Source organism: Centrocercus urophasianus, unplaced genomic scaffold (assembly GCF_019232065.1).
Source record: "Centrocercus urophasianus isolate 14NV4802_14NV808 unplaced genomic scaffold, USGS_Curo_1.0 seq_1071, whole genome shotgun sequence".
NCBI lineage: Eukaryota > Metazoa > Chordata > Aves > Galliformes > Phasianidae > Centrocercus > Centrocercus urophasianus.
This window is the reverse complement of record NW_024884222.1, coordinates 127-69,003: the sequence shown is the minus strand read 5'-3', so window position 1 is coordinate 69,003 and position 68,877 is coordinate 127. Positions and strand designations below refer to the sequence as shown.

Sequence of the window (68,877 nt, the reverse complement as noted above, 5' to 3'; positions counted from 1 at the left end):
TCGGGCACAGACCGTGCCCCCCCGGCAAATTTCCATACTAATTTTGACTTTCTGTGAGCAGCTCCTTTGTCTTCCCATTCTTACCTATTCTGCACCTTCAACAGAAGGGCACAAAGGCGTGTTTGAATCCTCCATCTCATCTCCTCATCTTCTTTATGGATTGATTGGTTTGAACCTTACATAGCACTGGGAGGATGTTTTCTTGGTTGCAGCAACACTTGTATTTGACTTAAAGCAGAAAAGAGATTGTGTCCAGGCTTTTCCATCTTTATGAGAAGCGAATCTTAGTCCCCGATCCCAGAAGGTAGATCAGCCTTAATTTCAAGTGAGAGTCGTGCATCTTCAAATAACTTCTTGTGTCAGTTGAAGTTCAATCTTCTTGAATTCCAGAGATGTAGATGAGTAGAATCTGAAGTTGAGGGCAAGTGTGAAAGATGTAAGAGAAAATGTAGATGCGTTTCCTGATGCTTCTCTCCCCTCCCCTTTAGGGCTCCCAGTCTGTCAGCTGTAATGGAGTGATTTGATTACTTTGTAGTGTTAGGCTAAAAAAGTAAATCTAAGTGCCTTGGGAGTGGGGAACTGATCCAGCAATCAAAACCAAACAAGTTAATAACTGCAAAGTGTTTCTGCACACTGCTGCTGCTGAATTGCTACCACCAGAAGTGCTTGAGGGCAGCCCTGGCATGAGACCAGTCGGTGGGTGTAAGGATGCTCCCCGTGCACCCTGCCAGTAACTGGGTGCCATGGGGTGTGCTCTGTGTTTTGAAGGAGAAGCGTGTGTCTTCTGTCAGGTATGAATTGTAAAAGCTTTGAATTTTGCAAGCTGAACTGTATGCTGCTTCCCCTTCTCTATCATTCTGATGTGCCTGGAATAGCTTGACTTAGGCAGTCTTGGTTGTCCTTGCTTTAAAATCCTTTTGGCTCTACACATCTTCTATTTTTTCTATTGTTGTTTTTCTTGCCTCTTGACAGCTCTTCTCACCCTTCACCCCACCCCCAAAGATTCAGCCAGATTCTGAGCATTTGACTGTCCACAGAGAGAGTCTGAACTCCAAATCAGCCGCTCTGAAGGGTTGCTGGCAGTCATGTGCCCAGCTGTGTACAGCCTGAAGTCGCTTGTCAGGACAGTGTGCAGAGAAATGTGAGCTACAGCAGCAGTGTCAAGTGCTGTGGTGTAAGAAACCCTCTGCTACTTGCCTGCATGGAACTGATTTTGGATGTTGCTGCTTGTGAAGATAAGGCATGATCTAATTACTGGAAGTCTTATGCAAGCCAGCAGCTTTAATTTTATCATATCGGAGAGTGGCAGCAGTGGCAAGCAAGCGGTAAATGGCCGACTGTGGCTGCCCACCAGTCCTTTTGGAGCACCTCTATTGAAGGCTGCATGTCTGCCGGTTCAGAATGTAAAATGCTCATCCCTTTGCAGCCCTCAGCTCATCCAGAGAACATCCCTCTGCTGGTCGTCACACCAGGAGCGGCAGCAGGTTTTGGCCTTCATGCTGCGCTCTGCCATCTGCTCCCCAAAACACAGTGAGACAAACTGTTAGGCTTTGTGAGGAGCACAGGGCTTGATTAACTTAAATTAACCCCCCTGTGGGGCATGTTTGCAATGCCGAGGGGATTAGGTGGCACGCGTTTTAAAGAAATACATATTCATTATTAGGAAAGATTGTGCAATATTATCCAGTGGTCATTTCCTTTTGGAGTGTAGTTCTGGGTCTGCATAGCTGTTTGTTTATGCATACTGCTGGGCCCCAGCACAGAGGAGGACCAGCGCTGTGGCTCAGGCTGGCTGGGCTGGGGCAGCCAGAGCTGCTGATGGAGTGCCAGGAAGCTCACGGCCGAGCAGCAGAGAGGTGTGGGGTACGAGGAGGCCATGGTAGGGGTGAGAGCAGCAATGGCTGGGAGGGGCTGGGCCCAAAGGGAGGGTGAAGCCATGGGTTGGGGAATATGCTGGGCGGGTGTCCAGGACAGGGTGAGATATGGAGAGAGGGGAGGGATGGAGGTAGAGATGGTACCTCATGGGCATGTCTGCCAGGTCCTGCATCTCCCAGTGCTTCTGCTCAAACAGAGAATATTTCCTGTGTACCAGCTCACTGTGTGCTCCCTCAGTGCTGTTTTATCTCCATTATATAAATTATTTTATTATTTGTTATTGTTATTATCTTAATTTTGCAGCTGTTATTTCTTTCTGTACTCTTGCTTTTGTACCTTTGTATTGCTGTGCGGGAGGGTTTGGCCCCCAAGCAGCAGCACAGAGATGAGCTGAGTAACCAGACTCAGCGGTGATCACAGCCCCGTGTGGCTTTGGTTTATCTCAGTAACAGGACCTCTATATGGGCACGCTGAGCACTCGGCAACCTGGCTGAGTGAAGCACTGCCTGCCATTCGCTGTGCTGCTACAGCATGCACCGCTGAACCTGAGCCGTGCAGCCCCAGGCCAGGAGTCGTGGTGTGCCTGCGCTGCTGCTCGTGCTGCCCAAGTTCTCCATGCTTTCAGCTGGCACACCTGGTTTCTGCACAGGGCAGCCATGGGTGCTGGGCTAGGTCTGCAGATCTTGCGTAAAGATGTTAATAGCCTGGCACTCATCCCACACAAATGAGCAGCAGTGCCCAGAGCACTGTGTAAGCCTCCCATGGGCCAGGCCCAGGGGATATCTGCCTGGCCATGGTGCATCCAGGCATTGAGGAGACGAGCTGGTAGTGACCCACCTTCCCAAATCTCCTCCTTCCCCTGAAATTTGGGTTCATAAGCTGGCTTTGGATTCTGCCAGCCCGAAGAGACAATCATATTCTCTTTTAGAGCTTCTCCAAAGGAAGGAGACACAATTGAGTGTTTATGCAGGCAGACAGGAGTGTAAAAGATTCTTTGGTTCTCTTCTCACATGCAGAAAACTGAGTAACTTTGCATTTCCTTATTAAAAAGGATCTGACTTATCAGTGTGTGTGCTTGGAGGTGAGTGCCTATGGACACCGTCCTGTAGTTTCTTTCCTCCACGGTCATGCTGCAAGTGGGCTTCAGCTAGTTTGATGTAACTCGTTCAGTGGCTGTCTTTTGAAATGGGAGCATCATTTTTAATTCTGCTGTAAGCTGAGTAACAGGCAAATTCTTGATTAGCTTTAATTTAGCTATACTACTCCAGGAAAGTGTATTTCCTGAATTGCACAAAGGGCTCTTTAAAAACAAATCCTCGTGTGTGTGCTGGAGATCCGCTTGGTAGGTGTGGTGACCGAGATTAATGTTTGCCTGATGCCTTTCATCTCCCAAGTACTTTACACAGAACAAGCATTTCATCTTCCCAAGGGATGTGTGAATTGGGTGAAATAAGTTCTACTGTCTGCGCTTTACTTCATTAGGCAGGGAAACTGAGGCAAGGAGATCAAAGTACCTTGCTCAGTTTCGAAGAAGGCCAGTGCTGGAACTGTAATTTCTGGTTTCTCTCTGCCTTTCCAGCCTGGTGTCTCTTCTTTCTGGGAGGAAACAGTGGGATAGGCTTTAGAGTAACAAAATAACAAGAGTGTTGTGAGGCACCTGAGCACATGTGTCCTGCACCTTCCCCTCCGCAGGGTCTGGAGGTGTTACCCTGGGTTTCTAGTTGAGCTGCAGAGCATTGGTAGAACTCTCCTCAGGCTGATAAAATGTCTCAGTTTAACCACTGGTCCAGTCAGCTCGGAAATGCGAATAGCATTGAGATTTCTGTGCAACTTCTTGAGATGTTCCTTCGGAGGCAAATAGAACATGCTTGAAGCACGTTACTGCATTCTAAGCATGCGGCTGTTTGCATGAATGTGGAAAAACGGTGTGTAAGGTTTGGATCGGGCTCCTCACCGAGTTCAGTACATGTCTGAGCCTCATGGGCTCGGGGCCCTGCTCTTCAGCAGGGCTGCAGCACCCCGACCCACCTGCCAGCACAGTTTGTCCCCATGCTGTGCAGAGGGGTGATTGCAGGTGGTGCTGAGGAACGGCTGGGAGGGGCAGAGCAATGCAGCCCTGCTCGCCTGGCGCCGTTCAAAACATTTAATTAGTTGTTCTGAAAAGGTGGCTCTTCTCTCTGGAGGGAGAAATGGTGTATCAGCAAAAGCTGACCAAATTGATGTAGCAAATCAATTCTATGGTAATCCGTTTATTTAAACTTTGGTACTTAATTTTATAAGCTCCTCTCAAGTGTTCCCGTGTTCCTGTTCATTAGCCGGTATCCTTTTATGCTGTTGCTTGGAGGTTTGTGCAGCAGATAGCAAAATGGCCAGAACATGCCACTCCAAACTGCTCTCTAAATGTAATTCAAGCAGGTCTGCAATAATAGTGCTAAAAGACGAGCTGTTTAGCGGCATTATAAATGGGCAAAGAGTTCAGGAAGGATTATGAAAAAGTAAATTTTTATTAAGACTGGAGGAGCTGGAAGAATGGACTGATTGCCCTGAGTCTTCTGGGCCCTCGAGCAATCAATTTCCCTTTCTAGTATTCAGTTACTTGCTAATTGTATTGATTTTTATCAAATATGTGTACGAATCAATTTTATATTTTAGTGTTGTTAAAAGCTTCCTTCCTTCCTTGCAGGCCCTGGGGCTCTGATCATTCTCCTTGTCTTCCTTTATTTTAATGCTTTTATCTTGGTGCACGTTTTCTTTTGGACATGCATATTTCTCTTTAGGACTTGCTTTGGGTGTCTGACTGGATGGGGATTTTGCACGGGTGCTGCAGGACAAGAGCTTCGCAGGCACGGTAGAACTGTCTGCTGAAGTCAGAATTGCAGGAAGGGGATGTGTCGTGTCGTGGAGTGAGTGGGTGCAAGTGACCGCAGTGTGTGACCCCCTGAAGAGCAGGAAGCTCTGGCATAGGAGATGAATTGTGCTGCAGAGAGGCTGCAACTAGAAACAAAGACTGAGAGTGATGCTGAACGCGACGTGCTCGTACCAAATAAACATGAAAACGAATGTAACCAAAGTGAGGCTCCTAAAATAATGCAGGCTGCTTCGTCAGTCTGAACTCCATCATTTCTGAAAAGTAACTCACGTGCTTAGTAAAGTGGTTGCTGGAAACTTGTCTAAGCAAAGTGAGGGCATCAACCTCTCAACAAAATAAAACAACGTTCTCTATTGTGTTTGTTTATGCCCATGGCACTTTAAATTGTTCCTGTCAAGCTTACCTATTTTCTGGGATAGCATACACTCGCTCACTCTTTTTAATGCAAGTTACACAGTTTGGAGTTGGAGAGAGTATCTCTGGCTTTTGTGTAAGCCTGAGAAATTGGCTCTTGTAATGGAAATGTTTGGGTATGTGCGGGCTGTCAGGTCCCGCCTGAGAGACTTTGAACTTTCAGTGGTGTGAGCAGGAGAACAAGGAGGGCTCGGGCTCTGCTCTCCCACTCGCCTCTGACTGAGCGTCACACTGCCGACTTCACGGCACTGCGCCTTCTGCTCTTATTGCTAAGGCACTGTATTTCAAAGACCTCTAATTTTCTATTAATTCTGGGAGGGAATTACGCTAAGAAGTGTTTGGATATATTCATGTGCCCTGTAAAAATACAGGTTTCATTAAAAAAACTCGCATTATGGAAGAGAGACGTAAAGTGCTTTCTATTCTATGCTGATCGCTTTTGTCTTTTCATTTTTGCTCTGGTTTCTGCTTCTGCTGCCCTCCCTTCCTTGCACAGCAGCTCCAGCTGAGAGCCCCAGCGAGAGCGCAGGTCCGGCAGAGTGCAGGATCTGCTCCCAGAGGCCGTGGGGCGGTGGTGGGAGGAGAGCCTTCTTCACACACGTACCGTGTTTGCATGGCACTGTGCAGCTGGGCTTGCAGCACTGGGACCCCCAGCATCAGCTGAGCGCAGCCCCACCACGGGACGCCCCGTGGCCACGGCACCGTGCTGCCTTGCTGGAGGGGCAGCCCATGCCAGCCGCGTTGCCCCTGGCTCTGCGTAATCTTGCGAACCGGGAGCACGGTTTTGTCGCAAGGTTTGTGCAGCACCTCTCGTATGAGGAGCTGCGCACTGGATGAGCTGTGCGAGGGGTCATTACGGCAGAGAGAAGATAAACGTACCGGTTCTGCTGGAGGCTGTCCTCGGGCTGTTTGTTATGTGTCTCTAACACTGTCACTACATCACACACTTCCTCGATCTCCGTATTACCCTACAAGCCTGTCTAATGGGATCCTCTGTTGCTGATTCCGGCTTACCCTGACCTACTTCTTTCTTGTGTCCCAGCAAGCTGTCAGGAGCTATCAGAGCACTGGGAGCTGAAATAAACACTCACTGAGGGGAAAAGCGAGGCTGTCTCTGGTGAATTTAATTAGCTTTGTTTAACTGGCTTGTTTGCTGTGTAAATCACATCATTTTTAGTCAAATTTAAGGGATAAAAAAATCTGTAATTAAAATCAAATGATGCACAACCTTATTAAAAGTCAAGGGTTTTAGAAGTTCAGTACAAAAAGTCGTTTAATTTGAAATGCATTTATGGTGCCCTGAATATTTTAGGGAAAAGAAGACAGAATTTGAGGTTTGGTTTGGCGGAATCTTTTGGTTTGGGCACCTTTCGTCAGGGAGGTAGGATGAATTTTGTTACTAGCTGATGCTATTTTTCTTTGAATTTGGAGGGAAAAGGAATAGTCACTGCATTTTGCAATTAAGACTCGTCCTTTCATCTGTATTGCCAGATTAATGGATACCATTTTTGAATCCAAATAAAAATTCATAATTGTTTCTTTCTGTCATGCAGCCAAAGCCCTAGTATATTGCCTGCATTTTGAATCAGAGCTGTTGCATGTGGCCATGGCTTGAAGCATGACATCTCTTTGCACTTCTCTTGCGTTCCTCAGTGTTAGTGTAGAAATCTCTGTGATTTTGGCTGTGGCAGACAAACGAAGCACTGACTCGTCAATCCATCACTGGGCTGAATCTGGAGGTGCTTGTAGTGTTTGTATCAGGCGGTGTGTTACGTCTTTCAGGTGCTTTAGTATTTCAGTGTGGCGCATATTTCTTTTAACAATTGATGTTCTTGCTCTTGTCAGCTTAGAGTCTAATCCTCTTGCTTTTGAAAATGATAAAAGCCCCATGAATTCCTAATGTTTCTTATCAAAATCTGGCTAAACTATAAAATGTCCGACCCCAACTTCAGATTCTTCGTCTGCAGAAATGTTACTTCCCTGCATCACGCATACATGCTGCTAGAGCCTCCAAAGCCCTCAGCTTATAGAAATCCACCCATCCTTGTGTTGAGCTACAACGTGAGCAGAAAAGGATTAAAGGACCACTGAGAGAGAGATGGGCATGGATGAACTTGCAGTGTGCATAAAGGTGAATTACAGAATAAAATGACTACCCAGGGGTATGAAAGGAATTCAGAATCTGTTTCACAAAGCCGGTACTTCTTCCTGTCCTTTGAAAAGGGTGCAATGTTGGTCAAGCTGTAGTACCCCACGGAGAATTACTTTGGTTACGAATTCATTGAGAGTAGAATGAGCAGCTTGATGGCTTCTCAGCAGCTTACCAGCTTATTGATCACTGCAAGAAATGCTCTTTCCTCAGAAGGAATTGTGGAAGTCCCTCAGCTCTGTGGGACTGTGCGGAACAGGATGCTCTGTGGTGATGTTAGGAGTGGAAGTTGTGTGGAATTCTTATCAAATGAAACCCATGCTGGTTTTACAAAATACAGTCAAAATAAGAATGTCCTGGTGAGGGGTAAACCAACAGCAGTCTTCAGTCTGCTGAACTCAGGTGAGCTGGGAATAGAGAGCTGAGGCATCCTGCTTGAAGAATTCATGTATCTTAAATGCTGCCCCTGGATGGAGACCAGAAAAGTGTAAGTGCTGAAGCTCCAGAAACTTTGCTTACATTCTGTTATGTCCTGACTCTCCCTTATGGATTGAGATCTGAAGTATTTTTGGCATCTGAGCTGCGTAGAGTGGGAGGAATATGAGTACTTCTCCTGGGTCATTGCTCCAGGGAAAGTGGGTGAGATGGATGCTGCAGAGCTTTCGTCTTGCTCACAGAGCAGACCTGCTGGGTAAAGGGTTGTCCATGGAACAGGGAGATCTTTACAATCTGACCCATTGTGGGGGGAAGGAGAAATGATGTGACCTCAGTGCCTCTTGGGAGCAGAAAGATGCCCGAGGAGGTACGGGTCCCTGGCTGCTGAGCAGGGCTGGGAGCAGGGCCTGAGGAGAAGGGGCTGCTGTGGGACAGCAGAGTGCAGCGTGTCTGGCACAGGATGGGTAGCTGCACCCCGTCACCTCCACCATAGCACCACAGTCCTCACCTTCATCTCCCCAGCCTCTGTTTGGGGAGAGCACGCTGTCCTCTGTGGGGGAAACCATGAGCAGTCTGCCTCGGCGCTGGGAAAGCACCTGGAGTGTCTGGGGCACCGCTGCAAGCTGCATAATAACTGCTTAATGCCAAGCTCCTCACATTTGGCTGAGGTTGTTTTGTTAAATGATGCTTTGCTTAGAGGACAGGAAAGGGGCAAATGTTCAGTAAGACTGGAGTCGTTTAAGTTAAATCAACCTCCTCCTACCCACTATTGACATATCAAGAGAGCCAATGAGGCGTGTTTAATTACACGTGCACTGAGTTTACAATTAGTCTGCAGACGGTGATTTTTTTTACTATTATTTTTTTTCTTCTAACCTGCAAGGAAAGGTTTGATCCTGTAAGCGGTCTTATTAGCTGTAATAAGAGCAGGCGTGGGTCAGGGTGTTGTTGTTGTTCATTTTACGTGTAAGTGGAATGTTTTTATCTTCTAGGTCAAACGATTCAATCTGATGCTCTAGTGTTACACGGTTTAGCAATCCTTCTGTTCCCCTTCGGCTTGTAATAAGTGACAAAAGTATGGCTTCTTGCTTGATAAATGGGTTAACAGTATTCACAAGGCGGGTAATAGAAATCCATATTAATAGGTGGAAATTGGCTCTTGATACCAGGCAGGAGAGTCTAATGAAAGTATTATTGTTTTAGCTTCCAGCTCCTTTGGAAGCTGAAAGCTAAATGCCTGTATTACATTCTTATTACCTATTTATCACACCATATAGCTGAGTGGATGTTTATTAAATTACATTCGTGTTTAATGCCTGTCTGTATACTTTTCACTGAACGTGTTCTCAAAGGAAATTTTCTGGAAGTGTTTCAGAAATGCACAACTATTTTCCCATTCTCTTTTTATAATGTAAAATCATTGTTGCCAACTGTCAGTATACAATTGGATTTGAAATTAAATTGTTTCCTGCTAAGCTGTAAGAACCAGCTAAACTTACTCTATTTAATTTAGGAAATAAATATTTAAAAAGCTGAAAAACGCACGGTGTTCTCGGGTAGGACTGATTCCATTCTAGTCTTCAACAATATCGGTGTTCCCAAGAGTTGGGCTTACCTAGTTTCAGCTTTCATTTAGCATTAAATTGCTTCATCAGGGATTTTACATGTGACCTTCTGTGTGTTTGGGAGTCTTTTGAGAATATTTAAAATAGTACTGAATATCATCAAAGATAAGACATTAGGATCCCGTTTATTAATCTGCCTGCTTACAGTGCTTCTTCAACACTGCATTCTTGTTTTCTTCGTAAGCATCGCTTTCAATTTATTCCATCTAGATGAAAAGAAAAAGCAGAAGAACCCACAAAGAAACCCCACACAGCTCTGTCCTGAGGAGGGTCTCAAGGCCTTTCCTGCAAGTTCTAGGAGGAAAAAAAGAAAAAAAAAAGGGAGGTAGGCTTGGGTTATTCCCCACCTGCATGAATGCCATGCCCACGAGCTCAGTGTGAGCTGGGTCACAGTGTGAGTCAGGTGAGGACGGTAGCTGGTGGCCAGGAGCTGCTGGTGGCATCCCTGCCTTGCCATAGAGCTGCACTGCTTTCCGTGCTTGGCCAGCACTCTGCCTCTGCACCGTCCTGTGGCCGGACAGCAGCACAGACAGATGTTTATCCTCTGGAAGCCGCATTGGCTGCTCCTGAGCTGCAGGGCCCTGTGGCTGGACATCGGTGCCGGTTTATTTAAGTGCTTCCAGTCAAGAGGTTTGACTCCCACTCTCGTGTTAGGAAGTGTCTGTAAGGAGCAGAAGTTTGACAGCTCGGCCATAGCTGGGGCTTGGTGCAGGGGCTGCTGCGAGGAAGCAGCCAGCAGGGCCGGGCTGCATGCTCTGCACTCACGTGGGTAAGACCAAGTCTGCTTCTCAAGGGCTTGGGTTCTTGTCTGCAAAAAGTTTAAATTAGGTGGAATATTGCATTAATCCATCAATGCAGTCTGTGGAGGAATGTGATTTGAACCATGCTTGCTTGTTCATATTAAAAAATAAAATATCGGAGCTGCTGTACAGATTTCAGCTCTGCTGTGCAAATGGGTGCACGGCACTCTCAGTGCTGTAATGAGCAGGTTCATCACTTGGCCACTTTCACTAAAATTTTGCTGCCACTGCTCTTTAAAGAGCTAATTTTTATCATTAGTGGGTCCTGAAATGTGCAGAAGGTGCATGTGCTCTCAACTTACAGTGACTGAGAAAAATCTGTATGTTCTGCTCCCCTTAATGCTGTTCTACATCATACATTTCACTGAACAATTCAAAACACCACTGCAATCATGCCACCAATTTATTTTTTGAATGGTGGGTGGGAGAAACAATAAATCACTCTCTTGGACTATGAGAAGTACTATTTTGAATAAATTTTAGCAGGCTTATTGGGTTTCCACATTTCAGCTGTCTTGCATTAACAAGCTGCTACTAACATTTTAAGAGCCACTGCAAACATTCCTTGGATTTGATGTGTGTATATATATAAGGATATCTCCATACAATTGAAGATAATAGATATGTTTATATAGAGAGAAACTTTACCTGTTAGGCATTTCAGGTGCCATGGGATTAGGCTCTTTAAACTGTTATTCTTTCAGTTTTAATATTCCTAATTTACTTTTCAGTACTTGCACGTCTGCCTTACGTTTCCGTTCGCTCAGTTTCTTAAAGACTGTGCAGGCCAATTAGTTTCACTGATGCTTACGACTGGTCTCTAATAGCTTGCATTCTTTTGGTTTCTCATATCTAGATTAATGCTTCTGTATGTTTACTGTAAGCACTGCAGGGAATTATTTTTTCTCTTTTCTGTACCCCATAAAAACACACTGCAGCTCTTTACTGGACTTGTGCATTGTAACACCTTAAGTTATGGATCCATTGGAGTCAAAATACCTCTTCAAAAAAGGACATGCAGTTCTTTTTATAATGATACTGTTATAAGTGTTATATGAAATCCTCTTTTTTTTTGTTATGTGCAGTGTGACAGTACAGCAGAATGTATAGCACTGAAGTCAGCTACAAGATTTTCCGTTTTCCAACACGCCTTCGTCTCTTTTCTTATACCAGGAGCTTGTGATTGACTGTGCTAATTTTTGTTGATGAGGTCCTTTAAGATGAGACCTTGCAAGTCAGTGTTCGGGGAAGTCTTTGGTAAGAGCCTGTCCTTTCTAATGTCATTTATCTTACTCTTCAACAGCTTGTGCATACTTCAGTTACGTAGATTTGGATCAACAGTCAACACAAAATACACAGTGTATGTTAGAGATCTTGTCAGCCCTACGCATAACTTGAAAGCAGTGAGTGGGACTGCAACCAAAAGCAGAACCACTCCAGGTTTCATAAATACCTGGACCGGGAATGCCCAAGAAAGCCTCTTTTTGAAGCCCACGTTGCCTGATCAGCCGTGCTGATGGTCAGGGCCTGAGGAGAAGTTCCACAACTGCTCTGCCCCGTGGCATGGGGACAGAGAGAAACTTGTGCGTGGAGCCTTCCTGCTGCAAGGCTTTGTCAGCGGCGTATTGATTGCACAGGTCAGCCGTGCGGGGTCACAGCTCTGCTGCGTCGGCAGATAGAGACAGAGGAATGGCATGCTGAGGTCACATTGGGGAGGAATTCAGAAGAAAACATTTTTAAAGCTTTATTTACTCAAACAGGGCTGTGAGGTATTGAGCTTGCACGTTTACAAGCCTTCAGTGGCAGATTAGCAAACCTTACTCCCAGCTTTCACTGGGATTTTTCCCCTTTGTTTCACAATGTTTTTAGAGTTGAACAATTTTTAGCTTATCACTGCAACGCCTTACGCCTGCTTTTGTTTCTTGCAAAACACGACAAAGATATTTCTCTCTGTGAAGAAAAACTGATGATTTTGCTGAATTACTGGATTTTGAAGAGATCGTGCTCTCATTCGTTTACCTTTTTTGTTTCTTTGGGTTTTTGTTTTCTTTCTTTGTTTTTGTTTTGCTCAAAGTGCCTGTGGAGAACTGAGCACTGTTTGCACGTTTTATTTCTGTGGTGCCTTTCATCACCCTATTTTAAGGTTAGTGTTGCGTGGCAGAGCAGAGATTTAGCAAACCTGCAGGGGCAGAATTTAAACCTTGCAGAAATCAGGAGGAATCGGATCTGAATGAGGTAATTACACTGATTATCAGCTGGTGTATGCTGTGGTTTAGACAGGCTGTGTAGAAACACTCTTTTCATTTCATTTACATCATCAGGAACCAATTAAAGCTATTCTTATACTTTAAAATGTCCTTACATGTACGGTTTAAGCTCACATTTTTAACTAACCCAATGCAGATTCTTTTTTTTCTGCAGATAAGGGGTTAAGTTGCTGGGTAGCTGGTATCCTGAGCTGGGAGCTGCAGAACCTGCCAGTTATCATAGTATTTTCTCTAATGCAAAGTCGTGTTCCAGACTTTGTCTGTCACCAGATTCCAGTTCAAGCAGGGAAGTGGTGCCCAACTACCTCAGTGCAGGGAGCCCACCCTGAGACAAGGACAGCAAGAGAAAAGGCACCTCTGCAGTCCCTTGAGGATGAGGGTGGCAAAGAACGTGCCTGTTTTCTTCCTCAGGTTTGGCATAAAGGCACTGAAAGGAGAAGATCTGCATTTAGAGAAGACATGAAAAAAGATTTGTATGCTGAAGACAAGGTCGCTTTGACTGATGATTTTAATATCGCCACTTATTCCGAGCTTCTAAACTCCAAAATTACATTTTTTAAAAAAAGAGAAGTTCATGTCTCTTTCTCCAGTGACTTAAAGCCCCTGAGTTTATGATTAGGGTAGATTTTTTAATATTTTAATATTAAAACTAATAAATTGTGCCTGTTAGATCTTCCAAGACTGTTCAGGTCGTCTGTTCCCAACAACAGCTATCCTTCACGCAAAGCTCTTTGTGAACACCAACCCTTGTGTTTTCACACAGCTTGGTGCAGATGCTGAAGGCTGCTCTAAAGAAGATCTAGAGCTCATCCAAGCACTGCCCTGTCCGTGCTCCCCTCTGCAGCCAGTGTCTGTGAGTGGAGGAGGACGATGGTCTTCTCCCTGGCCATGCCTGCAGAGCAGCGTGCGGCCGCTGGAGGTGATGGGTGCTGTGGAGACAGGGCAGGGGGCTGCTTCCAGCTGCAAGGCCACTGCAGTAAGGTCTGTGCTTTGGGTGAAACTTTCATTGTATGGGGACGAAAGAGGGGTGGAGGGTACAGCTGGTGTGATGCCCACAGAGGTTATTCAGTGTTATGATGTGTGGTGTTGCTCTGATTCCTTACATGCCTTCTGAGCGCTGGAGCAGAGAGCTAAGGGTGTGCATTCTGTGAGATCAATAGTAACAATACGAAAAAAAGACTGAACTCTGTTATTTTTTAAAGGAGTCTAGAGGCCACCAGGGATTGGTTGCTGCTTGCCTGTAACTGCAGATACACATCCTGCTCAGTCTAGAAATAACTGCATGTTGGCACCTAAGTCCTGCCCAGTGCCTGGTCGCCTGTGCAGTACAACCTGGTGAATTACATTTATATATTTGCAGAATATCTCCATTTAATAGTAAAAAGCCTCATCCAAAAGAAACAGACAAGCAAAAAAAACCCATCACACACTACTTTTGCATGTGGTAGCCCCCCAGAAGCTCTCTGGAATGGGCTGTCAAGAGGTGACAGAGCTCTGTGTGGAACTTGGTTCTCGTAGCTGCAATTAGAAGGTATGGAGCAGGCAGCCTTGGTCATGGCGCAGCCAGGACACCAGCCTGGAAAGCTCAAGAGTTGCAGTTCTTTCCTTTTTTGTTATTGCATGGTCTGAAAATGTGAAGCAAAGCCTGGGGAGCACAGTCCTACAAGTCACAGCACATTGCCCAGAGCACCACGACCACGTTTCCTGGTGCCTGCACTCTGCTGGTGGAGAATCAGCAGTTGTCTGCAGAACTCCTTTCTCCTTTTCGTTCCTTTTTGAAGTTTTCAATTGCAGCCCAGGCAGGCAGGGGCCAGGGGGCAGGCTGGAAGGATGGAACTGCTCATGAAAAGAAAGCTGCTGAATGGGCAGATTGTGTCGTGGTGGTTTTTTTTTTTCTGGGTGGGTTTTGTGTTCCCAACTCTGGTCGGCAAGGGAGGATACCGTAGGAACACAGTTGGGGCTCCAGCGTTTCTGGGCAAGCCAGCAGCTCTGCTCCTCCTGGTGCTCACAACCTGCGGGCCCTGCCATCCCCCTCCTCTGAGCCCTGGAGCAATCCCCTCGCTGCTGTTTCTGGTTGATAACCGCTGTGCTCGGCCACGGCTCCGAACGCAAGGCACTGCTGCACCTCTCTGAGGTCTGCTTTCTGTGGCTGTGCTTCCAGCTCCGGTACCTAACAGTCACATGGAGGCTGCCAAGCTGTGGGGAGGGGCAGGAAGGTGAGGTGTGTATGTCCAGAGGAAAAATCCTAATCAAGGAAGTCCTGTTGATTTGGGACCCTTGGAATGAGAATTCTTCATCTGATGTGACTGCCTTTTTTCTGACTCTGAGCTGCGGCAGTGAAACACCGAAATGCTCGTTGGGGGGTGGAGGGGGGCTGGAGGGGGAAAGAACAGGGCTGCAGTTTTGTGTGCGCTGAAAGAACAGCTAAAAAAGAAGGGAGGGTTGTAGCACCGCTGCAGGTCTTCTGGCTGTTCATCTGAGTGTGAAGTGCTGCGCCGCCTCTCCACCTCCAAGGTAGGAAAAACAGTTAGCAGGAGCCTCAGCAAACACAATGGCTCTATCTCGCTCTATTATGCCACAGAGGAGTGGCTTGCTTAATCTCCGAAATTAATAGAGCAGAGAGGAAACGGCTCTTAAAGAGATGTGTGTGTGCTTCCTTCCTGTTCAGAGAACCAGGAGCCTGGGGCTGTGAGGTAATGTCATTTCACATAACTAGAGGGCTCTTCTCATAAAGGACAATTACAGTAAGTGTAGTGAGTCTGGAATTTCTGACTTTTCAGTGTATTTTTTCCTGCCTCGGTGGTGGGGATTTTTTTTTTTCAAATCTCACGTATTATTTTAGTGAGAGGTGATGCTGAGACAGATTTTGTCCCATGTTAGATTTTCAGGAGATTCCATGATTTTTTTTCCTGCCTCTTGGTGTGTTGGTGGCATCAGAGAGAAGGCAGCCTGCTGCTCTGTTCCCTGCCATGCTTAGTACAGTAGTCAAAATTCATTCTGAGTGGTTGTCCTAAGAGAATGTCAGTTCAGCCAGAATTAACGGAGTGTAGTCTAGTAGAACAGCTCCTTTTTCACACTGAATTGGCCCTTTAGAGCAGTGCGTTACTCTTGGTGTGAAGCCAAACTGACTGATAAGCAGCAGACTAGATTTTCCTGCACATGGTCAAGGTTGCTCACATCTATCCTAACCTTTTCAGCTTTAGGAAGACCTAGCACATAGAACAGTAAACCCCACCTAGCCATTGTTGGTCCAGAGAGAAAGAGAAAAGAACAAAGCGTGGCTTGCAAAGAAGGCTTCTGGACTTTTAAATTCCTTTAGGGAGAAAGATAGGAAGATGCAGAACAGATATAGCAGGGGCCAGGGTACTGCTGCTTCTATTCCATTTGATTTGGGACCAGGAGGTGATGCTCAGAGCCCTTCAGGAGCCATCCTTAGGTAGACAGGTGATGCTTTGCCCTGCTTTCATTCCTTCATTTTCTTGATCATTTTTGTGTGCGATATTACACAGCAGAAATATCTAATGCTGCACTTTAAACTGCTGGCTGGAGTAGCATAACATAACGCAGCCATGTTGTGTGCCTTCTTAAAAAGAAGGGATGCAAGAAATGTCTGAGTCGCAATCAGAGGGAATAAGCACTATAATGACTATCTATAGCATACAAGCCAGTTTGTTCCCTGCTAGGAGCTTGATGTACTTTGCGTATGAACAATAGTGAGTTGCTTTGCAGAAAATGTGTTTTTGATATAAAGATTATCAGTGCTGCCACCTTTCTTCCCTTGTTTATTATTGGGCTCACCGCAGCAAATTTGCTGAGCATCAAATGCTTTTTCAGCTTTTATCCAGCTGCGTGATTTGTAATGAAAGCTGCAAGCTGGGGAAATGAAGAAGTTTAAATTTGGGGCAGTTGTGCATCTATCCGCAGTTAACAAGGTATCTAATTTCTCTGCAGATTCAATACAGCTTTCCCACAGTCTTGGCTGCAGCTTCAATTATGCTGCAGTATTTTTGATTTGTTTCTGCACCTTTGTTGTTATCTGCATGTGTTAAACTCCAGCTATTTCAGATTTTCTTAATCTGGAAGGTGAGTTAAAGATCTGGCTTTGTATTGATGCTGCTCAGCACCTGCCAGAACAGGATAGCAGCATTTACCTCTGCAGCAGCACTGGGGGTCCTGACCAGGCAGCAGGAATTCAGTGGGAGCAGTACCTGTTCCCAATGCTCTAGATGCATTTCCAGAGCAGCAAGCAGCCCTGTCCACCTGTCAGCAGAGGAGTTCAGCACTGTACACCTGCAATTCATCCCCAGTCTGTTCCTGGCAGGACTGCTTGGTGCCATGCGACCCCTCACAGCCTTGGGCTCCTTCATGTTACCCAGACAGGACCTGCAGCAGCTCCTGCTAACACAGCTAGAAAAGCCCCAAACCATCACGTGTCAGATTGCCCTGCCAAATGTCCATAAAGCTTACCTTGAGAGTTACTGCAACTTTTTTTCAGTGGGAAACATCTGGTTTTTTTCTGGTTTGGGGCAGGTATGTAGCAGCATGCAGTTGTGACCCTGTCTGTTTGTGGAGTTACTGCGATTCATACAGTGCTGAATGAAAGTGGATGGCAGAGCAGCACAAGGTGGGATTGCTACAGAGTAGAATAGAAGGTGGCACAATGAAGTTCTCAGGCTAAATGCCAATGTAAAATTAGCATTTAACCTCCCCCTTAGTGTCTGCCTGCTAATTGGGTGTCACCATCTATATCTATATAGTTTTAGAGGCTGTTGCAGCAGTTACAATGTGATTGAAGTGCATTGCATAAAATTATGATATCCACCAATGTTTTCTCCTAGAGGAGGCTCAGATCTTCCAGCCCACAGCTGGAAATAGTATTATTTTACTTGTTCTATTATAGACTTCCAGACACATACACAGCCCTCAGACTTGAAAGAATGTGTCTGCAAAGTGAAATAATAAGCATGTGCTAGACGCAGGATTATAAGCCTGTTTAAATGACAAGAAAAATTTGGGGAGATAGATGAGAACGGAAGGAATTGAAAGGCTTGTACCGATATCCTCCTCCACTTTCAGTTAGGACTTCTCTAACCAGACCAGGCTTACCTTTCTTGAGGCCTGGTCTGAGCATCCTGGAGCAGCTTGGATAGTGAGGATTTTCTTCTCATCCTTTCTTTGTACTTCTTTTGACTAAACTTCACAGAGGTGTATTTTGTGACTTCTTCTGTCAAGTTTCACTGACTTGTCAAACATTTCTGCTTCTGGCTGTTCCCCCAAAATACACCTGGCCCCAAGCAGCTCCCTTCTGAAATCCCATGCAGGTCTGGGTTCCAGTGTGTGCAGTCTGGCTGTGCGAGAGAGCTCAGCCCTGCCCTATGCCAGCCCCATCTTGCTGTCCACTCACAGGCAGCACACCGCTCTGGGGCAGCTGCAGCTCACTGCGGGCTCTGAGGTCCTGTCCTGTGCTGTGCATCATGGCAGTGCCAGAAGGCAGGCAATTTGCATTTTAATAACTTCCTCATTATGTATTTGTCTGATCTCGTCAATATTTTGCATTTTTAAAATTTTGCTGACTGCAGCCATCGTGGGCTATCACGTCGATAATTAGATCGCCTGATTTTAAACACCTCTGTTATAAATCAGAGCAGCCCTTTTCTACAGCCATTGCTTTGGCAGCAAAGCAGCTGTCCTATATACGAAAGGCAAACAATTTGAGAAAGCATGATGTGCTGATTTGGTGTTGGGAATTCTTTGATGAACGTACTTGCAGTGGTGGTGGTTGGGACGGGGCTGATCCTTCATCACAGGCACCATCATGTTGCCTGTCAGGTGAGTGTGGCTTTTCCAGCACCGCGTTAGGATTGCTGCAGACTTTACCTTCAGTTTCTTCCACCTGCCTCGTGAGGCTTTTTGTTTCATCTAAAGCTTTGAGCTAATGGCAAGCACATTAAATGTAAATGGCACCTGTAGGGCCCCCTCTGAATCTCCCAACGCAGCCTGCAGTGCAGTTGATGCTAGGTTTATCTTAATGCTTCAAGATTTGGAATTACAAATGTTTGTGTTAGACACAGAGTCTCTTGTTTCTAGTGCAGTTATTTGTGTTGCATGTAGGTTCTGAAACAGGTCAGATACCACGAATGCGGAAACAACATTCTCTCTCTATACGTAGGTATGAAGAGGGTGAGAATAAGCCGTAGTATCATTACAAAAAATGCAGCAATCATTTTGTTCTCAGAAGAGCTAACTGAATAGACAGGCAGAGAAACACCTGCTGAAATCAGAAAAGTTTACAGATGTTTCTGCAGTCTAAGCTCAAGTATGAAACAGAACAGAGATCATTCTGGATGGAGAATAGCGCAAAGACAGCAGCAGAAATGGATTTCAGAGAGAGAAAAGCCAAATCCTGCTTTTATTTTAAAAACATCACTGATATGCACTGAGATACCCAAAGAGAAATGTGTTTGATACAAGGGGCTGTGGAGAGTCCGTGTCATGATGCCTGAGATCTGCAGCTGGCATCATGAAGTAGCTAAATGGGTCCTAGAGTATGTGTGCATGGAGCAGCAAGTTTTGCTTCTTTACACCTGCATCAGGAACCAAAGTTGTGTGCAGATGTTTTGGAGAGACAGGCAAAGAAGCATGAGAGCTTGCCTTATTTGTCTTACTGTAAATAGCTTTTTGTAAAGCATGGAAAGACAGCAGCTCTTCCTGGGATTGTTTGCAGTTCTCATGTGACTGTTTGATGGTTCAGCTCGTTAATGGACTGGGCTTCTATTAAAAGTATTTGGTTATTTGGCAGGGGTGTGCTTCAGAAGCCAGGACCATATTACTGCTGCTGAGGGCTGCTGTCACTTTCTCATGTGGAGAAAAATGTAAACACATTTTTAAGAGGCACCAAAAATTCTTCCTTATTCTTGGATCACCCTTACTGTTGAGCACACACTATGAGCAAGCAAACAGAGAAATTAGCTCTTTCCCTCCCTCCTGCTCAGTCCCAGTGCTTGCAGAGGTTTTAGAAACACAGGTTGGAAGCTCTTGATTTCAAAAGTTAAGCTCTTGCCCTGCAGTTCAGTTTCACGTCCCACATTAGAAATGTCGTATCACAAACGAGCAAAGTTTATTTTCAGGGAGTTGCTCGTATTGACACTTCTGACTTTATGTCTGTCTTATTAGAGAACAGATTTGTCTTGCAGAAATAAGGAAACACTGTGTAGAGGAACATGCAGCGTGCTGCTGGGAAAGGAAACTTCTGTAAATGCAGAAGCGCAGCCCCACATAACCTTGTTTCTGCCATGCATTGCGTTGGTGCCCAGTTAAGCTCATTGGAATGGGTTCAGTGTTGTGACCAGAGCTAGAGCAGTCTGAATTCTGCAGAAATCAGCAGCAGCAGTGGCATGGTGAAGACACTGGATGATTGTTTATGACCTATAAATTCACTGCGGGTGCAATAAGGGGTGTCTTCTTGGCAGTAAATAGAAAGCACGGGAAGGTAAGGCAGTTACTGTAAAGAGGAATATCTAGGGAGAAAGAGATTGCTTTCGTCGGAGGACTGATAAATTGTGGTGCATTTTTCCTTTAAAGTTATTTGGCATTTATCTTCCCTTGTTCTTATGTAATTAATGGGGAAGCGAAACAGGAAAACTGTACTTCAGTTTAAGATGTCCAAGAGGAAAACAGATTTATCAGAGAAATGCATGTTGTATCGGACTGCGCCTCCTTACTCATTATGCTGTCTTCTGTGCTTGGATGAAGTAAATATAAAATGCTGGAAAAGTGCTACTTTCCATCTGCTGTCCCAGTGACTGTGCAAAGAAGCAAGGTGAAGGAGTTTGTTCTTTTTTCTGCCTTTGGTTTTTTAGTGGAAGCAAAACTAAGATGACTATGAAAGAGAAATAGAAAAGCTGAAACCTGGCTGGCAGGTTTACCCATAGTACACCTTTTTTGTGCATCATCGCCTCTCATGTCTGCACAGAGCTCCAGGAATATCAGGTCTGAGAGTACAAGATAGCTTGAGGTTTTTAATTTTCTGTGGATCTTAGAAAATCAGCAGTTGAAAACGTGCATTTTCTTTCAGATGCAAGTACAGTTAAGCGTGAAACAGGGTGCCAGCCGCCTTCATAAAAAATAATAATAAATTAGGTGATAGATTTGGCTTTTTATTTGTACTTGGCCCCATATCAGCCTCCAGTGTTTGTGTAAGAAAGGCTGTACAAGTGCAAGGTCAGGAATTGGTGTGCAAGCTCAGATGTGGCATGAAGTGAAGGGGAAGAGCTGCTGTGAAATGTAAAGTTTCCTGCCCATTTCCTATATCCCGCCTGGCAGACCTTGTGAGTGAAGCAAGGGAAGCACGTACCGTTTTTCTGCAGTTCCAACTGGCAACCTCAGTAGGAAATTGGCTCGTTTTGAAGAACTGGAGCCCTGTCCCCAAAGCAGCCACATGAGCTGGATGGGGTGTGCAGGGCTGTGCTGTGAGCTGGGGGTGGCAGTGCTGGTGGGCACGAGGAGTGAATGCTAAAAAGCTGGGCTAGGCTTCCTTTGTTGCAACCAAGAAGGGAAGCTGGCTGTCCATTAGGAACTGAGGAATGGGAGACCTATGAAATGCATAACAATGCTTAATGATGCATGCTGGAAATATTGTCAAGGGCCCAAACTAATCTGGCAGGAGCTTTGCATAGTGATTGGGATGGAGGCGGGAGGTTACGGCCATGGCAGGTACTTGCAAGTCAGTCCATTTGAAGAGGTTTCCCCTGATCTGCATTCCCTGCTACAAAGCAGTATCTGACAGCCCCTGCATCACCATAAAATGGAGTTACCTGCAGCTAGTGGCCGGTCTGCTTGAATCCTTTGTAGTCAAGCAGTGCCTCTCAGCTGGAGCTCAACAGCTTCTGCCTGCGAGCTGTCATCTCTTGGTGTCACTTTCCTGTGCCTAAGACATCCACATTCACCAGCATGACTGAGCTGAGGAGGCCTGCACCTGGTGCAGCCCAGCCAGACATTGCTGGAAAGCCTCCAGGCCCAATGTGTGCAGCGTCCCATGGAGGTCCAGCTGTGCCACCTATGGGGAAATGCCAGCACGGTGCTCACCCACACCAAGGTCCGACAGGTAGCTCAGTGCAGCCCTGTTTTTGGGACGGCCGAGCCGTCAGCTGGGAGCACAGCCCGAAGTGACGGCATGATCTCAGGCAGCTCTCTGGACATGAAGGGACACCGGCCTCTCAACTGGGTGAAGCTCCTGCGGTTCCCGTAAGGCTTTTAAACTTGAAGCTGGACACTGCTTACTGTGGCTTTTGTGACAGATCAGAGCAATCCCGGCAAACCTAAGCATTTGTTCTCAGTTTGCAAGGCCCTTGCGTCTCCCCAGCAGTGCTCAGCACAGCCATCCAACATGACAGTTGTTTCCTGATCGTTGCAGTTTTATCCCCACCAGACCATGTAACTGTAACTGAAAGAGGAAGTTTCTTCCATTCTTTCATCGAGAACAAAGAGTTACCAGCACTTCAGCTCAGTCTTTGGGAAGATTTTACCTTTCCTTCAGGTTTGCAGAGCTTGCTGTGAATACCTGTATGCAGCTTGCCACGGCTGTGACCTGCAACTGGCTGCTTCCCCTGCAGGTCAGGTTCTCCCTGCCCCTTCCCAAGGAGACTTCAGGGGCATCTCCACACACACGTCTGCAGGTGGCTTGAGCCCTTCTGGGAGAAGTAGATGTAAATTCTTGGCAAATTGGTGGATTTGAAGACAGCTGGGGTAAATTAATGTGGGAAAAGGTACCGGCATTTTACCTTCATCGCTCTCCAGCATTGCAGGAGAAGTATATTCTTGAGCTTGAAAACTTGTAGGGGAAGTAGTGTAATTCTTGTGGGCAAACTGAAATGTCATAACTGAAAGACAACAGCAGTTTTTTCATCCCAAACCAGGTATATGCAGTTCAGATGTTCTGACCTTTCAAAAATGTGTTTGCTCAGCTCTATGTCTCTGTTAGGAAATGGAATGATATTTTGCTGTTGATATTCAGAAGAATGCAGTGAGGTTTCCTGTAGATCTTGCAACCTACTGTTGTGTTGAGGAGCCCTTAGGACCATGACCTTAAGGGCCGTAACCTGGGATGTCAGCCTCACATTCTGGGGATTAGAGGAAGCCTCCACTCATTCAAAAATGAAGTCCTGTAAAAAGGGCTCGGAAAAACCAAACTGCCTGCATTTCTTAGCTTTTCTCTTTGACTTGACACTAGTGTTACTTAATGTGAACACTTCAAAAATAATAGCTGTGGTATTCCTGATAGAACATGTATTGTGCTTAAAAGGAAAAAAATAACTGGGGGGAAAAAAGAAAAAGAAAAAAAAAGCACAGTTGTGTGTTGTGGACCCAATGCATAGTAAGAGCTGCCGCCTGTCTGCTGCCACCGGTGCATCTCAGCTTTGCTCTGGTGCTGCTGGAGAGCCCAGGGTTCACACACCTCCCGTTCTCACGGCTATACCTGTGATAAGGTATAGGAATCTAATGGAGACCACCTATTTGGACAGCCCCCCTGTCACACAAAGCATTTTACTAACAGTATTTGATAGCGTGTAGTGATAGGAAAGAAGGTAAGTTTGGGTGGGGAGGTGGGGAGGCCATTTGTGAAACAGTCACAAGGTCTAAGGTTTTCTAAGGTTTTCAAGTCATCATGTCTCCTTGCAATTAAATTGGAACCGAATGCCTAGTTCTCCTAGGCTCATCTGCAAAACCCAGCTATGTCACTTAATGAAAAAAAAAATAGCTTCTTTGTGTAGTTCCCTTCCCTTCACCATTAGCAGGATATGTGGGATTCTGTAAGTACTTCCTCTGCAAATCAAGATGCTGAGGGCTGTTGTCTCTGTATGCAGCTCCAGCTCTGTGTGGAAAGCATTTCAGATCTGAAGTTTCAAAAATCAGTCATCTCATGAACACAGCTCTTCCTGTGAGAGTCTTTCTCTCATCCAATATGACTCCAGAACATTTCCTCCACTCAGACTTGACCCAGCTGCTATGGCTGCATGCTGGAACTGGTGATGCTGTAGCCATTACCAAAAATACCCCTACAGAATGAAGGAACAAGCCTGGGGCAAACCCTTGCCCTTCTGGAAGCTCACACAAGACAGTCAGACTACAGTCAGTAAGTTTCAAGCTCTTTTTTCTTCTCTGCAGTACATCTTCATAGAGTTTTACAATGAGACTGCAACCACGTGAAGCATTCCAGAATGGAGCAGCGTGCTTCATTCTGTGTGTTCAAAACTACCTCTTCTGTTATGACAGATAACTTCAGGCTGGCTACAAAATCTGTAACAGGGATTGGTAACCCTCCAGGATGATACTTGGCACTCAAGAGCTAACACATGTTTTTGTTTTGTGAGCATGAGTCTAATAAAATGGCTCACTGGTTTAAGATGCCTCTGAAAACAAGACACAGTTGGATGTAGAAATCATGATGATTTGGCAAGTTCAATTATTAACTTCTCTTGCAGAGTTAAACTTTGACCAGAAGTTTGCCATGAACCCACGGGCACATCCTGCTAGGAAACAACATGGAGAAATCCTTCACTGTCCTCCTTGATTTATCCATGCTGAGCGCAGTCAGAGTATAGAGCTTTATTATCCCCCTGAGGAAGTCATGGCAGCCTCCATCCCCTCTGCAGAGCAGAATGCTCTCACGTTTGCACGTTTCAATCCTTTGATATGGCTCTGCCCTGCTCAAGACACTACATCCAAGGAAAATTTGGCTGGTCCCGGACTGGCCTGTTGTATAGGCTGCTTTCACCACGTTTCAGGAGAAAATTGAACGTGATGAGAAGCCTGAGCTATGTTAGCTATGCAGTGTCCTGTGGGATTGTTTTTGAACACAGCAGCTAAAGATAGAAGTGCACCACAGAGATGCTAAAAATACTGTCCAACTCTACGGTGGTTGTTTAGCATGTGGAGTGCTATAGTTGGCCTTACACAGACAAAGGGAAGATGCAGTTTTGCAATTTGAATATGCAAATGAAATCCTGATCTTGCAAATGTGCAGTCAGATGCTTGAATCTAAAAAGACTGCTTATATTCCTGAAGTTAAGCATTGGCAAGACTAAGAGTTTAATCAGTTGAATAGGAAGTCATCAGAAGCAGCGTGATTGCGGCACAATGTGTGACTTCAGTTCAAAAGAAAAAAATACTCTTTGCTGGGTTAAGATCAGATTTTTACATTCCACATGTGGACGGAACCATGTTGTCCGATAAATCATCTCTTACTAACAGCAGGCTGCAAACTGTTTCTTCTTTGCAATTTATATGCATGATAAAGTAAACATTGTTTTAATATCAGTGGGAACACATGCTATGCTTCATAGCTTTCAACTGCGTGACCTTTAAAGGCAGGACAAAGGCTTGGAAATTAGAGTTTACATAAAACTGAGAAGCACAGGGAGCTTAAAAGGCTGTAATTCACTTCTGCAGTAAGAACACCATTTTCTCTAACATTGTTTGCACAAGTCAGCATTTATGTTGTCAATTTGCAGTGATGAATGTGTGATTAACATTACATCTAGGACAGAGGGGAACTGGTATCTGTAACAAGTTAAGGGGTTCTGTGGTTAAAATCTGAGTGACTGAAGCACTGCATGTTTTGCTGGAAGCAATTCCTCCAAATCCTGTGTATTTTTAATTTACCCCTTTAGTTAACGAAAGAGTGAAGAATGCAATCCCATCCCTGCTAAAGTCAATGTCCTAAAATATTTATTTCACTGAGGCCTGTTTTTCAACAGCTTGATGGCTTCAGGGATGGGGTGATGATCCGCCTTTGGTTTCATTTCTTTAGGAACACTGGTTTGCAGAAGCCCTTTAAGGGTCCGTGGGTCAGATACCATTCAAGGAGTGTGTGCTGGAGGACCCAGAGCCCCAGGGCAGAGCCTTCACACTGCTACAGGGCAGAAGCCTACAAATAGCATCTTCCAAAGAACTGCTTTCCTATCCCAGATAATGCATGCTGAGGAAGGTGGAGCTGCTGTGCAGAGAAGGATGGAGGTTTTCAAAGCAAGTACTGAGAGACAGATGTTCATAACCAGAATCTTCTGCTTTACAAATCACTCCTGATTCTGGCCTTATCGGTCTTTCTGCACCCAGGTTCCATGGGACATTTGCTTGATTCGTGGTCATTCTTACTTTAACTTTTACTTTTTTCTTTACTTTTGAGGCTTGTTTTGACAGGCCTGCATTAATGCCCTGCTGATGGTTCCATTTATTGGAGTGCAGAGGAACATCGAGGAGGAGCAAAGGGGTAGGCTGAGGGGTAAACGAGGAGCCATTCTGAACGTTTCCTTATGCTGCCCGTGTTTTCTTAGAGCTGTGCTCCTGTTTCTGATGACAGGTAGAAAGAACTTCAGAGTTCTTTTAAATGTTTCGTCCCCGGCTAATCTGGTTATCTGGTAAATGGTAAACCTAGATGCTGATTTATGAACGTATGCAATCTGTTTCCTATACAAAACTCCTGTTATCTTACAGTCATTGCATAACTGTGACAGCGTAACAGGCTGGAAAAGAAGAAAAAAAAGTAACTTTCAAATCCCAGGAGACCCAAGTAACAAAACCGTCTCTTTTGGCTCAGTAGAGAGGGTTTGAATTCTTGAATATAGCTGTTGCAGTGAGATTAATGTAGTCTACAAAATTACTGCAAAGTGTTCCATAGGACTTTGAAATTAATGGACTATAAAAAAAGATATAAAACAATACTGCTGGTATTAAAATGAAGGTAAGATGAGGTAATACTTGTGGAGAGACGCTAAGTCTAAGATTGATCTTGATTTACAGCCAGATATGAAAGAAACACTCTTGTACTACATCTTAAGACCTGAAAGGTAGAGAGCTTCTGTCTTCAGCTGTCTCGTTAATAGTGCTTGTCATTACACGGCATGTGGAAGCAGCAGCCAGGCAGTATGCATGGCGCAGTTGCTGCAGGTCTTCAGATGACTAATTAAGAGGCATCTGCACCGAGATCGCCTGCTAGCAGCACAACACAGGAGCAGGCAGTAGTCCTGTTCCTCCAGATTCATTTGTCAATAGCAATTTTTCCCTTGGAAAAATTTCCATTCCTAACGATGCCATTAATACTGAAAGCGGATGAATTGTTAAGGAAAGACAAGGTAGAGAGATGCTGAATTTATTTTGATAGGGCAGATCTCTGTTGGTGCCTCTGAAATGAGATTGGTTCTGTCTGACCTGAAAAGTAGCAAAGCTAACGTCTGGTTCTTTTTTCTTTCCTTCTTTTGTTTAAGTTCTTTTCTTTACAATAAAGGTTGCTTGGTCTTTTCTGTGCAGCTGGCTTGCATGGAATGAAGAAACAGGTATATTCTTGGCTGTGTACTTTTTTTTTTTGCCTCGGAGCTGATCCTCCATCAATATCTTCACTTTGATATTAAGGACGATACCTGGAATTTTAGACAAGGGTAATCAGAAAAGCCCTGATCACAAACTTGCTGCTGTGCGGCCCAGAAGATGTTCCAACTTACAGCAGGATGTGGATTAGCTACATTTCTGTCATTATGAGCTTAACTGCATTCACAAAAATCATTATGAGAAAATCGTATTTGTAGCATTTCCTTCCCTTTAATTTTTTTTTTTAAGATTTATAAAAAATGTAATACGTAATGCTCTCGGTAATCCAGGTTGAATTTCCTGTTAGTTTCTGCGGTTTATGCTTATTGTAAGGTCGCATCCTTCTGGTTTTGTATAGTCATGATGTTTTGGATGTTTGTGCTTGTGAGCCAAATCATGCAGTTCTGGGTATTTGCAGCCAAGGTTGCCTCTTATGCTGTGTGGTTGGTTAAGTGGGGAAGGAGGCAAAAGAGGAAGGAAAGCAGCAGATCAGCAGTCATTTAAAAGTTCACATGCGTTAAGTAGTAGCAGTTTCTTTCTTGCTCTTTCAGCACAGTATGGGGTTCCTTCAAGGACGTGCGCTGATTTATTGAATGAAATGAGGAATCGCAATGAATGGTGATGCTCACAGGGAAAGGGTCACAGCAAGCTTCTGCCAAGGGGCCCCGTGTTGGCTGTGCTGATGGGAGATGCAGCTGCACACATGTAGCAGTGTGTGTATAGGCTAAGCAGGCTGTGTTAATAAAACTGTTTTAAAGATTGCAAATTTCATGTTGCCACTGTAAATTGCCACTGTAAATTATACATCTGGAGAAACTCCAGATCCAGGTAAAAATAATCCAGCTAATTCGTACAAGCTAACCAATACCCAGTGTGCTTTCATGGTTAAAATGACAGCTTGCCTCCCCGGTTCCTCTTCCTACATCCTCCCCTCCAATTGCCTATTTCCACGACTATGATGAATAGAAGGAAATCCAGCCCTGTTTATTTTCCCTGTTCATAATCCTTTCTCCACTACCACAGCTCGAATGGGAATGGATCTGCCACATTTCCAGCCTGCAAATTCCAGGCAGATCCAAAGAAAGACCTTTATCTCATACTCCTTAACAGAGGAGCTGGGATATTAGTACTTTTAAGCTAAGTGAAACACTTCTTAGGCAGCTTGAAATCGCATTCTGATCTCTTCCTTGACAACGTGAAATGACAGCTTTAAGTCCATCCATGCTCAAATCACTTGAAATCAGAAGGGTCAACCAGCCTAAAGCAGTAGGAAAAATGAGGTTTTAGCTTATGTTTAATCTTAGCATGGGGAAAGTGACTGGTAGTTTTAATTGCTTGAGCCCCCTTGAGTTCTCCTTGTAGCCTGGGATGTGAAAGCATACTTCTTGTTCCTGGTAGTCGTGGACTGCTTCAGCTACTCACTGTGCCTCAGCAGGAGGCATTTCTTTTTGGATTCAGATATGTAATGCGAGCTTCTGTTATCAAATGGCAGCTAGCTTGCACAAACGAGAATCTGCAGATGAGCTAAATGCACTTAATGCAGGGGCAGGTTCTGCTGTCGTTAAATGGGATCTTTGCCCACAAGCATTTGGGTTTTGTTGCTCATCTGCAAGCCAGCCTGCTACTAAAAACATCATGTCTGATAGTTCAAGAAGCGCTGCAAGTAACTGCTGCCATTTAAGAGGTAATGTTATATCAGATACACTTTGCAGCTTTCAAACACTAGAATTCTCACCTTTTTTTCCACAGTCTGTCCTCAAAAATTAGCAGGTCATTGGAATCTATACAGATTGCAAAGAAGCAAGCAATCTAGAGCACAAACCTTTCAAATTGTGTATTCAGGCACGGGAGAAAAAAAATTGTGACATTTTCTTGTTTTATATGGAAAATTGCCAGTTTCATTTTTTCATTACATGACTGTTTTTGTCAGAACAGATAGAAACATTTTGGGCTGATGGGCAGATAGCTCTCGCTGAAGCTTGTTGAAGCCACAGAGACTGAAGTCTTGATGGCTGAATGCTGCAAACAGTTTGCCTCTGGCAAATACATGCTTCCAGTTTTGGCAGTGTCGAGTGTTTGAAAGAGACAAAGAATGAAAGGTTCTCTGGTCAGCTCAGTTGAGCAAAGCTCAGATTTTGTACTGTGCAGAGGGAAAAAACAATCTGCAACAGATCCTGGAAAACAGGAGAGTTGAGACCCATGGAGTCTCAAGGGAATGCTGGAATTTGCAGGCTGATGTGTTAAAGCGAAGCTCTTCCACTCTTCTCAGGCTGCTGCATTATTCAGCCTTTCCACTGAAAATTAACTGTGCTCTTTTTTTCACAATTCTTTATCTAACCTTCACTCTTGGTGACCTTGATTCCCCAGGTTTCTGAGGCACCAGGGTCTTGCTCTGAAAAGCCTTGAGAAAGGCTGCCAGAGAACACTAGCAAGTGCCCGGGAGAGACTGAAACATTCCCCATCTGCTCGTTCTCCTCCTACCATCATTTCTCTTTTCTTTAATCAAACCAATAGAAGAGCCAACACCTGGGTTTTCCCAAGAGCTACAAGGGTCTTGTGACTCCTGGAGAAAGAAGGTTATCTGACTTCCATTCTGGAGGTCCCAGATTGATATATTTCAGACTCTTAAGTCAAGAGGGTTGCCAGCGATGATGGCTGCAGGGAGTCAGAGGAGCTGGACAGGATGCCGGAGGTGAACACGGGCTGTACAGAGGTGGTTTCAAAATGGCTGTGTCTCATAGGGCTTGGTTCCTGCATGAAAATGCTTGTGGGTGTGGGAATCACTGCTGTAGGTTGGATCACTCAGTGGCAATGAGTGGGGTGAGGTGGCTGCAGATCAATAATCAGCACCCTGCGGTCGCTCTAAATCAAGGCTTGAATCTCTGACAGGCTGCAGCAGCCAGAGAGAAGCACAGAAATACCTCACCAAACATTTTTCTTCTTTTGTTTCTTCTTCATGCTGTTCTAAATAGAAATCTGCTGTTACGTTCAGCTTGTATTTGGTGGAAGGGGGACAAAAGCTACACAGATCCTCCCAGTGGGTGGTGGGGGCTCTTCCCTGGCAGCTGGGGTGCAAGCAAAGGCCCAAGGGATGGAGCAGAGCAAGTGTGGGCTGGCAGCAGGGCCGTGGGACAGGCTGGGTCATCAGGCTGATGCGGTAACCGAAGAGTTCTTGAGCTAAAGGAAGAACGAAAGTGCAGTGATGGCAAGGCAGTGAGCCAGACTGGAGAAGCTCACGCAGTGTGTTGTTAAAATCCAATGGCACCACCACAGTGTGCATCTATTGACAATTTAATCTCTCTGCTTCAGCTCTCCTCGCTTGCAGCCATTGCTGAGAAACAGTAGGTCTGTAGAGGCCAGCACTGCTGCGTGGGCTTGGGGAGCAGCAGGTGGAAGGAGCAGTGGCAGGGCGCAGCCTGCAGCCCTCAGCTCCCAGCCCTCCTGCACAGCACAGTGCCCACAGAGCATGCTGTGGGAAACACTGCCCTGTGCAGAGCTGCTGTGTGACAGATGAGATGTTTGCAGCCACAGCTGTGGAGCTGCCGGGGAAGGAGCAGTGTAAACAGTTATTATTTATTCTTGTTACACTACCATTAGGAACCAGCAGTGTGACTCGTCTGGAACTTGGGCCTTTCCCAGAAGCACGCCCGTTCATTCTGAAAGCATAGCAGGGCCGGGACCACGGCACGCTCACTTCTACAAGCAAACCAATCAGATGTTCCCTGCATCAGGGGGCTTGTCTTTGTTTCCTAAGTATTCCCCAAAAGAAGCTCGCACCTGCATGCTAATGAATTGCAATGGATTTTGACAAGGTCGCAAAGTTTGTTGCTTATCTGCTCAGGCTTAGTGTGCAGATGTGAATGGGGTTTTCCCATACGTGGCTGTACAGCTCCCAGCCAGCTTAAGAGGGTGTTATGTGTTTATATCATATTTATATGCTCTTACCAGTATTCAGTTTGGAAGGAGGCTGCCCAGCATACAGCCAGCAGAGAAAGGGAAGGAGCATATTCTGGTTCTCTCCTCATGTCAGCTGATTTTGTCAAATAGCATAAAGCTTTTCAAAACAAAGAGATAAAGAATGGGTATAAATCAGCTCCCTTCTCTGGGAATCCAGGGCCAAACAAGGGAAGTGTGCAATTTAGAGGGAGCTGGGAGATGTGCTGGCTCCATCAGAGACCACCTCAGTGCAGTGTACGGTGTGGGAGGAACAGTCACTGTGTCTGACTGGGGAATATTTCAGCTAGCCTGTCCACCCTGAGGAGAGAGTTCTGTTTGTCCCTCATACTTCATATTAAGTGCCTGGTGAAACACTGTTGTCTAGTTTTCTTCTTCGTGATCTGCTTGAAGCAGAGAGCTGATGATACTCTATCATCCCTTCCACCCAAAATTACTCTGTAATTTGTTTAGTCCACTTTAACAACGGTATCTTTCTCAAACTTGTGGCTGTAGACAAACGTATCTTAAACAAATGCAATACTGTGAAATTTTGTGGAGTTGTACCTGCCAACAATGGAGGAAAATGGTCTTCTGGACTTCATAGTTTTCGTGCAAATATCCACCTGGGAAAAAAGATCCTTGCTTTTCAAGAGAACTTGACGCTCAGCTAATATCACTGCACCTCTTTTCCAATCTAGCTTACTTAAAAATCCTGTCCCACTTTTGGAACGCCTGTGCTTCTGAACACCATGGCTTTATTTTACCTATAGTTATAGTCTTGGGGAAATGGGCTTTCACATTACTCCCCAGTGCAACAGTTAGACAATACTTTTTAAGTGTTTAGAAAGCCCAGTTTTCTCCCCAGTAGCTCAGAGCACAGGAATGTCCTTTGGCAGGGATGTACATGCCAGCATGTCAGCTGGCCAAGTGTGGGAGATCCCCCAGCACCGCCTGCTGCAAAGTTCCCAGTGTGCAACTTGGGAACGTGTGGTGTTTATTTTGGATGTGTGAAGCCTGTGTAAAGATTCCCTATACATGTCTGGGTTTAAATATATGTAGTTATGCTCCACCAACGTGTTTCAGCCTACACAGGGCAGCATCTGTTGAAACATGTACCTCTGGCTTAGTTTTGTCAAAGAAAATGAAGGAAAACAATTTCATCCATCATTAGACTAACATTTGGGAGAAGATTTAGGCCTTGTTCCATTTCCTGAAGCGATGCAAATTTTGGCCTCATCAGCCCAGAGAAAAAATCCACTCCCTGGTGCTTCAGTCTCTGGCAGCAATGTAAGGACAGGCTCTTGCATTCAGGGTCAAACCAAGCATGGCACAGCTGGCTGAAGAGGGCTGCTGGGCCAGCGGCATGCAGGACACCCATAGCAGCACTCCCCAGTCCGGGCCAGATCCAACTCACTTGTGGTTTCTGGGAGCAGCTTAGGGTAAAGCAGTGCAACTGGAGGCCACAGAACAGGAGCAGTGATTGCTCTGGTACGGAATAGCTTCCTTAGAGGGTAGGTGAAAAATGTCCGTGCAAAAAGGTTTCTTTGCCACAGCACCATTCAGAACTGCTGTGTGGTAGGTGAATTTCTCCCAGAGCCTGAGCAGCCGCTCACCATAGCATACAAACCTGTATTTCCATCTGCCAGCACCCTGTTCCTCATGTACAACTAACTTGCATCCTCTCACTCACCTCCAAATACCCATGTAAGTTGGGCGTTAACACGTAGGGAGGTATCTGTGTAGCCTGATCACATGCTGGCCCAAACTTACAGTCTTCTCTCTGCCCACCAATTTAGAAACAAATGATGTGAGAGCACTCGTGTGTGTTCAACAAGCTACTGGGAAACTGCTCCAAGTTCCCAGCTCAGAACAGCCCCAGTTGTGGTGAGTTACTTGAACCCATGGTAGATGGGCTGAATTTCAGGGTGGCCATTTGTACATTGCAGAAGCAGCTGCACCACGTGCCCATATTGCGCCCTGCAGCCTCGTATGCCCCGTGATGAGCGTCCTGTGGCAACAGCTGTACTGAGCACCAGAGCGGCTGTTTGTGTGGGGAACTTAGGCCCGGGTGAGATGTAATATTCAGTGCAAAATTCAGAAGCCAGTCGTACCCACCGCAGCCTTAGAGTGGACATGACTACGCTGGCAATACATGGTGGGGTTCTTTTAACGCTGCGGGCGGGTATTACAAGGAGACCAGATTTTTTTCCTGGTGCAAGGTGATTAGCAGTGCTTTGAACAGTAGTTCAGGGCTGGGAGAGGTTGTACTGTGAGCTGGCTTAGAGGAGCAGTGACTCTATGGCTTCTCCATTGCTGACAAGATATTTCTTTAAACACCACCTCCCTCTACTATTACACAAGAACAGAAGGCTTATTTCCCTTAACTTGGAGCAGCAATGTTAATGTTTGATTAATCCTATGACATACAGGTCAAAGTTGTTAAAAATGAAAGCCACAGATGATTATATTTAGAGGAGATGAGCATATTGCACTGAATTTGTGATAGAGACATTATTTTTAGTTTCAGTTTCTTTCTAAACATAATGAAGTTGGTTTATTTTTCCTCCAAAACTTGTGGATTTACCACTACACCATTTCGTAAAGATGAGGTATTTCTGTCGTGGTATTTTGAAAATACTTCAGTTTTTACAAATAAGTTGCATCCTAATGTGAATGAAGCCCATACTGCCAGAGACTTAGGAAAACAAAGAAAAGTTAAGATTTTAGCTGTTATTTACTGTTAAGAAAACCTAAACTGTCTACAATTAAAAAAAAGACTGAAAGCTGAAAGTCTGATTAGATATGTAATTGAGGTCTTTTTGTTTGTTTGTTTGAGTTTGTTCAGAAAGCATGCCAGTTATTTCAGAATAAAGAATGTAAAACAACTTAGTTGTCTCAGGTCTGAATTTAATCCGAGTCACTGGCAGGAGGTGGCTAAATTCAATCCAGGGTTTCATTCATTTCTGCCGTTGTCTAGACCATGGCAATGCTGGCACGTTTGTATGCAGGGAGTATAATGTCTTAATTGAGATGATACCAGAAATGATTTTAAAAACTTCTATTACAGTTCAGATGACAGGCAGTGTTTTATAGCTTTAGCACCTGTCTTAGGGCCAGCACGTGAGATCGAGCCTTTGTCTGACTGTAACTCATCTGATTTCAGCGAAGTCACACCCACTTAAATCCTGATTGAATTTGTCTCACGTGATTGGTTTTTTAATTGTGCGGTTTAATTTTCAGTATCTGCAACCCAGTGTTGCAGTTCGGAGCTTTAGAGCATGTTAGTGTAAGGTCAGTAACCATCTTTTCCATTTTTATTTTCCCAGTTACAGGGATCCATTAAAAGAAAGCTGGAAGATGATAGCTCTCCTGCCTCCAGTGGTGTGCCTGATGTCATTTTCCCAAATGACAGTAAAAGACTCTGTCTGGATGATGTAACCCTTTCCATGGGCCAAGGTACCAATCCCAGTGTGGCGTGTCCAGAACTGCAAAGTTCTCCGTTCTCCAGCAGTCACAGCACTTCTTCCATGGCAGTCACAGGTCATTCAGTGCTCTTGGAAAACAATCACATGAATGGTAGTGGCATCGGCTCCCCATTTTCTGTGCCACCCAACACAGAAATAAATCAGAAGGGATCAGTAGGAGGGCAAGGTAACAGCATTGTCCACTATGATGAGAAAGCAAACAGCTTACAGTCTGTGGACCAGGAGCTGCAAGATCTGTTGGAAGAGCTGACAAAGATGCCTGATCCTTCTCCCAATGACCTGGATCTGGAGAAGATTCTGGGCAGCAAGGCTGAGGAGCCACTTGGCCTGAGTCATTCTCAGCCAAGCATAAGTACCACTCCAAAGTCCTCCCCGCAGACTTCCCACTTGGAGAACCATGTTGCTAACAAAGACTTTTCCCCAGGCTGCAACCCAACCAGTGGAGGATCTCCTCAGATGAGGCCATCATCTGCTGGAGCTAACTTCCAGGTTCCTCCCTCAAACAAACCTGCCGCATCACCCATCTCCGCAGCAGCTCAGAGCAAGAACCAGCCACCACCCATGCTTCCAGTACCCTTACCCAACATACCTGGCTCCAACTGGCATGCTCAGCAGCTAAAGCAGCTGGCAGCTAGCAAGCAGGTGTCTACTACAAAGCAACAAGTACAGGCTCCTAGCTGGCCATCTATGTCTCCTCCTGGTCTCTCTCCTCCTTATAGAGCAGGATCATCCCCCCACCATCAGCCTTTCAGTCCTCAAAATGTTATGGTATCTGGTATACCTGCTAATAATTTACCAGGAAACAACATTCAGAGTCCTCAAAACACTCTGCTTTCAAGCATGACTTCCAGCAGCACCCCCTCCAACGGCCCCTCTCCTCCCTACGGATCTGAGAAGCTTTCCAGTCCAGCTCTGAACCAGCAGCCCTTCAGCCCACAGAGCTCCATGCTACCTGCCCTGACAGCAGCCAGCTTACCAGCCAGCAACATTAAAAGTCCACAGAACAACTTGGTTGCCAGCATGGCTTCCACAAATACTGGACCTTCTCCACCATACAGGCCAGAGAAGCTGTCAAGCCCCGCTCTGCATCAGCAGCCCTTCAGTCCTCAAGGTCCATTAATCTCTAATATCACTCCCAACAACAACCCCACAAATATGCAGAACTCACTTTTTAAATCAATGACTACAAGCCAGTCCAAAAATATGAACATAATTATGCAACAGCCATCTGCTAGCTTACAGCCAGGTCTGGTGAATGAGAGCCCTGTTAACCAAGACCAGTTTTCTTTCAACAACACCAAGCCACTATCTCACTTTGCCTCGGAGTCAGCTACCCAGAAGATGTCACCCCTGACAGCAGGACAAGGGCAGCAGTCGCTCATTCACTATCTCCAGCAGCAGCAGCAGCAGTCTGCAGCCGCCCCGCAGTCCCAGCAGGCTAACAGCAGCCAGTTCCTCCAGCAGCAGTTCCGGCAGCTGATGCAGCCGCATCGGATGCAGAGACACATGCAGTCTGCCACGCTGCCATCTCAAAACAGACAGGTGAGTGTGCTTCTTCGGTCTTGCTGGGCTTGCGTGCAAACGTTGAGTTACGTGTTTTCTTCTTTTTGCTTCCCTTTGTGTTTCAACTGTGACGTCGTCAAACTTCTGGGCTGTGCACGGTGTATGAATGGACAACCTCCTGGAGTTATTAGGAGTAACTTTGTTTATGTCTTCACTTGAAATGTACTTTAATTCCATTGTGCACTGTCACCTCTAGCCCAGTGGAGAATGTTGTGCTATTAGGCAAAACCCACTTCTCACTACTGAAATAAGTTATTTTTAAATGTACAGATTGTGTTCTTAGGTATATTGTAAGCGGTAGAGATGTTCCCATAATTTGTTTTCCATCTTTTTTTTTTTTTCTTTATTTTTTCCCCTTAATGCCCTTGGCTGATTTCACCTCTATGTTATGTTTCTGAGGCCAGAAAGATCGGAGGGGTGAGAAGTGAAGTTAAAATATGACTCCTTGATGGACAGCAGGTCAAACAGTACAGCGTCTGAATAGCTAAGAGGCAGACTTGAAATACCTGTTGCCAGCATTTGCCAGAAGCAATGCCCTGCTTTGGATGAGGGCCATTCCCCACCCTTTGCTAAGCTGCAATACCAACTGAGCTTGTATGTGCAAAAATGTGACTGGCAAGATTGAGAAGCAGCTTTGGTTTCTCTCCAGCAACCTTCTCCCTGAGCCTCAAGGAGAAGTGCAAAGCACTATCTACTGCTGCCCCAAATTAGAGAGGTTTGCTGAGTGTTTCAGAGCAAGGAAAGGCCTGGGGGCTCAGTCTGAGAGCTCAGCTATGAGCAATAAGTGGCTGTCTTTTCACTAGGAAGAATAATGGTAGGACACAAACGGAACCCTGCCACCAAAGCCAGCTTCAATTAGGCAGAACCAGCACTGTGGCAGCAGAATCCTTAGCCCAGCTGTGTGTGCATGCTTACACTGACTCCTCATGGTGCACTGAAACGCTTCTGCCCCAGTGATCTGAAGGCTGATCTTCAGAGCTTGCATGGACCTGTTCCAGAGAGCTGTGCTTAGATGGGGAATGCAGACCCTGAATTTCTGTGCTTTCCTACCTCCTAGGACTTCAGCTCTTGTAGAGATGCGTTTCTTCAGTGCGGGTGGCTTAGTGTGTAACTTTTTTTGTGATAGCAATGAAAAATAAGCAGCTAGTTATAAACATCAGCTTTGTAGTGGTAAATTAACAAGGTGCATTTCCACTGTGCCTCTCTGAGATCGACCCAAAGTTGTGTAAACCCGGTACTCCCCTGCTTTGATCCAGCAGCTGAGGGCAGAATGGCTGGGAAGGCTGAGGATTCCAGAGAGTGGATGCACAGCCGAATGAGTGAGTTGCTGCAGCTTTGTGACTTAGTGCTGATCAGGGGTTGTACACTGGAGGCAGTGTGAGTGAAAAATATTCATGGTGTCTTACTGCACTTCGGACAATGGCTGCAAAGTTGTTAAACTGCCACGACACAACCTGTTTCGACCCACGTCCATAACCTTTGAGCGTGTATCTTTTCTCTGGCTCTACCGCTGGATCTGTGGCATCACCACGTCCCTGCTGTGTTCCTGAGTTTTCCTGTGCCCTCGTTTTTATCTTACACCTCCAAACCCCTGCAGTGAATCTCTTTGATTGTCCAAAACCAGCCCTTTTCAGCAACTTTTCCACTGCTCTGCCTGTGCTGCGTTTCCAGGTGCTTCTCACTGTCAGAGAGGTAGCATCATCTGGTGCCTATCAGTAATTATCAAGGATGATAAAGACAGTGATTACAGGCAATGAGCATCTCATTTCAGATTAGTTAGGTAAGCTCTCGGTGCCTCCCTCATTTTACAAGTAAGACTGGTGCACTAATTATGCACCAGGTGACTGTGCTTTGGTTTTACAGTGTGCTGAGCCACCTAAGAAGGATGGCGCATGTTCAGAAGCTGAACTTTTTGCTGTGTTTTGATGATTTTACTGTAAATCTCATAGGAGGATGTGGAATCCTGCTGCTGAATTAAAAGCAAATGGCAAAAAATGAATTTTTTGGAGTGAAAGGACAGAAAATTGGAAAGTATTTGAGGTGTGAAACCTTAAAATTCTGGGTTAGTTGCTGTTTGTTTGAATCTAGCAGGTAGGTCTGCTATTTGTCTGCAAGAGATCTCTTACCCTCATTGAAACATACTGAGATTTTGGGGCTGGCCTGTACCAGTTTGGGTCTGTGATGTGTGCTAGCAGCAGTGGCTGTGGGGTCAGCGTCCAGCAGCACGGCTGAGAGCCCACTTCGAGGTTTTTGGAATCTCGGTGCCAGCTTTCTCCTGAGGCTGGTGACGAATGTGGCTTCTCAATCACAGAACAGCTGTTTCATTTAAACACCACAAGATTCAGAAGACGAGAGACAACTTCCGCATCTTCAATAATCAATAACTGTCCGATGGAAAATTGCCTTTTTTAGCCTCACTGACGGAAACCCACTCAAAGAAAACCAGCAGAGTTCCCTGGGATGTTGGTTGGCATTTGAAAGTTGTCCCCTTACTCTGTGTGTGCGTTTGGGAATGCGACTAACATTTATCATAAGAAGGCCAGGTGCTCTCATCTTTTGAGCGAGAGGTGCAGCTCGATACAGAAGAATGTGGACGGTGGCCAGTTGGAGGGAGAACAGTAAACCACACAACGTGACCCTTGTCGTGGGAGAGCAGCACGTGGGAGAGAGCTGTGGCTGTGCCCCAGCCCAGGGTGAGCCGTATGCTGTTCTGTTCAGGCAAACTGAAGCCAAGGCTCCACGTCCCAGATGCTGGCTTCCTCCTGGTGCATCCCAGCTGCAGCGTGTGGAACATAACGGTGTATCTCTTCAGTGTAATCAGTCTGCATCCCAGAGCCTGGGTTGCCTGGACGAGTGGCAGATCTGATAACGTGTGATCCTTCCACGTCTGAAGCGCTGTGTCTTTGCCGTTGGACGCTGACTGATATTGATTTAGGCACCAACAGTTTGCGTTGTGTGATATTGCAAAGCCTGGTGGTACTCACAGCGGTCCTGTGGAGATGTGCAAGTTTTCATTGCACTCATGTACTACTGGTGCTTGCTGAGTGAAATTACACTCAAAGGTCTGGACTCACAAATCCACAATATAAGGTGGTATTAAGTGCCAGGGAGTCTCCTGAGCCGCCCCTGCTGCTTTCTGGGCTGCAGCTCAGCCCTCTGACTTTCTGCTGGCTGGCTCTGGGTGTTTGAAGGCAGCATCTGCCCAGGCAGGTTGAATAGCTGGGCATCTCCCACATCTTATGTCTAAATACAGCTTGTACTTGCAGATCCTCTCTTTTGGCATGTCGGAAATACTGGGCTCAGTTGTGCCTCCAGCTATGCTGGTATGACATCCCTGAGTTCAGAAGAGCCATTTTCTTGTTCCAAGCCATGTAAGAATAGTAACGGGCCCTCGTGAATGGAAAGAGGAGTTCTCCTGCTTGTAGGAAGAGGAGCTGGGGATCTCTGCATTTCAACCTTTGGGGGACTGTGAGTTTTCCATGCCCAAGTCTGCCTGAGTTAGCTTCAGAGCCCTGGGGAGGGGGCTGCGTTGCCCCCTGCTCTGGGACACACTTTCAGACAAGACCCGATGGAGAGGCTAGTTTTCTTGGGGGGACGTGGCTAAGAAATACCTGTTGTTTGGCTGTGACACACTGCGCATTTCTGAGCTGCACTTGCTCTGTGGGAACCAAATGTGCTATTCTTAGAGCCCTCCACACTTCTGCTGACATCCAGATAGTTGTACACCGGGCTGCCAGAGCAGGGTGTGCTTGTTTCAGCTCCATCGCCAAAAATTATGGAAAAGGAAAAAATTATAGCGAAAGAAGCATAGAGAAAAGTCTTGCAATATTAATAGCTGTATTTTACTGTATGCTGACTGTTTGTGAGAATTGAAGAATGTGATGAAGATTTAAAAAAAAAAAAAAAAAGAACTCTGTAAGGGACTTGAGAGTGTTTGTTTAACTGTGGTTAAAGAAGCAATAGAGTATCTGAGTTGGTGGAGTAAATCACAGGTTGCAGAAACACCAAAACCCCCAAGCTTCATTAAACATGCTAGGAGGAAAAAAAGTGAACAAAAAGTCTTGCTTCTATGCATGAGCTCTCTTAAAATAGAAACAAAGCTGCAGAAGAAGTGCACTGTTGTAAAGAGTAAAGTGACCCAGAGCTTAGGTGTTAAAGGTTAAATAAATATGATGGAATGCGAAATTCAGCTTTTATTAATGTAAGAATAGAAATGTACATTCAGTTGTGGTATGTACAGGAAAAACATAGTGGGGATTTCTGAGATGTTGTACATTTTCCTATCACACAAAACAAGCTGTCTTGTATTATTAATAAGACTGGAATCCCAGATTTCATCTGCAGTTTCAGTCTTTCCCTTCCCCCTTCCCTTCCCCGTCCCTTTGTCTTTAAACGTCACACTTATCTGTGAATGAAGTTCTGCTTGGTCTTTCCCACTGATCTTCCCCTTTTTCATCCTTCTCTTGTTTCTTCTCTTCTTGTTTTTCCTCTTCCTTCTCCTTTTCCTTCTCTTTTCACAGGAAAGACTTTTATATATATATATATATATTTTGTAACTAATGCTGCAGGGAAGAAAAACGGATTTGATTTCAAATGGCAGTGATAGCACAATACTCGAGCAAAGCCTTTGAGGTAGCGGAGAGCTTTTGAAGGCAAAGGAGCAAGCCCTTCAGCTAATTAAGTGCCTTTGACTGGACGAATAAAGGAAGCTGGTGATGAATCTGGATTGCAGCAAGCAGGCAGTAAGGCTGAGCCTGGAGTTTGACCTCTCTGCATATGTAAAAACATCTTGAACAGTCATTTCTGAATTTATATTTAGCAGTGCCGTTGCAACAGTGTTGGTATTTTTTGCTCAAACCCAAAGATTCCCCTTCCCAGGGGAGCCCAACAGAGGCTATTGCACAGCCGACTCCTGCCCGCCCCCACCACTAAGTGACGTTGGATGGCTCTTGGAAAGTAAGGAGGAGGCTTTTGGAAAGATGTGGGTGTTGGTCAGCTATGCCAGCAGTAGCCCAGTATTTTCAGAACTGCAGGAGATGAAAAAATCAGGTCTGATCTCCTCACCGTGCTGCTCTTTTGTGTTATTTTGTTAAATTGCATGCGTCCTTCTATGCTGCCTTCTTTCAGGACATTTCCCTGCCATAGCTGAGCCTTGCTATCCATGCCTTAGTCTTCACTGTTCTTTGGTGTGCAATCAAGTTTCTTCTGGCACCTCTGCTCAATGCACAGGTTGTTTCTCCCAGTTAGCCCCCCGTTAGCTCCCAGCAGAGGGACCATGAAGTGCTGGGTGTGGGCAGGCTGACCTGGCAGCCGCCCTTGTTTTGGTGGAGAAGGAAAAGAGGAGTATTTAGCAGACCATGAACATGCAGATGGAAATGGGACATCCCAGAGAAACATAGGACGGGTCATTGAATGACAACAGGCTGCTTTTATAGTCTGTCCTTATGCCCAGGACATGCAATTTAAGCAACAGACAGTTTTTTCCTTTTTCCCTGCAGTGGGGATAGGAGAGAAGCTCTTCTGTCAAACATACGGGGAAAGTGGTGTTACTGTGCTAAGTGTCTGATTCATTTGATGTGAAACCAAATTCTGGCACCCACGTGTACCAAAACCTCTCTGATCCTGCCAGCTGGGCCGGCTGCTCTCTCCCTGGTTTCCCAGATGCCTTGGTAGGTTTACTCGTGGGGCTCACAGTGGCTGGGTCAGGCCCCAGCACCTGCACTGACCCAGCTGTAGCTGTTGCTACAATGCACTGCCTGCACCCTCACTTATGCTTCAGTGCACCCATTGCTTTGCACCAAAAAGGTGTTCGTAGCGCAGCGTGCTGATGAAGAGCAGTGAGGGAGCAGTTTCCATGACCCTACTGTACACCCAAATCTTGCTTCATCTCTCCTGCAAATTCCCATCAATCTCAGAGCATCTGAATACCATTTGTGCCCCGCTTCTGGAAGGTTCATTTGTTCATTGTCTGTATTTTTGCAGTTTGTGGGGCTCGCCTCCAGCTAAACGCAGCATGGCGTTCAGAAAACGTGCTCACCTCCCCAAATCCATGGCCTTCTCACTCTCTCAAATTCGCTGCCTAAATTAAAAGTTAATTTGAGCACCTTTTGTGGGGATATTGAGAGAGCATTGGTTGTGCCTCCCTTTTGGGATGGGGGGGAGAAGGTTTCCATTTGGTACTGTCGTGCAGCAGTCTAAAATTGCATCTACGCTCGCAAGGCTGAGGCACCCGTGGCTAATTAGCGATTGGAACGAAAAGCAGGCAGATGAATCAGGCAGCCTTCGGGGGGCAATAAATCAGGTGGTGCCGCCGGGCGGCGGGGCAGGGTGATGAGAGCTGCCCACTTCATCCTGCTCGGCTCCGCTGCCATTCCTGCCCTGCTGCAGCGAGCGCTGCACGCGAAATAACAGCACAGACGTGTTTTGGTACGGATGCGATACCTAGAAATAACTTTCCTGGTAAAGTGAACTCAGTCTCTTTTTCTCTGGGCGTTTTGGAGAAATTTCAGTGTGTGGGTGGGGGAAACAAAGCAGTGGCTGTAAACAGGAACTGATATTGTCTCCGTGTCTGAATGGAGAGAGAAACTGGACTGGCTTCGTCGGTTCCCTCGTACATCTGCGAGTCTGGAAACACTGGGATGATTCACAGCTTGCTGATTAATATAGGAGCAAGCAGAATAGGGTGAATTAGCGGCCATTAGAGATACACTCTGTATGGCAAATGTCTCCCTAGAACAAATGATGTTTCACGAAGATTGCTTAGAGGAAGAGGTAATGGGTCTTAAATACAAATTAGAATCGGTCTCGTCAAAGCTGTTAACATTAAGATTTGAAAGCCAAACGCTATTACAAGCTGTCTTCAAAAACTCTGGCCGCTTAGGAAGTGTATCAGTCTGCCGTGTCGGCGTTGCAATATTTCTGTCTCAAGTACTTTGGACTATTTCAAGCAGCCTGCACTAATAATTGATAGAAACTCGCAGTCAGAACGGAGCAGCTTTTTTTAGGGCTTTGAAGGCTAATCACTGTTACTTGTACGTTTTTAGGTTAAATCTTTCACAGCATATCTAAAGGCAAAAATTATCATATCAGTCCATAATTCTTAAAAGCTCTCCCGGCAATTAACAAAAAGTAACCCTGTATTACAGTTTAACCCTTTGCATATGGGGATGTGAAAAGAACAAGATAGGAAATACATTACTGCAACATAAATAGTGTTCTCTGTCTGACCGGCATAATGATGTAGCAGTTCTCCTTGTAGTAATGAAACGAGATCCCTTAAATCAGTCTCAGACAGATGCAGATTTCAATGCAGGTTCTGGACAACCTGTGCCAAGGTATTTTTCCCCACTGGAGAGTTGTTAAGAACCCACTGAAGGAGGGGGGAGCCTTGTGAAGCAGATGGGGCAGTGCCATATCCTGCTCTGACATGGTACATGAATGGCTTGATCTTGTAAAGCCTCGACACACACACCTAAATTTACCCAGCAGGAGGTCATCCCAGGACGACTGCGGGATTATTTCTGAGTGCAAAGTGAATCATGTATGCTCGTCTTTGTGTGTTCAGCAAAGATCAGAGGTGGAGGAAGAGGATGCCTCAAAGGGCAAAGCAATCATTGGCAATGGCAGTCCTGAAGAAAGCCTTTCTCTGAAGAAAGGAGCTGGAAGCTTTGGTGACCTGTGCCTGCCTTAGTTCAAGCTTGCGTTTGAATAATTTTTGGCTCTCTGTCTCTTAGGGGATCATACCAGCATTCTGTGGATGTCCCAGCCTTCAAAGAAGCTGAAGTTTTCGTCATCCTGCTGGTTATTTGCAGCCCTCTGGGCTTAAGTTTTCCAGTTGTGGGCAGCAGGAGGACGAGCTGCCCCTGCATTGGTCACAGCATAGCAAAGGGAAAGGAGGGGAAAAATCTGACCTGGGGCTTGTTTGCTGTCCTTTTCTTTTGTGGTTGTGGGCTGCTACTGTGAATGTTTCTTCCCCACCCGGAAAGATGAGGACATACTCTTCTGGGGTAACAGTAGTATGTGTCCCTGTCATAAACCAATTTCTCTCACTGCTTTAAGACTCAGGACTTTTGGAAGCTTCTCTCTGCCTAATGAACGTGTTTAACATTTCCTTTACTCTCCGGCATTATTAAGTGTAAACTGTTTCTCTTCTGGATTGAAGTGTGGTTTACAAGGCGCTCGCGTTGGGACAGTCTGTTTTCTTTTACAGTTGCTTCAAAGGGCACACTTAAACAGCGCATGAATGGTACAAGTGGTTCTTACTTTGGACAGCCCCCTTTTCTCCTCCTTTCCTTCAGCAGTACTTCTGCTTTCTACGTGGAAAGGCAGTGCTTAGCAGCACAGATGCAGACTGAGGGTGAGCCACTTCCTCTCCTTTCCCCCTCCTCCCAAGAGGTATCCCGTGACTTCCTCTGTGAGCCCATTAATCGCTGCAGCTCAAAATTCAGCCTGATCAAAGGAGCAGAACCAAGTTGAAAAGTGCACATCCTGGCAATCGACTTGGCTGTTTATAGATTCCCCGCTGAGCTCGTTTAGAGCCGGGATGAAGCCGTTCTCCCGCAGGTCTGCTCCTCGGCTCGGCAGCAGCGCTGCGCTGGGTGCCACGCTGGGATCCCCGCGTCCCGCAGCGCCCATACGGAGGCTGAGTGCCCCCCTGGTGGCTCGGCGCAAGGCCTGCGCTTGGCTTTAGGTTGTGCTTCAACTGCAGGAAAAGCCAAGAGCCTGCAAGCTGAAGGTGCCCGCAGTAAATAGTGATGATTCGGTGTTTTGCAATGCGCGCGTCAGGTTTCTGTGTCTTGCAGCTGTCCTTCCTGGGTCGCGAGTGGGAAGGAAAGAATTAAAAAATACGCAGGGGAAATTTGTAAACAACGTGAAATTTCTTGTAAAAGTTTTCTTTATGATGTGATGACTCACTTAAGGAATACAGTTGTTTTTAAAGCCTATTTATACACACAGCTAGAAACCCGTGCTGCTTTCTGTCATTAACAGTCTTGTTGGTTCTTGCTTGCTGAAAGCAAAAATGCAGGCTGCCCATACCTGTGCTGCTCTCTGCAGATTAACATCTGATTTTGCAATCTGTACGCCTCTCAAATTCCAGTCGATGTAGATGGGAGTTACGGGTTCTCCAGGAATACAGTGTGGGGATCCTGATGTCATCAGCTCAATTCTGTGGTTCCCAAAAGTGTGCTCATATTTCCTGGGGAGAGCTTCACTCGATGTGGAGGTTCTTATCTCATTACAGTGAGTTATTGTTAGTGAGATGTGAATGGCATTCTATTATCGGAAAATATTATGTATTTAATGGTGTAAGAGTACTTAAGGTCAGCAGGAACACAGAACCACTGATAACACCACCATGGGCAGTGTGATGGCCCTGAAAAAGGAGTAAATCTTTCTTTTTCTGAAAAAAGGCACTGGACATGTCACCGTTCTCCCATGGTTCTGGACTTCATCTAAAAGCTCCCGTGTTCAGTTATGCTGTATTTTCCATTTGAGAAAACAAATAACCATTTAACAAGATTTAACATTTCTTTTATTATTAAAAGAAAGATTATGACAGTGAAGGGGGGAAATGGACAATCCATTTCATGCTCAGTTCAGTCCTGAATTTTTTCTTACCTATATAAATATTTCTTATTTTCTTATTTATATATATATATGTGAGGAAAAAAAAAAGTTTAGAAAGAACTGTGGCCTTCATCAGAGACTCTGTAAGAAATAAGATTAGAAAGGACAGCCTGACTTGGGTGACTCCATGCAAGTTGTGGCAGTACATAGCACTGCCAGGCTTCTGCTTATAGAGCAGCTTTCCTCCAGTTTAGAAGTGAGTTAAAATCCTGCTCTCTCTGTGATTTCTTGTTTTTTCTTCTCATGTTAAGGCTTTTCATAAGATGGAATGCTGCCTGGGTGCATTTGAAATACACAGTTCTGACTGTTTCCTTTCCGGTAGAGGGGAGGGCACCTGGCTGCCATCTAGATTAATGCCAAACTTGATGGTGAGCTGAGCTGTACTCCTATTTTCTCCTTATCTCTGGGTACTAAACTGTTACACTAATGCTTTCCAAACAAAACAGTTTTGCCAATTTCTGAAGAAATAACAGAACAAATACCACCACAGACACATTGGAAGGAATCCTGCACTGTAGATTATAAATGGAAACAGTTGGCCAGAATACGGAATTAAAGTAATCCCTTATATTAGGAGCCTGAAAATGAGATGACCTTCTGCATATGCCCTCTCTAGTTGGGATGTTTCTCTCTACCTTTGCTGTGCAGAAAACAACAGCTGAGCTCTGGGAAACTGGAGCACAGGCTTGCAAATATTACAGGCTTCAAATGCATTGTATTTTTAACAGTAGTTCATGATGGGAATGACAGGAAGGAAATGAGCAGAAAACATCCTAGTCTATCTGTATATAAAATCTTGCTTGTGAAAGATAGAGTTACCGCAGTAATGATCAGCCACTAATTGATTCACTGTGCTACGAGACAACTGCTGCACAGAGGAGCCCATTTTCACGCTCAAACTCTGCTTGGGTTGTTTGCTGAGGGGCAGGACGGGGTTATAAAGCAGCCGCCGCCGCCTTCAGCCCCGCTTTTCTCAGAAAGAAAAAAAAAGAGAGACAGCGCCAGCCAAGATCTCTTTCCTTTGGAAGTTGTGGCTGGGAAGGGCCCCTTGGGCTTGTGAGACCAAGTGGGCAGGCAGACAGCCCCTTTCCTGCCTCGCAGGCAGCAGGCAGCCCACGGAAGCGAGGCACCAGGCTGAGTTGGATGATGCACTGCGCTGGGCAGGGCGGCAGCGTCGGCCGCAATGGGTTCACAGCTGTTGGTTCTTCCTTTCTCCCTCCCCTGCCCTCCCTCCTCCCTCCTGCCTGACCCCAAGTAGATCCAGCACTAAGGACTCCTGCCTGCCCTCGGGAGATGCACCAGAGCTGGCCCCAGTCGCTGCTGCAGCCTCTGCCCTTGTCTGAACACCCGCAGCAATCATGGAGAGAAAGGAAAGCGTTAAGGAAAAAAAGATTCTTCAGCTTAGCCTGGTCATCTGTTGCTTACTGCTGGGTTTGCTGTGACATGTGCTTGTGAACACTGCCTTTCCCTTATGCTCTTTTGGGGTATTGCAGTTGTGAAGCATCCAGTGGGACAAGGAAGGAAGGAACCTTCTGGAGGGAAGGACAGCTGTGGGCAGTGCAGAGCTGCGACCTCGCTCCAGGTTGGCGGCCTGTTACAGGCAGCCTGCAGGTCTCATTTTGGTGGTGGTGCCTGTGAAGCACCTGACAGCAAAGTGCGCTTGACCCAGCTGTTCCCAGCAGAGCTTTTCAGAGCCTTGCAGAAGTGTACAGGTTCCCAGGCACTCAGACTAGCAGATTTGCATCCATCTCATAACCCAAAATTGCCTGAACCTCGTGTTTGTGAAGGACACAGAGATTTTCTTAATTGCTTTCACTCCCGGATTTTAAAATGTGAAAGTGTGTCTCGGTGCTTTAGCAAGGAGATGCCCACCAGCTGCAGCTCACCTGCTCTGCAGTGCAGGGCACTGCTGCTGCTCAGCCAGCCTTCCTGCTTCTCTTCACCTGCAGCAGCAATGTCAAGCTAACCCAATTCTGCAGCTGGTATTGAGTGCCAGAGGCGAGCTGTGTAAATGTCTCTTTAATTCCTGCACTTGCAGAATTTCGTGTGTATTTTTCCTCCAGTTCCAGTGACTCACAGAGTCCTTGGGGTGGAGGCAGGGGAGAGCAAGAAGGCTGTAACCCCAGTCTGATTTACTCATCTGCTCAAGCCAGTCGTCAGTGAGCCTTTCCTCTTTCTGTCCGCAAAGATGTTGCCTCTCAGGAGCCTGTTTGGCCTCCCAGTTATAATTACGTCACCAGCAGTTTTGCTCTTGTCTGTCCCCTGAGGCCAGCTGCCCCTCCTCTGCTGGGTGCCATGCCTGGGGACGGCAGCAGCTTCACAGCCCCACACCGCCACTGCACGCTGCATGCTGGCCTGCCTGCTGCCTGTGTTCCATGACGTCCTTCGTGGCATCAAACGGAAGCGGAGCGGGCACTGGAGCAGGTTTTTGGCACATTTCTTTTTGGGCATGTAATGGGCGCCGTGCTGAGGGGTGGAGGGCACTGCTCCTGGAAGGGAGAGAAGCAACCGGGTGCTGTGGTGGTCAGGGGGATTTGTGTCTGTACGAAATGGATTCAGAAGTAAGGTGCATGTAAGTGACTTTTATTTTTCAATCTGTTCAGCGTGCAGCCTGCAATAGCTCTGCCAGTTAGATTTGAATTAAAACCAGCTCCACAGGCAACAAAGGCTCTTGAGCCTCGTTGCTGAGACCGGAAATCCATTGTGGCATCCTGATTACTGCTGGTGAAATCAGAAACCTCCCTCAGTGCCGATAGGAATCTCGCAAACGAGAATATAACCTGTTAATCCTGAATTTGAGCAAGAATGATTATGCAACCCCAAGCCAAGTCCAAGATGCACCATATCCGTGTGCCCCTCCACCAGAAGGAGCCGCTGCTGGGGAAGGGTGGGCTCATACCCTGCAGCACCTCCTGCATGCAGCCCTGCTTTGTGCCAGGACTTTGGGGCCGGAGGAGGAGGTGACGCAGGAGTGAGGCTGGGCGGTCTGCATGGGCTAAGACTAACACTGGGACTGCTGCTTCTGTGCTGCAGAACGGAGCCACTGGTTCACAGCCTTCCTCGTGCTGCTGCCAAAGAAAGGGAGGGCCATCCGTGCTGATACAGTCCCATAGTAGTGCCTTTAATTGTGGGTAACAGTAGGTTCTGTTTTGTCCTATGCTAATAACAAATTCCAGGGTATAAATAACTCTGCAATTAAAACAAAATGCCTAACGATTTACCATTTAACACCTATGCAGTCTGCTGGAGCCTTGGCTTCATGAGAGCTCTGCTCCTGCCTTGAATATGGTGTAATTGTTTACAAAGAACACATGGATGCTCCGGTCATTAAGAAATGCCAGCTGGGGTGCACAATGGCACCAGGGAGCAGAGAACAACTAGAAAATCTTGTGCCGAGGCTGCAGAGAGCTCTCACTTCAGAAGCACTGCCACCGTTTGCTTTACCACTTCTGTAGCCGGGCTTGTGTGTGCACAGGGGGAGGTGGGAGCTCTGCACAGCTGGGTGAGCCTGCAAGCACCCAGAGCTGCTCTGCGGGCACAGCACACAGAAATGTGGGTCGGCACTGGTTTGGGAGCTGTGAGACGTGGGTTCTGTGACAGGCTGGGGCCGGGAGCTCTTCAGGGCTCTTCAGAGGGTGACTTGCCCCAGACACGCTGCGTGGAGGTGCAGCGGGGAGCTGCTCTATCAGTGAGCCGGGGCTTGGCACTGCCTGCTGCGTGGGCCATCCCTCTGCATCTCTGGGAGCAGCAGCTGTGGCGATTCGATGCACCGAAGTCGTGCTGCTGCTGCTGGAAGTCATAAAGATACCTGAAATAGCTGAGTTCTGCCTTAGCAAACATGTTCACTTCGGTCCTGTTTTTCCAGCGCGGTGGCTGGGAAGCTCTTACCTTTGATGGTGCTCCTCCACCTCCCCCGCCTTGAGCAGCACCTGCTGGGGGACAGGCTCTTTCCAAGAGCAATACCGGCTGGCTCCTGCACTAAGTAATGATACGTTTAGCTGCAATACATGGAAGCAGGAGATGTCTCGAGGTGGTAGTTATCTGGAGACTGGTAAACATAAGAAGGTAAGATCGGAACTCTAACTGAGAAGGCTTGTTTGGGTCTGAAGAAAAGAACTGTGAAACCAAATAATAACAGTGTTTGAAAAAATCTGCTGTTGTGTGTCTCATGCCAAAATCTGAGTTATTCTTACAGGGAGCTCTAAGCATCTTTTAACAAGGAGGTGAGGAAAAGGAGCTCATTGTCTGCTCCTTGTTTTCATACTAGGTAGAAGTGAACCAGGAATCCTGCTGCAGCTGAGTTTTTCCCAGAAAAAGGAATTTATTTCACATTCACTCAGTGGAGAAAAGCTTCCAGTCTGTACCTAGATTCTCTGTAAGAAGTGCTCTCAAGGTTTCCAAGAGTTCATGCAGGCTTCTCTATAGCCTGCTTGTATCAGAGGAGCAGCATCCTGATACAGTGTTTGTTCTCCCAGCTCTGAACAAGCCACTTGTATTTTAGAATCAGAAGTGTTTCAGTTGGAAGGGACCCTTAAAGGCCATCTGGTCCAACAACCCTGCAGCAAGCAGGGACTTCCACAGCTTCATCAGGTGCTCACTGCTTGGTCCAGCCTGACCTTGAGTCTCTCCAGGGACAGGGAACCACCACCATCTCTGAGCAACATGTACCAGTACCTCACCACCCTTAGTATAAAAAACTTCTTCTTTATATCCAGTCTAATCTCCCCTCTTTTAGTTCAAAACCATTTCTCCTTGTCCTGTCACAGCAGACCCTGCTCAATAATCTGTTCCCTTCCATCTCACAGCCCCCCTAGATACCAACAGGCCGCTCTCAGCTCTCCCCACAGCCTTCCCTTCCCCGTACTGCACAGCCCAGCTCTCAGCCTGTCCTCGCAGGGAGGTGTTCCATCCCTCACATCGTTTTTGTGCCCTCCTCTGGATGCTCCAACAGCTCCGTGTCTCTCCTGTGCTGAGCACTCCCCATCTGGACGCAGCGCTCCAGGTGAGGTCTCACAGCACGGAGCAGAAGGGCAGATCCTCTCCTCGCCCTGCTGGCTGTGCTGCTTTGGATGCTCCCAGGATCCATTTGGGTGTGAGGGCACAGTGCTGCTCATTCCAGCTGCCATCCACCAGCACCCCAGGTCCTTTTGAGCAGGGCTGTGCTCCATCCTTACACCCCCCAGCTTGCCCTGGTAGTGAGGGTCGCCAACACCTTGCACTTGGCTTAGCTGAAACTCATAAGGTTATCCTGAGCTCCCTGCTCAGCCTGTCTGGGTCTGTCTGGATGGCATCCCGTCCCTTGGGTGTGTTAGCTGCACCACACAGCGTGGTGTCATCTGCAAACTCACTGAGTGGGCACTCAATCCCACTGTCACCAATCTCCATCTGGACACTGAGCCATGGACCACCACTCTCTGGGTACGATCTCACAACCAGTTCCTCATCCACTGAACAGTCCACCCATCAAATCCATATCGTCTGTCCATATAGTTTGGACAGAAGGATGTTGTGGGGTACCGTGTCAAAGTCCTCACTGAAGTCCAGATAGGTGACATCAGTATCTCTTTTTGTCCACTGACACAGTTACACCATCATAAAAAGCAGCAAGGTTGGTCATGCAGGATGTGCCACTGGTGAAGTCGTGCTGGTTATCCCATATCACCTCCCCCTCTTCAATGTGCTTTAGCACAGCTTGCAGGAGGATCTGCTCTATGATTTTCCCCAGCACACAGATGAGGCTGATAGATTAGTAGTTCCCTGGGTCATTTTTTCTACCCTTCTTAAAAGTGGGTGCAATATGGTTTTTTTTCCAGTCCCTGGAGTCTTCACTGGCCACCATGACTTTTCAGATATCATCAAGAGTGGCTCGATGACTGTGTGAGCCAACACTCACGGGATTCTGGGATGCATCTCATTGGAATCCACAGACTTAATTTCAGGTTCCTCAGATGGTCACAAGCCCGATCTTCACTTTATGGAGGCAGAGAGGATTATCTCCATCAAGAAATGAACGGAGATGTCAGCAGTGACAGTAAGGATCCAGGTTCAGAACTGGCTTTTCAAACCTGGCTATCCTGACGTAGAGCCAGGAATTTGTCAGTCTGCTGACTTCAGCAGGACACCTGCTGACAATCTGAGCACTTCTGCTTGGGGACCTCAGTGAGGATGTGAAAAGTACCAGGTCAAAAAACTGAAGCCTTGGTCTTAAAGTGGAGCTGTTACTTAGGTCTGACAGCGAGTACTTCTTTGGTTCTGAGGAGTGGTTGGAGCTGCTCCTGGAGGGCAGCGGGAGGACTGATTTAATGCTGCATGTCTTTTCTCCTTTACGCTGAACTCTTAATTATGCCTGCATTTCACTGCAGATTAGCAGTGAGCGCGGTGCCGAGCTCGAGCCCCTGGGGTGCAGCAGGCATGCAGCCCTCGTTGCGCCAGCCCTGCTGCTCGCTCCTCAAGGACACAGGCGCGCCATTACGGTGTGAGGACACTCCGTTTGCTTTTTATTCCTCTTTTACATCCCTCCCCCCCGCCCCCTTCTTCTTCTTTTGTGTAATCGTTGCAAAACAGGAACAAATGAGTGTGTCACTTTAAACCATGAAACCACTTAGTCCGTAAAGACAGATTTGGTGTCTTTGTGCTGGCAGTGAGGGGCCAGCGCAGCACTCCATAGTGATCCCAGTGTTCTTCCCTGCCCCTCACCCCCCCGCTCTCCACCCCCTCTGCAGCCTCGCTCTGTGTTTGCCTGCCTCTGTTTTTGTGGTTGGGAACCAGCAGAAGAATGGAATGGATTTAATGATTTGTTGGCTGCAGTGCCGGCATGATTAAGTCAATAAAGCTGCAAGCTGAAAACAGACAGTGTAGTTACAGTATATGACTTTAACCTTGTTAATGCATGTTTATGTCCTCCTGCCCACTGTATAGCTGTACATTGCATAAAGGAGATCTGACCAATCTTTAACCCATTAAATAATTCATAAAGTGAGAGCAGACATCAGCTACTTGCAGAGCGGATCAGTAACCATGGGGTCAGCAATAACTTTGGCTCCCTGGACCATATCCAGCGTGTTTAAACTCCGCTGATGTCACCAGGCAAGCTTCTAACCTTAATCATTTGGATGTGAACAAAGGGAAGTTAACTGTTGACATGCAGTGTCTCTGCAGAGGAAATGCTCACGGAGCACCCCGCAGTGCCGGGGCATGGGCCAGCCCCAGCCTTCTGCTGTCTTTTGTGTGCTTCCTTGTTGCCTCACAGCAGAGCCCTGCTGGGCCAGCTGCTACCTGCGCATCTCCTAAACTCCTCTCTTACGTGACCAAAACGCACAAAGTTACGGGGAGGTGGTGGTGGACCTGAGAAGAGGGTGTTTGTAGGTGCCTGAGTGTTTTTTTCCGTCATGGATAAATTTTGATTTGAAAGGATCTCCTGCCTGGTAAGTGATAGAGAATGGTCTGTGACAGGGCTGGAGGAAGACTGAAGTCAAAGATGCAGGAGAGGGCACAGTGCAAAGTGGGACTGTTCTCACTGAGGTGAAAGCTCTCACCGTGCCATAGCAAGCTGTGCCCATGGCCGTTGCAGCACTGCTCCCACAGCACGTAAGGGGTGAGCTGTGGGGCTGCAGGGATGAGCCACAGGTCTGTGGCCGGGCTGCGCTCTGCTGAGCTGCACTGCCAGGTCAGAGACCCCAGGGGACCATTACATGTTGGTGTGGTTCAGTGCTGTTCTGAGGTGCAGCTGGCTGTGGCCGGACCCAGGGGTGTACGTAAAAAGGACATGACAAAATCTTGTTTGCGGAGGGAACCAGAACAAGGCCCTCACTGGGGAGAGGGCAAAGTGCAGCTCGGACCGCAGCGTGGCATGGAACCCGGCCCCTGCTGCTCCGGGGGCTGATCCTGTTTGGGAGAAACATTCATGCATTTTGGGGGAAGCTGAGACGGAGAGAAATGAAGTGACCTGTCTGCAGGCACCTGAAAGAGCTACATATGGTAGAACTGGAAACCAAACCTGGTCATGCGAGCCCTGCTCCATAGGGCCAGGTTTTATCCTGTGACTAAGCCATGAAGCAAACTCACCTTTCGAGATCATCTCCTCTAGGGGTGGCTTGGGAGTGTGCCTTTAATGATCACATTTTCTGCATCTTCTTCTGACAAGCTGCGTGCTCACAGCCTCATGAGCCAACCACTGCTGTCAGTCCAAAGGGAAGTTTGCTTCTGCAAGGGAAGTCATCACTGGCTCACGTGCCTCAGTGCACATCTCGTGCGCAGGTGCGCCTGCAGGCAGACCTCTGGGATGTGCACATCTGTCCGAGTGGGGCTGCTGGGGCTCACAGAGCACACAGTAAAGGCTGTCGCACCATTACTCAGGAACCAGATGGCTGCATGCTGCACAGCATATCTCAGAATCACTCTGTAAGCCCAGCGGTGAATTTTCCGAGTGCCCAAAGCGGGCTGGGGGCACTGCTGCTGCTGTGCTGCAGCCAGGCACTGGGCCGAGGCGGATCCCTGACTGCCACTGGTTGGTCTCAGTCCCACACTTATCTCCTGCCGCTTTATGATCGCACTCATGAGAATTCTCAAACTAATTTACCTGGCTGTTCTGGGGGGAAGGGGTTGGCTTTGCTGTCATCTGGAGCAGCAGTCTCTGCTTCAGAGAAGGTGCTCCAGAATTTCTGGCGTGTCACATTTGATACAAGCGGAAATTCTGTGTTCTGTTCGTGTTTGGTTTTAGCCTGCAACTTGGTGTGACGCATCTGAAAGTCATTTCTAGTCGGTCTCTTGATTTCGATGGACAAGCCTCCAACCACCTGGTAATGTTTTACCCTCTGCAGGGTGCACAGCAGCCGTCATTGTTGCTCACTGACTGCTGGGTTTCTTCTGCTTGATGCAAAGCAGTCTCCCAAGCGTATGCTAATGCTGAATGGGGGGGTCCCAACTTCTGACCCATTGCTAATACCCTACAAGTCACATGAAGCTATCAAGGATTCTTGAGCTGGAGTTCAAAATGCCTGCGTTATCAGCAAATAAACATCACTAATTGCCTCTAATATGTCGCGCAATGGTTAAATGACAAGATCCTTATTAATATGCGTGCATATCAACCTTTTCAGTGCATGTGAGGGGGAGTATGAAGTGGTAAAATTATTTAAAATTAGTGGGGAATATTTACAGGAAGGCATAAAGAACTGTCAGTCGAGGAAAGCAGCATTTTATGTTCTTGTCCCGGATGACCTTGTTCCAAGGACAAATGGGAGCCTGATGAAATGAAGCTGCAGATGGCTAGTGAGCTCAACTCTGTAATAATGAAATGACACAGGAAAAAAAATGAGACATCTACAGTTTGTAAATACAATCTGAATGGAAGGGGAGAAAAGGAATTTTTAAGGGGAGATGGAGCCGACTTGGTTACAGCAGTTCGGCTTCGGGTGTTTTAATAACAATTTCCATTTTAAAAAGTAATGGTCTTGCTCCTTGTTCTCTGTGCTCAAGGTCACCCTGTGTATTTTTTCACGCGGTCTTAAAACTTGGATCACGAGGACTACCTGTTCCTGGCTTGTTAGTGTCCACTGTTTCAGCTTACTGCTGCTCAGTGGATTTTGTTTGCTAAGTTGTGGGGCAACTTTCAGCGCCGGATTGGGCAGCCCCGATTATAACCGCGTCAGGGGTGTGAATGGTTTCATCTGCTGGGAAGCGAAGTGATGCTTTGTGCAGGTTTGCAGGCGGAGCGCTTTGCTAAGTGCAGTTATGCAGCCAGGCGGGCTCACGGGGCTCAGCAGCTGCCCTGCAGCCTGAACCGGCGCAGGGAATTTCGGGAGCTTCAGCTCAGAGGAATGAAGCGATTCAATGCCTTGTGTGACCCAGAGCACCGCACTGCAGCTCACAGTGCGTCGTGGAAGTGGGCTTGTGAAGGACTCACTTGTATCGTTAGAAACCAGCAAAGATCTCAAGATTTCCAAGCTTGGGCTTTGTTAGAGTGAAATCTTCACTATCATTTGGTGGGATATTCCTGTTCTCTCTCCAGCCCTTGAATTCCCCATGCAGCCGATTCATTTCTCCCAGCGGGTGCTGAGCTAAGCCAGCTCCCTTTGCATCTCAGCCATGCTCTGTTAGGGAGCACGCCTTGACGGAGCACTGTGGTGACTCGAGTCAAACCACTTTACAGACACTAGATGCTGTAGTTTGTCACTGCAATTCATGCAACCTTGTAAAGACAGGCAGAAGGACTGCCGGCCAAAACTGGGTGAGATAAATACAGTTTTAGATTATCTCATTGAATTTATAGGCAAGCTGCCCTCCATGAGAACGAGAGCATGGTGTCAGGGGTTGGAGAATCATGATAGCTGTACAAACCAAATAGAAATATTTTGATCTCTGCAGAGTTCAGTTTTGTGTCCTGACTGTATGTTACACAGACATGTACAAAGCCCCTGTCTCTGTACCTCTTGGTCACTACGCCTAAAATCAGCAGTCGGTCTGAGCCAAAGGATCTGCTTGCAGGGGGTGCTGGAGGCTCGCCCCGTGCTGCCGAGGAGCTCTGTGACCCGTGTTGTGCCTCAGGCTCCTGTTTGCCATGCTGCCTGTGAGGCTGGGGTGTTGCACTGCTTGATTTCACCTCGCGTGCTCCAGCGTACATTTCCACCTAAGAGAAAATTGCAGCTGCAGTAGTTCACTCGGGATTATTCTGACTTTCTGTTGTTGTGATTGCTGCTTTTGTTCAGTGGCGTGTTTCTGTTGAACAAAACCAGCTCTGATATTTTTGATATTTGCACGGGAGTTTTAACTAATTTGTTTTTGTTTTTGCTTTTTTTAAGAGGGGACTTGTTTTCCATCTTACATCTGGGTGTGTTTTGATAGGTACTTTGGGTACTCTGGTGGGGTTTTGTTGGTTTTGTTCTGTTTTTAATCGCGTGAAGGAGAGCAGCCATAGGGAAATGGGGATTCCTTCTGTGCTGCTGAAGGGAGGAGCTGCTGGTGCAACTGCCAGCCAGGTGTGGAGGGCTTCTCTGTCCCAAGCAGAGGAAGACAGCCTTTCAAGGAACCTGTGCATGCTTGTGAATGAGCAGAAAGAAAAGCTGAAAAGAATTTTCTTTTTAAAACAAAACCATATACTTATGGGTCACTTACGGCCTTCAAACAAAGTCTTTTCCTGATAGCCTCAGGATAGTCTTAGAAGCCTGAGTCTGCTAGCATTTCACATGCTCGTGTATCAAGGAAATGGGTGAAAGACGGGTAGAAAAGGATCTGCTGGACTGCACAGCTTGTTTTATCTGTGTCCATACATTTTGTTAAAACAAACAAGCAAACAAAAAGCTTTGGAGCATTTTTGAACTGAAAGGCTCAGTTTTATCTTGAAGAGCATCTCTGAACTGTGGGCAGAATAGAGGGAAAAAGAAAGAAAACTTCCGAAGAGCAAACAGAGCGTTTTGTTAAAGGCAAGTGGCCGAGCAAGAAGCATGCAGAGCCCCGAGGACGGGGGGAAGGAAAGCGTAGCATCTGACAGACAGTGCTCTGCACAGTGACCTGGTCATCCTGCCTGCTTCGTTTGTGTGCCTTGGCCACAGAGATTCAAAATGTGAGTCTGTAGCTGGGCCCGGTGTCCTCCTTGGTGCAGATGGCATCACGGCTTGCCTGGAGCCACAGCAGGTCGTTAGACAGCCGAGAGTCTTTTGTGGCTTCACTGTGGCCCAAGACGCGACATTCACAGCCATGCGATGCTGTGGGTGAGCCGGCTTGAAGCGCACTGCTGTTCCAGCAGTTACCTCGGCAGTCTTTGTGCAGTGCTTGCACCTGGTTGTCGTGGCTGTGGCCTTAGGAGAGAAAACCCACTGTGGGCACGAGCGAGGGAGCCTGAAACCAGTGGTTGCATTTCCTCAGCAGAGTGCAGAACTCTCCATACATAACAGATGTTCTTAAAATACAGAACAAAACTCAGTTAATGAAACTTCACCCCACCCCTAGAGAGCATCTGCCCTGCATCGAGTGCAGATCCACTGAAAGGATTATTTATTATTTATTTTAAATTGTTATTTATTATTATTTTATTCTATTTCATTTCATTTTTTTCCATGTGATGTCTTGGTAAATGCTTCGACTTAAAGCTATCTTTGGTCACAAAAAATCCAACAGCATAAAGCAGTTTTTCCACTCCTCTTACCTGCAGCCAACATCTACCCTGAGCTACCCATTCCCTTTTGTCTTTTCCTTTTATTCTGCAGTGCTGTGGCTCTTTTCCTTCTGCTATAAGATAGGTGATTACTAGAGTCAGCTGGATTCCCCCTTTAGCGTGGAGGGAATCTTTCTCAAATCAGTAATGCCTTTTGAAACGGAAGAAACTTTTTAAATGCAGCTACTGTATGAATCTTTTATTAGAAGCATTTCTGTTCCTCCACTGCTGGTAACACTTTCATATGGGAAGTACAGTTCTTCACCTACTCTGCAAATATCTCCTGCAATTCACCAAGCCGGGTGTCTCTTGGTAACCTTGCTGTGACCTGCTTATCTGTTGGAACCACAAAGAACTCCGTCTCTAATTAGTCCATCTGTTAACTATTGAAATTCACGGCTTGGTTTTATTGTCTGGGTCTGTAACGTAATGCAGAGCGGTCTCACCTGGCAGCTTATTCCTTATAAAGCACATGAGCCATTTTGGTGCCGACAGCTCTCTCTTCAACATGGACAAATGACTGTCCAGGAGCCTGCAGTCCCCTTCGTGCCCCTGCAGAAATAAACTGTACATTTCCAATTGCTCTGGGCTCAACTCAGTAGAACATGTGAATTTCTTGGTTATATTCTTTAGAGTTACGCTGTAAGATGTAGCAGATGGGGAAATTTAATAATAATAAATGAGTGTACTGTTTTCACACAGTCTTAAAAAACAATGAACACTCTTTATTAAAGAGGGATTTTTACGTATTTGCCAACGTGTGATCAGAGCTCTAACTCGGATCCTCAGAAAGTCTTGCTTCTAAATCCTTTTTGGACTGTTTGTTAATGAGGATTCAGAGGAATTAGGGGCCATAAATTGCTTCATTCTCACTTAAGTGAAGCCACAGAAGTGGTTACTGGATGTCTGTCTGAGCGGCAGGCACCGGCGCTCATTCACTGTGCTCTCGTGGAATGGCTCATCTTCGTGCTTCCTTACGGCGGTTGTGCATCTCCTGTGCGAGGACGTGGAGGCTGGGTGGAACAGCCCACCAGTGATGTTGGAAGGATGCAGACCCATAGCAATAAGCAGTTGTTCTCAGTGGGAGTGTTTGCATTGTGTGCCCGAATGCTTTTTTGGACCAGACCCACGCTCATACGTTTGGACACAGCCGTTCGCAGGTGCGTTTCGCACAGTCTAGCAGTGTTCCCTCCTGCGCACGCTGGGCTGTTGTGACAGGCTGCTCTCGCTGGTGTGTGCCGCTGCTTTCACCATCAGTGCCTGAATACAGATGCAGACAGTAGGCGTTCCTGCAAACCTGCAGCCCGATTCTTTGCTCCTGGCTCTTGAGGTGAGCACGTGGGATCCCCAACTCTTGAACACTGGAAAGCCCTCAGCGCCGTGCAGGAGCTCCGACCTGCCGTGTGGCCGTGCGCCGAGCAGCAGCGGCACGTGCTGTCAAACCCAGCGCTGGGTGCCTGCCATTGCCTGGGGATTCTGCCGATCTGATGGGTTGTTACAAGTTTCTGGAGGGAAAAGTGACCATCCCCCACCAACGCCCGCGTGCAGACCCGTATGTTTTGCAGACGTGTGTTTGCTCCTGCTGCCAGCCTTCCCCACTGGGACGATGGAACCCTCCTCTCTTCGCCCCCCTCGTGGCTTTTAAATGGGACACTCTGAAAGAGAGTTGAGCTACGTTTATGGCGTGTTCGGCTGGGCCATAATATGGGAAAGTGATGTTTCTTGGGGAGTGCTGAAGAGGAAAAATGCTTCGAGTTCATTAACCTTTGGTCCAGATAGCAGTGTCCTTTGGACTACACCAGAGCTATTCTTAGTCAGTGTTTACACGGTTGTTATTGTAAGGGAATGCAGTAGTTCCCACTAGTGGCGAAAAGAGAGAACTTGTTTTTTTTAGGTTAACCTATATGTGAACTGTAGATGGAAAGATTTTGAATTCATTCCTCGTGTTCCTACCCATGCTATTTTGTCCTAATTTCCCCAAAAGCAACATTTAGATGTATAGGTTGTTTCTTTATCTGCTAATTAAGTGTTATACAACTTTGCTCTGAAAAACTCAGCAACCCATTCTCTGCATTTGCAAATGAACTCTGCTGATTGTCGTTATTGCTGTAGGGTGCTGCAGAAAATCCCATACAATTACACCGCTGTATTGCCACAGCGCAGAGCCGCAATCAGTAATGTGATTTACACTTCTTTGCCATTAATAATATGGAAAAATCAACGTTATTTTCTTGATGATGTTTAGGAAGAATTAGAATGAGGTGGACATGATTAGGCAAGAGACTTTAATGTTAATGACTTGCTAACGCGATAGCCCTGAGCTAGACATCAGAATGATTGTCCCTGCACTAAACTCGTTTGCTTCAGTAAGCACAGACCCTCTGCACGCAACAAGACAAGTTGGGAGGAAATTGGATGGATGGCAGGGATTGTGGTGGTAGGAACATTTCGGTGTCTTTCATGTGCAGAGTACACAAACTGAATCCCTGCACTTTCAAATATTCCCCTAGAGGCAATCTGCATTATTCAGAGCTTAACTGTGGCTACAGAATACTGTCTGACATGAAAGCAGAATGCTGGCTTTACATGAACTCTCATATTTACATCTGTAGTAAATCATATTTACTTTTTTTCCTCCCCTCCCTCTTTTTCTGTGGGAGAGGGAGTAAAATGGGTAGGAGGGAAGGGGGAGGAGGAGAGTTGTCCAGCAGGATTGTAAGCAAAGCACCAGTAATAAAGTCTAGTCTTATGAGACTGCCCATGAATAGGAATGATAATGAGACCGGTGATGAGCTGCAGGTTTGTGTCTTTTAGTAAATTATCTCCCAGGCATTTACATTTCATCAATTGTGCTTTTGCATAATAGGCCGAAGAGCTACAACAAAAGGAGGTACCATAAAAATGAGTAATTTCAGTGACCTTCTTGGTAATCGCCCTTACAAAGAATGTCTGGGAAGGTGCTGGGTCGTTCCTCATGGAGAAGCTGCCGTGGAAAGGCACCCCGGGCCCGAGGAGCCTGCCTGCTGATAAATGTCTTGCAGTGCTTTCTTTTGGCCACCCTGAAACATGGCTCGTATCCTGTTTTCTCCATCTGAGCATGCCTCTAATTGTCAGATGTCAAAAGGCAACTACCATTTTCTTCTTGCTTATCTCCTGATAACATTGATTCTCAAACAAAGGATGTGGGCTTCCATTCTGAAAACAAAGGAAGCACTGCCTAGCTAAGGATGCTGGATATAACATACATACTTCTCCCTGCCAATAATAACAAACCATCGTAAATAATGTAGAGGCTGGATGTGAAAATGGAGGAAGGGGGATGTACTGGTGCTGCTGTGCTGGGGCATGGCACTTGCAGGATCACTTGCTTTCTTGTCCTTGATGAGGCCTTGATGTCTTCCCTTGTTGTTCTCTTGTATTTCCCTGACAACTGGCCAGCTTGTCAGATATTTTGACTTTTTTTTTTTTTTTTTTAATTCTTCTGCCCTTTGGAGTTGTGTTCATGGTTCATTTTTATGCTATTTTTTTTTTCTCATTCCCCACAGTGCTCTTTAAAGGCAAATCCTCAGCTGGTGGAAGCCAATACAGCCAGGAATCGTGAGAGCTGTTTAGTACCTGGCCATGATCTGAACCTGTGTTTTTGTATGTTCTCTCCTTTCACAAGTAGCTCCCTCCTTCATTGCTCCGCCACAGAACCCACAGGAAGCATTTCAGTTCAGGTCCAGCTCTTCCTTGTCTTTCAGGGTCTCTGATCTGACATTTCCTTTTCCATTCTTCAGCCTTCGGTTTTCTGTTTTCTGTTACTGTAGGTTTCTTCTTTATATCCATTTATCAAGTCCTACCTGATACAACTTTCCTTATGTCTTTCAGTGTAACAGTTGGGGAACTGGTGGGAAATATGATGCTTTACTCACATCCCTTCTGTCAGCTAGGCAGCCACGTGAGTCCAGTAATCGTAGTGAATCAGCCCCGTAGCCCTGGGCTGGTCACAAAGAACTTCAGGTTCATCTTTTGCCTCCCTCATTTCTTCTTGTGCTGACCCCCAGAAGCCGGAGCAGTCACCTGGCGCTTGCTGTCACATTGTGCCACGTGGGTCCATGTGAACCCACAAGGTGTTTGGCACGGAACAGACGAAGACCGGAGAAGAGGGCATTAGCAGAGAAGAGAAAGGCTCCTGTTGTCTCCCTGATGAGATTAATTTTCTTTTTTTCATCTTTCTTGGCAGGATCAGAATCCTGGACTTGTTGCCAGACTTCAGGAGCCGGGCTCCGTCCCAAGTGGAGGCTCTGTGCCGGCACCAGCCACGGTGAATGGGTACACCATGAGGAACCATTTACTGAAGCAGCAAATAATGAAACGACAGCTGATGCAGGTACAGTGCTGAGTGCTTCTGTGGGTTCCTGTGCCATCCACCTCACTGGAAGGACAGGAATAACTGGAATGGGAAAATCACCAGTCAGCAAACACCGAGGAGTGACCTAGGAATTGCTGGGTTGAGTCAGACTAGGGCTGTGGTGCATCCAGGCTGTTATCCCTAAAGGAGGCCAGGGCCAAGTGCTGCTCAGCAAGCCTGAGTTCAGCTCTACCCATTCATGTGCGAGGAAAGAATTCAGTCATCTCTGTATCCCTGCTGTTGTGTTGGTCAGCCTCAGAGCTGGAAGAAAGATGCAGAAAAGGGAGGCTTGAAGTACGAGTCAGGCTCAGGAGACACGTCCTTCTCTTTCTCTTTGATTCTCTGGAGATCTCCCAGAGCAGATGATAAATCCAGTACATCCAGTACTGGACTTGGCTGTTCTCACTGGGGACAGAAGTCCCAGCGCAAGGCTTGAAATGTGCTTTGTGAAGGAGCAAGGGTGAGGGAAGCTCACGGGGGGCTGTGTGAGGCAGCACTGAGCTTGTGTCTCTGGCTTTCTGAGCTGGGTTTGTGGCAAGGCTCATTTCTTTGCTGGGAAATGATGTGAGAAGCAGTTCAGTAAAACTCTCAACTGTCCTGTTCACTGATAAAATTCCCTTCCAAAAAACAACTGTACCTCATTGTCATCAGTTGGCTTCAAGCTTATCTGAGCTGCTCTGGCACAACAGAAGTTCAGCAAGGCCTCAGCTTGCACCGTTCGTAGGGAAGTTCCCTGAGTCACAGCTGCTGTGCACAGCAGGGACACGAGCGTGGTGGTGGGTTCTGGGGTCAAACAGTTGGGGAGATGAATCAGGGCACTTGGAGAAAGCCAGCAGTGCTCTACTCAGGGAGCAGCTTCTGGGATCCAGGGCTTCCTGTGGTTCACTGCTGTGTTCTGGTGAGGAGTGGCAGCTGGCACCGCAGGCAGTCCACATCAGAGAGCTGTTCTGCAGGCAGGGTCGCGGCCACCAGCAGCCTCCTGTTTGGCATTGCGTCCCTGAAATACTGCTGCCAACTCTGTTCACTCCTAGGCTCTTGGGCACTTTTTGTCCCTGGGTCAGGTACTGCCACGAACACATGCAAACAGCCCAAGAGGCGCTGGGAAGACACCAGGATTTCTCCAGCCTCTGGCAGCACCATACTTCAGTCATAAGCTGGTGAACATGAGGGTCTGTGTGTTTGTCCACCTCCCCCTTGGCCTTGAGCTGCCTGCACAGCTTCTGCTACAGTCTGCACTTCCAAATGCGGGGCTGTTTAAGGACACCTCTGCAGGAAGGGGGCATGTGAGCAATTAAGATCAGCTCTGAAATGAACTGAATGAAATGAAGTCTGGGCCGAGTCTCATCAGAGGGATGTGTGTGAAAGGTTGTTAGTGATGACAGTGGCTGCACTTCGAATGTCTGCTGCCATTTCTGTTTGTCAAGAAACTGCAACCTGACTGTTATTCCCCTTGTTTTCCAGGAAAAGCAGAGACAAAACATGCTGGGAGTAACATCTGAGCAGAGGAATTTGTTTGCAGCTCAACAGATCAATCAGTTTCAAGGTAAGGGGGGAAGTGGCTTGCTTTGCAAAGCTTCAAGGAGCCAGAGCCTAGGATCTGATTAAATACTCAGTGTTTAATCATTCTCCACATTTCCCATAAAAGTATTTCCCATTTTATCATATATCATGAGATTTGCCCACATCCTTATTGCTTCAGTAATAACTCGTCACAAAGCACGCAGAGCCCAGGTGGTAGAAGCTAAGCATGGAGAAGCAGCCATTAGGGACGTGCCGTGTTTTCGGGGTGAAGGTGTGCTCACCAGCTAACGTGTCTCTCTGTGTGCAGCTGTGCAGCAGCCCATTCCTGCTGACTGCAGCCAGCCAATGCCAGCCCCTCCGCCCAACCACCACATGCTGCCATCGAACCCAGCCATGCTCCAGAGCACTTTGGGCACCAGCATTACCCCAGTCACTGCCAGCCAGAGCAGCGGAACGATGGTGATGATTCCACACAACCCTGGCAAACAGCAGGCGGTTTTTCCACCTAATTCCGACTTTAACATCCCGCTGCGGCCAAGCCAGAACTCACTGGCCATGAACTCAGGGTGCCAAACCGTACACAGCCATGCAGCGGTGCAGCCGGGCGTGCCGATGGCTGGCTTTAATTCTGGCTCCTTGGTGAATCACTCGGCAGCTCAGCAGCACTTGAGACAGCCGAGTGTGCCAAGAATCCCCAACGTCTATCCCAGCTCCTCTGCCCAGATGTGGACGCCGACTGCGGTGCCAAGAATGCCAAATCAAAGCCAAATGGATACCAGCATGCAGCAGTTCTCAAGTAACGCTCTTTTCTCCAAGCAGAATGTGCGACCAAGCGCATCGGGTCAGCAGTTCTCCCAGCAGGCTGTAGTGCCGCCTAATCAGATTGCTCCCGGAGTGCAGGTCAGACAGATGCAAAAGCTAAGCATGGGACAGCCTGGCCAGGGCTTGAGCTCAATGAGTAATCAGAACTTGAGACACAATTTAACCAGGGGACCGCTGCCAGCTATGAATGTTATGAAATCGATGCCACAGGGAGTGTCCAGCTTTAACCAGCTCAATCCCCCCGCGGGCCTCGGCCCACCAAGCTACCCCTCTGCGGGGCAGCCGCCCGACGCCTTCAGCAGGATGAGCGCGGCTGCCGAGCTGCCGCAGTACGACTTTGTGCCCCAGCACAGCAGCAACGTCCTGCCCGCCAACTGCGCTGATACTGACTTCCTTGACTCGCTCATGAAGAGCAGCAGCAGCAACGACGAAGAGTGGTTGAACAATCTGACAATGATAGATGACATTTTGGGGCAGCACGCTCAGAGCTCCGGACACGTGTAGCTTGGAGGGAAGCAGTCGCTTTGTAAATACCGTACGTGTGACTTTCAGGTGCGGCTCGTGGCCCGTGAGAGCTGCCGCTTCTTTCAGTACAGAGTGAATAGACTCAGCCAATTCTTTGCCTGCATCAAAGTTTAATATTGGCAGTTTTTCATATCAGTGTATATATTTGAATATTTTGTAAATTATGTTTTCCTAAACCTTAAATGTAGAAGTATTTATACTTCTTTGATGGTCTGTTTGTAAATAAATCTATAGCATAACTTTTGGTTTTATTATAGGGATTTCATTATACCTTGTTATAAATATGCAAATAATATGGTTAGTTTCAGTAATACTGTGTATTACAGCATAAAATACTTATGTTTTTGACATAACTTAACACATGAACTAGGGGTGTCGTTGCAACCAGACTATGCAGAAACCAAGAGTGGCATCTGTTCTCCCGCATCAAGAGCAAAGATCGAAAAGTCGCATTGAAAACGAACCAATACATGTGAAAGGAACTGCTGATCGACTCGTAGCTCAACCCTGCAGCCTCACAGAGGGGTGTGGGTCCGCCCGGGGCCCCCAGCACAGTCAGGAACCTGCCGGCAGGGATCCGCTGCAGGATCAGGGGAAGTCCTCCACCCGGTATGCTGCAGTGTGCTGACTTGGCATTGACAGTGCACCTCCCGTTGTCCTGCAGTGAGGGTGCACTTGTGACGCTGCGGCTGTTGACAGGGGTGCATGTGCGTGCGTATGTGTGTGTGTGTGTGTGTGAGTGTGTGTCTGTGTGTGTGTGTGTCTGTGTGTGTGTGTCTGTGTGTCTGTGCACCGCAGCCGGCTGAGGGGCAGCACGTGGTGACGCGGGTAAGGCGATGATGCCGGTCTGACATCGCCAAGGTTCCCTGGCCGCCGTGTCCTTCGGTTCTGGTTTGCACACCTCTGCCGTGTATTTTTGTAGCGTACAGGTGATTTGTTCCTGGTTTTAAGGCTTTTCATAATTTCTGTTTTAATGTGAGACTTTTTTCAGGGGAAAAGTCTATAAACATGAATAGTTAATTTTTGATGTTTTTCTGTCAGCTACTATACTGTCCTATGTATATTTAAGAGTCTGTTTATAAAAGATTCGCTGTACTGTAAACTTAAAATGTTCATACTTTGTGTAATCATATTTTACTAGTCACATCATACTTCGCAATACATTTGTAATATAACGTCAGCTTCAAGCACAGAATGTTTTTTTCTTCATACCATAATAAACTGCCAGGGGAAAATTGTGTATATTTCATGTGCTCATTTCTTAGCTACAACGTTCTGTACCTGCCAGTATTTGAACTAATTTGATTTGCCCCAGATGGTACGATGTCCATTTAGTTATGTGCACAAATATGTGTGCTTTAACAACCTTAAAAGAACGCGCAGATAGCATCTAGAACTGTCTCATCTAACAGAAGCAGCAGCCACCCCAGATTTCCAGGGCTGATGGGGAAAGTGAGCAGTGCTGCCCTTCATCCCTCGTGTGCTGGAGGACATCACCTGGGGGATTGCGTTCACGTTATCCATGCTGGAGGAAGGTGATGGGTGAGGTCAGCCCAGCCTGTGTGAACCCTTCCTCTCCAGAACCTTTTCCTCCAGAGCCAGGGACAGGAAGGAGCTCCTGAAGCTACAAGAGAGTAGGGCTGGAGGTCGGACAGGAGCGCACTGCTGGTCTGTTCCCAAACAGCCTGGTCCCACAAGGGGTGCGGGTGTTTCAGAAAGCAGGGCCAGGATGGGAGAAGCCATTTTTCAAGCAAAAGAAATCGGCCCCACCAAACAGTTGCCCAAATTAAGCTATAAAGTCAGCGAGGCTATGAATGAGAAAGAAATGCCTGCCTGCTCGCAGACAGCAGTGAGGGGGTGAATGCCTCTGAATAAGTCTGTGATGGGGACAAAGGTGAGTTTGTTTGGCCATGGAACTTGGCAGCGCTTCAGCAACTTTTCTGCTGTGAGCCATGCCCTGCTCTGAGTGTGGGCCTGGAGCCGGCACGGCACGCAGGGGGATGGGAGGACTGCTGCCCACAGGCATTTCTTTAGGAGAGTAAGAAATATAACAAAAACAGCCTATTTTCATTCCTCTTTTTGTTTTTGGCAATGAACCTTTCAGTTGTGCAGAGCTTGGGTAACAGATGCTGGGTGGAAATGTCTTCTGAAGCCAACTCTTTCCCACCGAGTTTATGAAGCACTGTTTATCTTGTACCTGAGTTGTGCACCCACTTGTTTGCACTCTTTTTGTCTGGTGTTGGAGCTGACAGAGCTCCTCTGCTCTCCATCTCAGGCCCTCGTGTCTCAGCAGGGTGCTGTGAGGAGTCGCAGCTGTGCCACACTCTGCAGGTAAGTGCCGTGTGATTATCTGCGGTGTCTCTGTGGGTGATGGATCTCAGTGCACCTCAATGGCATGAGCCTGGGCTGCTCTTCTCCTATGTGAGCTGTGGCTGTGGCTGGGCAGGGTGTCTCCATGTACAGACTGGCCATGGAGAACCTCAGCAGCTGCAGCACAAGCCCTGCACCGCTGATCCGCAGCAGTCTGTAACAGGCAATGATTCCATCACAATGAGTTGTCTGCTTTTATCCTGCAAGAAGTACCTTTGTACTTTGCCATCCCTTTTTCTTCTCTTGTTCAAGTGTGAAAATGCCCAAAGTCTGGACCTTCCTTTGCTTCCATGCTCCATATCACCAAGACCAGTGGGTGCAGCAGTAAGGCAGTAAGTCTAAGCACATCGGCAGGGTCCCCCTGTGTGTGCTGCGGCAGCAGAGCACAGCTGGGGCCACACGTCAGCTCAGCCTGCAGCCCAGGCCCACTGCATTTGCTGCTGTGGAAGCGCAGAATGGGTTTAGATTTCTAAAATAGTCACAGGAATGAAGCGTCCACTGTTAAAAGCCGTCATTTATTTCCCAAACAAGTTACGTCACCAGGGTGCCCTCATAATTACAGCCATGAAAACAGAGGCAAAGCAGTAAGCTTTTTCCTTTTGGGCTCTAACATAACATCAACTACCTATAAAGGGCAGAATTTCCACAGTCTTGAGCTCACTAAGAGCTCATTTGTCTGAAAGGTTAGTGGCACAGGTAAGTCAGAGTTTAAATTCTCTACTTACTATGGAAAAATCCTTGTGGATTGTATCAATCTAAGCCAGCCCATTTTTTACAAAGGCAAAACAGAAAAACACACTCATTCCTATAAAAAGAAGCACCCATAGAGCTCCTAGGAACAGAAGCCACGGGAGCCCATCAGGCAACTTTCCTGTGCAGCCCAGCCCTGACTTATGCAGAACCTGAGCCATGCTGCACGGTGACTCTCCAGGATTGATTACACGTCTTGCTTAAGAAGCTTTCAACAAAGGAAGCCGTGCTGATGCTGAAGTGTAAGGTCAAGTTCTCTCATGTAGGGTGTTGTAAATCAGGAGCCATTCCACTGCCTGCAGCAGGGCAACCCCTGATTTATACCAGTCCGGGAGCTGGGGCGAGCACCTGGCAGGGGCTGGCACTCACTGTTGGTGCCACAGATGTACCCATAGCCCATGGAGAGGGCCTGGAGCGATGCCCAGCGCAGGGAAGGCAGGCATGGGGCGGCGCAGCCTGCAGTGCACGCTGTGCAGGTGGCACAGCCCCACAGGGACACTTGTTCCTGCCACATCTACCCACCTCCCTGTGTGAGCTGAGCTCAGGTTTTGGCGCTTAATAGCAATTTACTGCCCAGTTCAGCTCTGTTCCCTGCTATACATGTATAGCAACTTTGAAAAACATGAAGAGTCTGAAAGAGGGCAGTATGTTTTAAATGCCAATAAGGATCTCTCTAAGGTGAGGTAAAACCCGAGTGCCAGTTGGCGGCTGCAGGAGTTATGGAGAACTGAAGGCTCTGTCTCATCAAGAGGCCTCCTGTGTACAATGCTGAGCAGAGCTAGGGAAAGGCACCTGAGTGAAGATATCGTCCTTGAACCAGGAGAGCTGCACTTAATCACAGACATTTGCTGTGCTCCCTCCCTGCTCGCTCAATGGATTTTGTAGCACAGCTAGGAAGGGAGGAAGGGAGGAAGGGAGGAAGGGAGGAAGGGAGGAAGG

The 68,877-nt window shown here is 46.8% G+C and overlaps 1 protein-coding gene across 1 annotated transcript; it reads left to right on the top strand.

Annotated features, from left to right (window-relative positions):
- Window positions 1–34,051: 34,051 nt before the first annotated feature.
- MAMLD1 (mastermind like domain containing 1) lies at window positions 34,052–66,056 on the top strand (the record flags this gene model as incomplete). The annotated part of the gene is made up of 4 exons (XM_042832804.1): window positions 34,052–35,758; window positions 61,783–61,929; window positions 63,412–63,493; window positions 63,779–66,056. Coding segments are annotated over 4 exons (2,955 nt in total), but the record flags the coding sequence as incomplete, so codon positions are not given.
- Between the last annotated feature and the right edge of the window lie 2,821 nt (window positions 66,057–68,877).